The sequence below is a fragment of the Mustelus asterias genome, chromosome 31, assembly GCF_964213995.1.
Source record: "Mustelus asterias chromosome 31, sMusAst1.hap1.1, whole genome shotgun sequence".
NCBI lineage: Eukaryota > Metazoa > Chordata > Chondrichthyes > Carcharhiniformes > Triakidae > Mustelus > Mustelus asterias.
In genome coordinates this window covers 12,210,335-12,282,423 of record NC_135831.1, presented here as the reverse complement: position 1 = coordinate 12,282,423, position 72,089 = coordinate 12,210,335, and the positions used below count along the sequence as shown (strand labels likewise).

Sequence of the window (72,089 nt, the reverse complement as noted above, 5' to 3'; positions counted from 1 at the left end):
CCTTGCTGAAATCCATATAAACTACAGCTACCACCCTTCCCTCATCTCTGTGTCTAGTTACATCTTTAAAAAATTCAATTAGGCTCGTAAGGCATGATCTGCCTTGGACAAAGCCGTGCTGGCTATTTCTGATCATACTATTCCTCTCCAGATGTTCATAAATCCTGCCTCTCAGGATCTTCCCCATCAACTTACCAACCACTGGTCTATAATTTCCCGGGCTAAATCTTCTCCCTTTCTTGAATAACGGAACCACATCCGCAATCCTCCAATCCTCTGGAACCTCTCCCGTCTCCATTGATGACACAAAGATCATCGCCAGAGGCTCAGCAATCTCTTCCCTCGCCTCCCACAGAAACCTGGGGTACATCCCATCCGGTCCCGGCAACTTATCTAACTTGATGCTTTTCAAAAGCTCCAACACATCCTCTTTCCTAATGTCCACATGCTCAATCTTCTCAGTCCACTGCAAGTCTGCACTGCAACTATCAAGATCCTTTTCCACTGTGAATACTGAAGTAAAGTATTCATTGAGTACCTCTGCTATTTCTACCGGTTCCCACTGTCATATTTGATAGGTCCTACTCCTTCACATAGAAATCATCATAGAAACCCTACAGTGCAGAAAGAGGCCATTTGGCCCGTCGAGTCTGCACCGACCACAATCCCACCCAGGCCCTACCCCCATATCCCTACATATTTTACCCGCTAATCCCTCTGATCTACGCATCTCAGGACACTAAGGGGCAATTTTTAGCATGGCCAATCAACCTAACCCGCACATCTTTGGACTGTGGGAGGAAACCGGAGCACCCAGAGGAAACCCACGCAGACACGAGGAGAACGTGCAAACTCCACACAAACAGTGACCCGAGCCGGGAATCGAACCCAGGACCCTGGAGCTGTGAAGCAGCAGTGCTAACCACTGTGCTACCGTGCCGCCCAATCTTATCTTCTTGCTCTTAACATACTTGTAGAATGCCTTGGGGTTTTCCTTTATCCTGTCTGTCAAGGCCTTCTCATGACCCCTTCTTGCTCTTCTAATTTCCCTCTTAAGTTCCTTCCTACTAGTTGTATACTCTTCTAGATTTCTAACATTACCGAGCTCCCTGAACCTTTTGTAGGCTTTTCTTTTCTTCTTGACTCAATTCGTTCCAGCTTTCGTGCACCACGGTTCCTGTGACCTACCATAACTCCTCTGTCTCATTGGAACGTTGCTGTGCAGAGCTCCAGACAAATTTTCCTTGAAAATTTGCCACATTTCTTCTGTACATTTCCCTGAGAAAACCTCCTTCCAATTTATGCCTCTAATTTCCTGCCTAATAGCCTCATAATTGCCCTTACTCCAAATAAACACTTTCCGAGCTTGACAGATCCTATCTCTCTCCAATGCTAATGTAAAGGAGATAGAGTTATGATCACGATCCCCAAAATGCTCTCCCACTGAGAGATCTGACACCTGCCCAGGTTCATTCCCTAATATCAAATCAAGCACAGCCTCTCCTCTTGCAGGCTTATCCACATACTGTGTCAGGAAGCCCTCCTGAACACACCTAACAAACTCCTTCCCATCCAAACCCCTTACCCTAGGGATATTCCAATTGATATTTGGGAAATTAAAATCTCCCATCACGACCACTCTGTTATTATCACATCTCTCCAGAATCTGCTCCCAAACTGCTCCTCCACATCCCTGCTACTATTGGGCGGCTTATAGAAAACACCCAGTAAAGTTACTGACCCCTTCCTGTTGCGAACCTCCACCCACAGAGATTCCGTAGACAATCCCTCTGTGGCATCCATCTTTTCTACAGCCGTGACACTATCCCTGATCAACAGTGCCACTCCCCCACCGCTTTTGCCTCCTTCCCTGTCCCTCCTGAAACATCTGAAACCCGGCACTTGAAGTAACCAGTCCTGTCCCTGAGATAACCAAGTCTCTGTAATGGCCACCACATCACACTTCCAAGTAGTGATCCACGCTCTAAGCTCATCCATTTTGTTCACGACACTCCTTGCGTTAAAATACACACATCTCAACCCTTCAGTCTGAGCGCTCCCCTTCTCCGTCACCTGCGTATCCTCCCTCTCACACTGTGCACAAGCCCCTTTTATTTTTAAGCTAACCTCCTCTCTCCCAGTCACCTCATTTTGATTCCCACCCCCCAACCATTCTAGTTTAAACACTCCCCAGCAGCGTTAGCAAACCTTCCCGCCAGGATATTGGTCCCCCTGGGATTTAAGTGAAACCCGTCCTTTTTGTACAGGTCGCACCTGCCCCAAAAGAGGTCCCAATGATCCAGGAACCTGAATCCCTGCTCCCTGCTCCAATCCCTCAGCCATGCATTTATCCTCCACCTTATTCCGTTCTTGTTTACATTTGGGAAATTAAAATTTTAATATTAAAATTAAAATTTTTCTTCTTTACATCTCTTGTCTCCCTGAGCAGTCGAGGATAGATGCCATCAGGCCCTGGGGATTTGTCAGTTTTAATGTTACCTAAAAAACCTAACACTTCCTCCCTTGTAATGGAGAGTCTCTCTAACGGGTCAACACCTCCCTCTGAGACACTCCCAGTCAACAAGTCCCTCTCCTTTGTGAATACCGATGCAAAGTATTCATTTAGGATCTCCCCTATTCCCTTGGGTTCTAAGCATAATTCCCCTCCTTTGTCCCTGAGAGGTCTGACTTTTTCCCTGACAACTCTTTTGTTCCTAACATATGAATAAAATGCCTTAGGATTCTCCTTAATCCTGTCTGCCAAGAACATTTCATGATTTCTTTTTGCCCTTCTCACTCCCCGTTTGAGTTCTTTCCTACTCTCTCTGTATTCTTCCAGAGCTCCATCTGTTTTCAGTTGCCTGGACCTAACGTACGCCTCTCTTTTCCTTTTGATCAGATCCTCAATTTCCCTGGTTATCCATGGCTCTCGAATCCTACCTTTCTGATCCTTCCTTTTTACAGGCACATGCCTGTCCTGCAGCCTTATCAACTGTTCCTTAAAAGACTCCCACATGCCAGTCCCCGAACAGCCTCTCCCAATCAACGACCACCAATTCCTGCCCTAATCCGGCTATAGTTAGCCTTCCCCCAATTTAGCACCCTACCCTTAGGACAACACTCGTCCTTGTCCATTTCTATCCTAAAGTTAACAGAGTTGTGGTCACTATTTGCCACATGTTCCCCTACTGAAACTTTGACGACCTGACTGGGCTCATTTCCCGGAACTAGATCCAGTATAGCCCCCTCTCTAGTTGGGCTATCTACATACTGTTCCAAAGAACCTTCCAGTACACATTTTACAAATTCCTCCCCGTCCAGACCCCCAGCCCTAAGCACTTTCCAGTCTATACCAGGCAAATTGAAGTCTCCCACTACAACAACCCTATTTTTTCTGCACATATCCAGAATCTCCTGACACATCCGTACCTCCACTTCCCGTGGGCTGTTGGGGGGCCTGTAGTACACCCCCAGCATAGTGATTGCACCTTTCCTGTTTCTGAGCTCCACTCACAGCGACTCATTACATGACCCCTCTAAATTGTCCACCCTCTGCACCGCTGTAATATGCTCCCTAACTAATACCGCTACTCCCCCACCCTTTTTTAGCCCCTCCTCTGTCTCACCTAAAACACTTATACCCCGGAATATTCAGCTGCCAGTCCGATCCTTCTTTTAACCAAGTCTCCGTCACCGCAACCACATCCAAATTCCACGTAAGCATTAAGGCTTTTAGTTCGTCTGTCTTACCCGTTACGCTCCTCACATTGAAGCAGATGCACTCCAGACCTCCAGGCCCACTCAGGTCATCCTGCTCCAGAGTGCTCCTCTTCTTAGCTCGCCTTGCCCTGGCCCCCAGCTCGACCCCAGCCTCAGTACTTACTGACCTACTGTTGTGATCCCCACCCCCCTCCCACACTAGTTTTAACCCTGCCAAAACACTCCAGCAAAACTCCCAGCCAGGATATTTGTGCCCTTCCAGTTAAGGTGTCCCTGAACAGCCAGTTTCGCACAGAGTCCCCGTCCCTGGGAACAGCCCGTAGACACAGAGTCCCCGTCCCTGGGAACAGCCCGTAGACACAAAGTCCCCGTCCCCGGGAACAGCCCATAGACACAGAGTCCCCGTCCCTGGGAACAGCCCCTAGACACAGAGTCCCCGTCCCTGGGAACAGCCCGTAGACACAGAGTCCCCGTCCCCGGAAACAGCCAGTTTCGCACAGAGTCCCCGTCCCTGGGAACAACCAGTTTCGCACAGAGTCACCGTCCTCGGGAACAGCCAGTTTCGCACAGAGTCACCGTCCCCGGGAACAGCCCATAGACACAGAGTCCCCGTCCCCGGGAACAGCCAGTTTCGCACAGAGTCACCGTCCTCGGGAACAGCCAGTTTCGCACAGAGTCCCCGTCCCTGGGAACAACCAGTTTCGCACAGAGTCACCGTCCTCGGGAACAGCCAGTTTCGCACAGAGTCACCGTCCCCGGGAACAGCCCATAGACACAGAGTCCCCGTCCCTGGGAACAGCCAGTTTCGCACAGAGTCACCGTCCTCGGGAACAGCCAGTTTCGCACAGAGTCACCGTCCCCGGGAACAGCCCATAGACACAGAGTCCCCGTCCCTGGGAACAGCCCGTAGAGCACAGAGCCCCCGTCCCTGGGAACAGCCCCTAGACACAGAGTCCCCGTCCCTGGGAACAGCCCCTAGACACAGAGTCCCCATCCCTTGGAACAGCCCATAGACACAGAGTCCCCATCCCTTGGAACAGCCCATAGACACAGAGTCCCCGTCCCTTGGAACAGCCCATAGACACAGAGTCCCCGTCCCTGGGAACAGCCCATAGACACAGAGTCCCCATCCCTTGGAACAGCCCATAGACACAGAGTCCCCGTCCCTTGGAACAGCCCATAGACACAGAGTCCCCATCCCTTGGAACAGCCCATAGACACAGAGTCCCCGTCCCTGAGAACAGCCTGTAGACACAGAGCCCCCGTCCCTGGGAACAGCCCGTAGAGCACTCACCTGACGAAGGGGCTGTGCTCCGAAAGCTTGTGGCTTTTCCTACCAAATAAACCTGTTGGACTTTAACCTGGTGCTGTTAAAACTCTTACTGTGAACATCCTGTAGATCACAGAGTCCCCGTCCCTGGGAACAGCCCATAGACACAGAGTCCCCGTCCCTGGGAACAGCCCATAGACACAGAGTCCCCGTCCCTGGGAACAGCCCATAGACAGAGTCCCCGTCCTTGGGAACAGGCCATAGACACAGAGTCCCCGTCCCTGGGAACAGCCCATAGAGCAAAATATTTTGACTAACTTTGACAAAATCTCCTCACTTGGGTACATTCCATATCTTTCTTTTGTGCTTTCCTCATTTCTTGTAGTTTGTTTTTTTTCTCTAAGGCTATTAAAGAGTAGGTTAGGACTGATGAAACCTCTGAATTAAGCACAAAGTCTTGGGTTACTGCGTGACTAAGCAGGACTCGAGGTAATGTGCCTGGGTGCGGCCTGTAGCTTTGCCTGACATCTACACAGTTGTACAGTGATAAAACATCAGTTTAAGTCTGAAACATCAACAAATGCAGAACCAATCATGTTACTAACTCTCCGCTTCACCCACAGCCCAATGGAGAGGTTGATAAAGCGGTGACAACTATTGACCAGAAACTCAACTGAACTCATCACATTTTAGCATTATGGTCTCAACTGTTATCCATGATAATATTGGGGAGGCGATAGAGTAGTGTATTAGCGCCAGACCTGGTATTGAATCCTGCCACAGCAGATGGAGGAATTTGAATTCAGTGAAAGATATTTGGAATTAAAAATCTTACGTTTAAGAACCATTAAGAAACGTACGTTTGGCCCGTATCCCTCTGTACCCATCTTACCCATGGTATCAATACTGTAACCATCACTGAATCCCCCACTGTCAACATCCTTGGGGTTACCATTGACCAGAAACTCAACTGGACTCACCACATAAACACAGTGGCTACAAGAGCAGGTCAGAGGCTGGGAATACTGCGGCGAGTAACTCACCTCCTGACTCCCCAAAGCCTGTCCACCATCTACAAGGCACAAGTCAGGAGTGTGATGGAATACTCCCCACTTGCCTGAATGGGTGCAGCTCCAACAACATCAAAGAAGCTCGACACCATCCAGGACAAAGCAGCCCCGTTTGATTGGCACCCCATCCACAAACATCCACTCCCTCCACCACCGACGCTCAGTAGCAGCAGTGGGCACCATCTAAGATGCATTGCAGCAATTCACAGCACCTTCCAAACACATGATCACTTCCATCGAGAACATCAAGAGCAGCAGATACATGGGAACACCACCACCTGTAAGTTCCTCTCCACACCACTCACCATCCTGGCCTGGAAATATATCACCGTTCCTTCACAGCCGCTGGGTCAAAGTCCTGGAATACCCTCCCTAACGGCATTGTGGGTCAACCCACAGCAAGTGGACTGCAGCGATTCAAGAAGGCGGCTCACCACCACCTTCTCAAGGGGCAACTAGGGATGGGCAATATGTCATGTCCCATGAATGAATATTAAAAAAAATAGGGAATGCAGTGAAAGCAGGAGTAATAAATGTTAAGAGCCGACAAGAGCCGATGATACAAAGATAGGTGGAGGGGCAGGTAGGTGGAGGGGCAGGTAGGTGGAGGGGCAGGTAGGTGGAGGGGCAGGTAGGTGGAGGGGCAGGTAGGTGGAGGGGCAGGTAGGTGGAGGGGCAGGTAGGTGGAGGGGCAGGTAGGTGGAGGGGCAGGTAGGTGGAGGGGCAGGTAGGTGGAGGGGCAGGTAGTATTGAGGAGGTGGGGAGGCTGCAGAAAGATTGAGACAGTTTAGGAGAGTAGTCCAAGAAGTGGCTGATGAAATTCAACGTGGGCAAGTGCGAGGTCTTGCACTTTGGAAAAAAGAATAGAGGCATGGACTATTTTCTAAACGGTGACAAAATTCATAATGCTAAAGTGCAAAGGGACTTGGGAGTCCTAGTCCAGGATTCTCTAAAGGTAAACTTGCAGGTTGAGTCCGTAATTAAGAAAGCAAATGTAATGTTGTCATTTATCTCAAGAGGCTTGGAATACAAAAGCAGGGATGTACTTCTGAGGCTTTATAAAGCACTGGTTAGGCCCCATTTGGAGTACTGTGAGCAATTTTGGGCCCCACACCTCAGGAAGGACATACTGGCACTGGAGCGGGTCCAGCGGAGATTCACACGGATGATCCCGGGAATGGTAGGCCTGACATACGATGAACGTCTGAGGATCATGGGATTGTATTCATTGGAGTTTAGGAGGTTGAGGGGAGATCTAATAGAAACTTACAAGATAATGAACGGCTTAGATAGGATGGACGTAGGGAAGTTGTTTCCATTAGCAGGGGAGACTAGGACGCGGGGGCACAGCCTTAGAATAAAAGGGAGTCACTTTAGAACAGAGATGAGGAGAAATTTCTTCAGCCAGAGAGTGGTGGGTCTGTGGAATTCATTGCCACAGAGGGCTGTGGAGGCCGAGACGTTGAGCGTCTTCAAGACAGAAATTGATAAATTCTTGATTTCTCGAGGAATTAAGGGCTATGGGGAGAGAGCGGGTAAATGGAGTTGAAATCAACCATGATTGAATGGTGGAGTGGACTCGATGGGCCGAATGGCCTTACTTCCGCTCCTATGTCTTATGGTCTTATGGTCTTACATTCTGGGTCCAGGAGTATATGCCAAAACCTTCGATCAGCATCCAGTTTAGTGGAGAACAGGCTGTTGGAAGGTTTTGCCAAGCTGTCATCCAATAAAGAAATGGAATGTATTTCCTTCTGAACTGCTTTAGTCAATTGTACAAGACTGTTTACGCAGAACCTGAGCTCACCATTTGAGTTGGGAATTGACACGAGTCCCAAACACTGTGCAGTTGGCTCCATATGTGGTGATGTAACACCTCTGTACACCATTCTCTCCAGTCCCTCTTTAACATTCTCCAGCGATGTGCATGGTTCCCTGCTGGAGAGATATAGGGCGGGATTTTCCACTGCCCCTGAAATCGGAAAATCCCACCTGAAGTCAAAGCCCCTCGCTTGTCCAGATTCTCGTGGAGGGCGGATTGGGAAAATTCGCCCCATGGCCTTAGCATCTTCCAGCAAAGTAATGTGATATTCATGTTTGACCTCACCATAGAATCACTGACTTGTTACGGAGCAGAAGGAGGCCATTCAGCCCATCGTGTTTGTACCAGCTCTCCAAATGAGCTTAATACTCAGTACCATTCCCCTGCCTTTTTCCCATACTCCTGCACATTATTCCTATTCAAATAATCATCTAATACCCTCTGGAATGCCTCGAATGAACCTGCCTCCACTATCCTTCCAGGTAGAGCATTCGGACTCCCAACGACTTGCTGAGTGAAAAAGCTTTAATTAAATCACATTTGCTCCCGTTGCAAATCACTTTAATCCTGTGCCCACTTGTCTTTGATCCAGGATATAAATAGGCTGGAAAATTGGGCGGAGAGGTGGCAGATGGAGTTTAATCCGGATAAATGCGAAGTGATGCATTTTGGAAGAAATAATGTAGGGAGGAGTTATACAATAAATGGCAGAGTCATCAGGAGTATAGAAACACAGAGGGACCTAGGTGTGCAAGTCCACAAATCCTTGAAGGTGGCAACACAGGTGGAGAAGGTGGTGAAGAAGGCATATGGTATGCTTGCCTTTATAGGACGGGGTATAGAGTATAAAAGCTGGAGTCTGATGATGCAGCTGTATAGAACGCTGGTTAGGCCACATTTGGAGTACTGCGTCCAGTTCTGGTCGCCGCAGTACCAGAAGGACGTGGAGGCGTTAGAGAGAGTGCAGAGAAGGTTTACCAGGATGTTGCCTGGTATGGAGGGTCTTAGCTATGAGGAGAGATTGGGTAGACTGGGGTTGTTCTCCTTGGAAAGACGGAGAATGAGGGGAGATCTAATAGAGGTGTACAAGATTATGAAGGGGATAGATAGGGTGAACAGTGGGAAGCTTTTTCCCAGGTCAGAGGTGATGATCACGAGGGATCACGGGCTCAAGGTGAGAGGGGCGAAGTATAACTCAGACATCAGAGGGACGTTTTTTACACAGAGGGTGGTGGGGGCCTGGAATGCGCTGCCAAGTAGGGTGGTGGAGGCAGACACACTGACATCGTTTAAGACTTACCTGGATAGTCACATGAGCAGCCTGGGAATGGAGGGATACAAACGATTGGTCTAGTTGGACCAATGAGCGGCACAGGCTTGGAGGGCCGAAGGGCCTGTTTCCTGTGCTGTACTGTTCTTTGTTCTTTGTTCTTTAACGAGCAGGAGCAGTTTGTCCCGATCGACTCTGTCCAGCCCCCTCATGATTTTTAACAGCTCCGTCAAATTCCCACTCATCCTTCTCTCCAATCGTTTTGGTAAATCAAATCAACCAAATCAAATAAGCTGAGGGACAAAGTAAAAGGGGGGGCGGGGTGGGGGGGAGGCGGGGGGGGGGGGGGGGGGGGGGGGGCAGTGACCACCCAAAATAAAAACAAGTGTAAACTTCAAGCATCAAACCAAACTGTGATTAAAGGGGTCAATAATATCAGTCTCATCCTCTCAGTGGCACAGTGGTTAGCACTGCTGCCTCACAACGCCAAGACCCGGGTTCGATTCCAGCCTCGGGTCACGGTCTGTGTGGAGTTTGCAAGTTCTTCCCGTGTCTGCGTGGGATTCCTCTGAGTGCCCCGGTTTCCTTCCACAGTCCAAAGATGAGCTGGTTCGGTTGATAGGCCGTGCTAAATTCTCCCTAGTGTCAGGAGATTAGCAGGATAAATATTTGGAATGGAGCCTGGGTGGGATTGTGGTCGGTGCAGGCTCGATGGGCTGAATGGCCTCCTTCTGCACTGTAGGGATTCTATGATTTGATGAATTTTATAATATCTTCATAACTGAGGTTTTTCATTCCAGGAACCATTCTTGTAAATGTCTCCTGCACTCTCTCCAATCTCTTCACATCCTTCCGATAGTGCGACGCCCAGAACTGTACACAATACTCCAACTGAGGTCCAACTAGCGTCCGATAAAAATTCAGCATAACCTCCTGACTCTTATATGCTGTGCCCCTATTAATAAAGCCCAGAATAACCTCTCTCTCAATGTCAACGAAGGAGATAGTCATAGACTTCAGGAAACGTAGTGGAGGACATGCCCGATCTATGTTAACGTAGACAAAGTGGAAATGGTTGAAAGCTTCAAGTTTTCAGGTGTCCAGATCACCAATAACCTGTCCTGGTCCCTCCATGCGGATGCAAACAACAAAGAACAAAGAACAATACAGCACAGGAACAGGCCCTTCGGCCCTCCAAGCCCGCGCCGCTCCCTGGTCCAAACTAGACCATTCTTTTGTATCCCTCCATTCCCACTCCGTTCATGTGGCTATTTAGATAAGTCTTAAACGTTCCCAGTGTGTCCGCCTCCACCACCTTGCCTGGCAGCGCATTCCAGGCCCCCACCACCCTCTGTGTAAAATACGTCCTTCTGATATCTGTGTTAAACCTCCCCCGCCTCACCTTGAACCTATGACCCCTCGTGAACGTCACCACCGATCTGGGAAAAAGCTTCCCACCGTTCACCCTATCTATGCTATAGTTAAGAAAGCCCAACACCTCTACTTTCTCAGGAGACTAAGGAATTTGGCATGTCAGCTCTGACTCGCACCAACTTTTACAGATGCACCATAGAAAGCATTCTTTCTGGTTGTATCACAGCTTGGTCTGGCTCCTGTTCAGACCACAAGAAACTACAAAGGGCTATGAATGTAGCCCAATCCACCACACAAGCCAGCTTCCCATCCATTGACTCCGTCTACACTTCCCGCTGCCTCGGCAAAGCAGCCGGCATAATCAAGGGCTCCACACACCCCGGACATTCTCTCTTCCACCTTCTTCCATCAGGAAAAAGATACAAAAGTCTGAGGTTACATACCAACCATCTCAAGAACAGCTTCTTCCCTGCTGCTGTCAGACTTTTGAATGGACTTACCTTGCATTAAGTTGATCTTTCTTTACACCCCAGTTATGGCTATAACACTACATTCTGCACTGTCTCCTTTCCTTCTCTATGAACGGTTTTGTTTGTATAGTGCATGAGAAACAATACTTTTCACTGTACACCAATACATGTGACAATAATAAATCAAATCAAATACGACATGCTTTATTAACTGCTGACTCAACCTGTTCTGTCGATATATGTCCAGGTCCAACTGTCCTTGAATACCCTTTCGAGGTGTATTCCATTTATTTATTATATTATATTACATTCTTCCAACCAAAATGAAACACCAACATTCTCCGCTTTCAATTCAATCCAACACATATCTGCGCACCCCATCAACTGGTCCATGTTTAAAGTTTAAAGTTTATTTCTTAGTATCACAAGTAAGCTCACATCAATGAAGTTATTATGAAAATCCCCTCGTCGCCACACTCTGGCACCTGTTCGGATACATAGGATCATAGAATCCCTACAGTGCAGAAGGAGACCATTTGGCCATCGAGTCTGCACCGACCACAATCCCACCCAGACCCATCCCCATAACCCCATGTATTTACCCTGCTAGTCCCCCTGACACTAAGGGCAATTTCGCATGGCCAATCCACCCAACCTGCACAACGTTCGACTGTGGGAGGAAACTGGAGCACACGGAGGAAACCCACGCAGACATGGGGAGAATGTGCAGACTCCACACAGACAGTGACCCGAGACGGGATTGGAACCCGGGTCCCTGGCGCTTTGAGGCAGCAGTGCTAACCACTGTGTCATGTTGTCGGACCTTATCTATTTTTCCTAGAATGCCCTATTGCATGCACACGTTTTCATTTTGTGAAGTTGAGCTTTGATTGTGTGAGATAGAAAACTTCTCATTAATCACTCTTCAGTTCTCAGTAAGGGTGTTGGTTATCTAACCTTTGAGTGGAAGATCTGTACCATCCGAGCCTTGAAATGTAAGCCTTGATGGCGGTATGTCTACGGCACTGTGTTTTTCCAAAATGTTCAGCCTCTACCAGCTACAGGATCCAGTTTGAAATCAGTGTTAAAGCCGTTACGTTATAAGGCGACAGACCAAAATGCACATTCATGACCCTTCACTTTTCCCAGGAAATCTCTGTCCTTATTTTTTTTTGCTTATTCCTGATTTCCTGGTGTGGTCAAAGAGCCAATTACAACAATAAGCAACAATAACGGCAATATTGGCTTCAAAAGAAGTTTATTTATTAGTGTCACAAGTAGACTTACATTAACACTGCAATGAACAAGGAACAAAGAACAAAGAAAATTACAGCACAGGAACAGGCCCTTCGGCCCTCCAAACATGTACAGACCATGCTGCCCGACTGAATTAAAACCCCCTACCCTTCCGGGGACCATATCCCTTTATTCCCATCCTATTCATATATTTGTCAAGACACCCCTTAAAACTCACTACCGTATCCGCTTCCACTACCTCCCCCGGCAACGAGTTCCAGGCACCCACTACCCTCTGTGTAAAAAAACTGCCTCGTACATCTCTTTTAAACCTTGCCCCTCTCACCTTAAACCTATGCCCCCTAGTAATTGACTCTTCCACCCTGGGAAAAAGCTTCTGACTATCCACTCTGTCCATACCCCTCATAATCTTGTAGACTTCTATCAGGTTCACCCCTCAACGTCCGCCGTTCCAGTGAGAACAAACCAAGTTTCTCCAACCTCTGAAGTTACTGCGAAAATCCCCCAAGCTCCTGTTCGGGTAACACGGAGGGCGAATTTAGCATGGGCAATGCACCCTAACCCGCACATCTTTCGGGCTGTGGGAGGAAACCGGAGCACCCGGAGGAAACCCACGCAGACACAGGGAGAATGTGCAGACTCTGCACAGACAGTGACCCAAGCCAGGAATCGAACCCAGGTCCCTGATGCTAACCCACTGTGCCACTGTGCCGCCACACAATTGCAAGTGCAATTCTGACTGCAAGTTAAGCATGCTGGGATTTTTGGTCAAGCTCTTACCAAACACAGAGACACATTGTAAAGTTGCTGTGAGATGTGAGCTGTGATCTTGTCTGTGGGCTGTGGCCTGATACTTTGATTTGATTTTTGATTCGATTTATTATTGTCACAAGTATTAGTATACAGTGAAAAGTATTGTTTCTTGCGTGCTGTACAGACAAAGCATACCGTTCATAGGGAAGGAAAGGAGAGAGTGCAGAATGTAGTGTTACAGTCATAGCTAGGGTGTACAGAAAGATCAACTTAATGCGAGGTAGGTCCTTTCAGAAGTCTGACAGCAGCAGGGAAGAAGCTGTTCTTGAGTCAGTTGGTACACAACCTCAGACTTTTGCATCTTTTTCCCGACGGAAGAAGGTGGAAGAGAGAATGTCCGGGGTGCGTGGGGTCCTTGATTATGCTGGCTGCTTTGCCGAGGCAGCGGGAAGTGTAGACAGAGTCAATGGATGGGAGGCTGGTTTGCGTGGTGGACTGGGCTTCGTTCACAACCCTTTGTAGTTTCTTACGGTCTTGGACAGAGCAGGAGCCAGACCAAGCTGTGATACAACCAATCTCTGTGTAGGCAGAGTCATCTTGCATTGACCAAATACGGGAAGTTATTTAACTTGAGTTAGACCTGGGGTGCCATTAGGGGATAGAGAAATGTGTCCGACATGCATTCTTGGATAAGCGTTGTGGAGTTGTTGACAAGTAATTCCATTGGCGGATCAGCCAATGGAGTTACTTGTCAACAACTCCATAACACACATCCAGGAATGCATATAGGACTCATAGCTCTACCCCCTAATGGCACCACCAGGTCTAACTCAAGTTAAACAACTTCCCAACTTTGGCGGCACGGTAGCACAGTGGTTAGCACTGCTGCCTCACAGCCCCAGGGACCTGGGTTCGATTCCTGGCTTGGGTCACTGTCTGTGTGGAGTTTGCATGTTCTCTATGTGTCTGCATGGGTTTCCTCCGGGTGCTCCGGTTTCCTCCCACACTCCAAAGATTTGTGGGTTATGTTAATTGGCCATGCTAAATTGCCCCTTAGTGTCCTGGGGTGCGCAGGTTAAAGGGATTAGCGGGTTAAGTATGTGGAGTCACAGGAATAAGGCTTGGGTGGGATTGTTGTCGGTCCTGACTCAATGGGCCGAATGGCCTCCTCCTGCACTGTAGGGATTCTATGAAACTGCACATCTGTGGACAAGAAGAGGCAATTGAGCATGGCCAATCCACATTACCTACACACTTTTGGACACTGAGGGGCAACTTAGCATGGCCAATCCACCTAACCTGCATATCTCGTGGGGTGAAAAATCATTGGCCAACAGGGTTAAGGAAAATCTCAAGGTTTTTTAATACATATATAAAGAGCAAGAGGGTAGCCGGGGAGAGGGTTGGCCCACTCAAGGACAGGGGAGAGAATCTATGTGTGGAGCCAGAGGAAATGGGCGAGGTATTAAATGAGTACTTTGCATCAGTATTCACCAAAAAGAAGGATTGGTGGATGATGAGTCTGGGAAAGGGTGTGTAGATAGTTTGAGTCATGTTGAGATCAAAAAGGAGGAGGTATTGGGGTTCTTGAGAAACATTAAGGTAGACAAGTCCCTAGGGCCTGAAGGGATATATCCCAAAATACAGAGAGAGGCAAGGGAGGAAATTGCTGGGGCCTTGAGAGGGGCCTCATTGGCTACAGGGGAGTGGAGATGCCGGCGTTGGACTGGGGTAAACACAGAGAGCAGATTTCCACTCCATCTGACGAAGGAGCAGCGCTCCGAAAGCTAATGGCATTTGCTACCAAATAAACCTGTTGGACTTTAACCTGGTGTTGTTAAAACTCTGACAGGGGAGGTCCCAGAGAATTGGAGAATAGCCAATGTTGTTCCTTTGTTTAAGAAGGGTAGCAAGGATTATCCAGGTAATTACAGGCCGGTGAGCCTTACGTCAGTGGTAGGGAAATTATTGGAGAGGATTCTTCGAGACAGGATTTCCTCCCACTTGGAAATAAGTGGATGTATTAGTGAGAGGCAACATGGTTTTGTGAAGGGGAGGTCGTGTCTCACTAACTTGATTGAGTTTTTTGAGGAAGTGACAAAGATGATTGATGAGGGTAGGGCAATGGATGTTGTCTACATGGACTTCAGTAAAGCTATTGAGAAGGTCCCTCATGGCAGACGGGTACAGAAGGTGAAGTCGCATGGGATCAGAGGTGAGCTGGCAAAGTGGATATAGAATTAGCTCAGTCATAGAAGACAGAGGGTAGCAGTGGAAGGGTGTGTTTCTGAATGGAGGGCTGTGACAAGTGGTGTTCTTCAGGGATCAGTGCTGGGACCTTTGCTGTTTGTAATATATATAAATGATTTGGAGGAAAATGTAACTGATTTGATTAGTAAGTCTGTGGATGACACAAAGGTTGGTGTATTTGCAAATAGCAATGAGGATCATCAGAGGATACAGCAGGATATAAATCAGTTGGAGGCTTGGGCGGAGAGATGGCAGATGGAGTTTAATCCGGACAAGTGTGAGGTAATGCATTTTGGAAGGTCTAATACAGATAGGAAATATTCAGTAAATGGCAGAACCCTTAAGTCTATTGATAGGCAGAGGGATCTGGGTGTACAGGTACACAGGTCACTGAAAGTGGCAATGCAGGTGGAGAAGGTAGTCAAGAAGGCATACGGCATGCTTACCTTCATCGGCCGGGGCATTGAGTTTAAAAATTGGCAAGTCATGTTGCAGCTTTATAGAACCTTAATTAGGCCGCACTTGGAATATAGTGTTCAATTCTGGTCACCACACTACCAGAAGGATGTGGAGGCTTTGGAGAGGGTACTGAAAAGATTTACCAGGATGTTGCCTGGTATGGAGGGCATTAGCTATGAGGAGAGGTTGGAGAAACTTGGTTTGTTCTATTTGGAACGACGGAGGTTGAGGGGCGACCTGATAGAAGTCTACATGATTATGAGGGGCATGGACAGAGTGGATAGTCAGAAGCTTTTTCCCAGGGTGGAAGAGTCAATTACTCGGGGGCACAGGTTTAAGGTGCGAGGGGCAAGGTTTAAAGGAGATGTACGAGGCAGGTTTTTTACACAGAGGGTGGTGGCTGCCTGGAATTCGCTGCTGGGGGAGGTAGGAAAGCAGATACATAGAAATCATAGAAATCCTACAGTGCAGAAACAGGCCATTCGGCCCATCAAGTCTGCACCGAGCACAATCCCACCCAGGCCCAACCCCCACATCCCTGCACATATTACCCGCTAATCCCTCTAACCTACGCATCTCAGGTCACTAAGGGCAATTTTAGCATGGCCAATCAACCTAACCCGCACATCTTTGGACTGTGGGAGGAAACCGGAGCACCCGGAGGAAACCCACGCAGACACAGGGAGAATGTGCAAACTCCACACAGACAGTGACCTAAGCCGGGAATCGAACCCAGGTCCCTAGAGCTGTGAAACAGCAGTGCTAACCACTGTGCTACCGTGCCACCCCTACGTTACAGACCCTACGTTAGTGAGTTTTAAGGGGCATCTGGACAAACACATGAATAGGATGGAAATAGAGGGATATGGTCCCCGGAAGGGTAGGGGGCTTGATTCAGTCAGTACCGGCTTGGAGGGCCTCAGGGCCTGTTCCTGTACTGTAATTTTCTTTGTTCTTTGTTTATATTTGGACACTAAGGGGCAATTTAGCATGGCCAATCCACCTAAACTACACATCTTTGGACACTAGGGACAATTTACCATGGCCAATCCATCGAACCTGCACATCTTTTGGACTGTGGGAGAAAACAGGAGCACCCGGGGGGAACCCACGCAGACATGAGGAGAAGGTGCAGACTCCGCACAGACAGTGACCCGAGGCCGGGGATCGAACCCGGGTCTCTGGCGCTGTGAGGCAGCAGTGCTAACCGCTGTGCCACCTTGCTTGGTATTCTCATTTAACCTGCCCCTGGCAGTTTTATACAGTTGGCATTGGCAGATCCCCCACCGTTAGCTATTCCTCTTTGTAACCCTCTCCTTCCTCACTGTGACGGACTGCCTGCTGTGCTCTGTCACTGACACTGTCTGCTGTGCTCTGTCACTGACACTGTCTGCTGTGCTCTGTCACTGACACTGTCTGCTCTGCTCTGTCACTGACACTGCCTGCTGTGCTCTGTCACTGACACTGTCTGCTGTGCTCTGTCACTGACACTGTCTGCTCTGCTCTGTCACTGACACTGTCTGCTGCGCTCTGTCACTGACACTGTCTGCTGTGCTCTGTCACTGACACTGTCTGCTGTGCCCTGTCACTGACACTGTCTGCTGTGCTCTGTCACTGACACTGTCTGCTCTGCTCTGTCACTGACACTGTCTGCTGTGCTCTGTCACTGACACTGTCTGCTGCGCTCTGTCACTGACACTGTCTGCTGTGCTCTGTCACTGACACTGTCTGCTGTGCTCTGTCACTGAAACTGTCTGCTGTGCTCTGTCACTGACACTGTCTGCTGTGCTCTGTCAGTGACACTGTCTGCTGCGCTCTGTCACTGACACTGTCTGCTGTGCTCTGTCACTGACACTGTCTGCTGTGCTCTGTCACTGACACTGTCTGCTGCGCTCTGTCACTGACACTGTCTGCTGTGCTCTGTCACTGACACTGTCTGCTGTGCTCTGTCAGTGACACTGTCTGCTGTGCTCTGTCAGTGACACTGTCTGCTCTGCTCTGTCACTGACACTGTCTGCTGTGCTCTGTCACTGACACTGTCTGCTGTGCTCTGTCACTGACACTGTCTGCTGTGCTCTGTCACCGACACTGTCTGCTCTGCCCTGTCACTGACACTGTCTGCTGTGCTCTGTCAGTGACACTGTCTGCTGTGCTCTGTCACCGACACTGTCTGCTGTGCCCTGTCACCGACACTGTCTGCTGTGCTCTGTCACTGACACTGTCTGCTCTGCTCTGTCACTGACACTGTCTGCTGTGCTCTGTCACCGACACTGTCTGCTGTGCTCTGTCACTGACACTGTCTGCTGTGCTCTGTCACTGACACTGTCTGCTCTGCTCTGTCACTGACACTGTCTGCTGTGCTCTGTCACCGACACTGTCTGCTGTGCTCTGTCACTGACACTGTCTGCTGTGCTCTGTCACCGACACTGTCTGCTGTGCTCTGTCACTGACACTGTCTGCTGTGCTCTGTCACTGACACTGTCTGCTGTGCTCTGTCACTGACACTGTCTGCTGTGCTCTGTCACTGACACTGTCGGCTGTGCTCTGTCAGTGACACTGTCTGCTCTGCTCTGTCACAGACACTGTCTGCTGTGCTCTGTCAGTGACACTGTCTGCTCTGCTCTGTCACTGACACTGTCTGCTGTGCTCTGTCACTGACACTGTCTGCTGTGCTCTGTCAGTGACACTGTCTGCTCTGCTCTGTCACTGACACTGTCTGCTGTGCTCTCTCAGTGACACTGTCTGCTGTGCTCTGTCACTGACACTGTCTGCTGTGCTCTCTCAGTGACACTGTCTGCTGTGCTCTGTCACTGACACTGTCTGCTGTGCTCTGTCAGTGACATTGTCTGCTGTGCTCTGTCAGTGACACTGTCTGCTCTGCTCTGTCACTGACACTGTCTGCTGTGCTCTGTCACTGACACTGTCTGCTGTGCTCTGTCACTGACACTGTCTGCTGTGCTCTGTCACCGACACTGTCTGCTCTGCCCTGTCACTGACACTGTCTGCTGTGCTCTGTCAGTGACACTGTCTGCTGTGCTCTGTCACCGACACTGTCTGCTGTGCCCTGTCACCGACACTGTCTGCTGTGCTCTGTCACTGACACTGTCTGCTCTGCTCTGTCACTGACACTGTCTGCTCTGCTCTGTCAGTGACACTGTCTGCTGTGCTCTGTCACTGACACTGTCTGCTGTGCTCTGTCACTGACACTGTCTGCTGTGCTCTGTCACCGACACTGTCTGCTCTGCTCTGTCAGTGACACTGTCTGCTCTGTCACTGACACTGACACTGTCTGCTGTGCTCTGTCACTGACACTGTCTGCTCTGCTCTGTCACTGACACTGTCTGCTCTGCTCTGTCACTGACACTGTCTGCTGTGCTCTGTCACTGACACTGTCTGCTCTGCTCTGTCACTGACACTGTCTGCTGTGCTCTGTCACTGACACTGTCTGCTGTGCTCTGTCACTGACACTGTCTGCTGTGCTCTGTCAGTGACACTGTCTGCTCTGTCACTGACACTGTCTGCTGTGCTCTGTCACTGACACTGTCTGCTGTGCTCTGTCACTGACACTGTCTGCTCTGCTCTGTCACTGACACTGTCTGCTGTGCTCTGTCACCGACACTGTCTGCTCTGCTCTGTCACTGACACTGTCTGCTGTGCTCTGTCACCGACACTGTCTGCTGTGCTCTGTCACTGACACTGTCTGCTGTGCTCTGTCACTGACACTGTCTGCTCTGCTCTGTCACTGACACTGTCTGCTGCGCTCTGTCACTGACACTGTCTGCTGTGCTCTGTCACTGACACTGTCTGCTGCGCACTGTCAGTGACACTGTCTGCTGTGCTCTGTCACTGACACTGTCTGCTCTGCCCTGTCACTGACACTGTCTGCTGTGCCCTGTCACTGACACTGCCTGCTGTGCCCTGTCACTGACACTGTCTGCTGTGCTCTGTCACTGACACTGTCTGCTGTGCTCTGTCACTGACACTGTCTGCTGCGCACTGCCAGTGACACTGTCTGCTGTGCTCTGTCACTGACACTGTCTGCTGTGCTCTGTCACTGACACTGTCTGCTGTGCTCTGTCACTGACACTGTCTGCTGTGCTCTGTCACTGAAACTGTCTGCTCTGCTCTGTCACTGACACTGTCTGCTCTGCTCTGTCAGTGACACTGTCTGCTGTGCCCTGTCACTGACACTGTCTGCTGTGCTCTCTCAGTGACAATGTCTGCTGTGCTCTGTCACTGACACTGTCTGCTGTGCTCTGTCACTGACACTGCCTGCTGTGCTCTGTCACTGACACTGTCTGCTGCGCTCTGTCACTGACACTGTCTGCTGTGCTCTGTCACTGACACTGTCTGCTGTGCTCTCTCAGTGACACTGTCTGCTGTGCTCTGTCACCGACACTGTCTGCTGTGCTCTGTCACTGACACTGTCTGCTCTGCTCTGTCACTGACACTGTCTGCTGTGCTCTGTCACTGACACTGTCTGCTGCGCTCTGTCACTGACACTGTCTGCTCTGCTCTGTCACTGACACTGTCTGCTGCGCACTGTCAGTGACACTGTCTGCTCTGCTCTGTCACTGACACTGTCTGCTGCGCACTGTCACCGACACTGTCTGCTGTGCTCTGTCACTGACACTGTCTGCTCTGCTCTGTCACTGACACTGTCTGCTGTGCTCTGTCACTGACACTGTCTGCTGCGCTCTGTCACTGACACTGTCTGCTGTGCTCTCTCAGTGACACTGCCTGCTCTGCTCTGACAGTGACACTGTCTGCTGTGCTCTGTCACTGACACTGTCTGCTGTGCTCTGTCACTGACACTGTCTGCTGCGCTCTGTCACTGACACTGTCTGCTGTGCTCTCTCAGTGACACTGTCTGCTGTGCTCTGTCACTGACACTGTCTGCTGTGCTCTGTCACTGACACTGTCTGCTGTGCTCTGTCACTGACACTGTCTGCTGTGCTCTCTCAGTGACACTGTCTGCTGTGCTCTGTCACTGACACTGTCTGCTGTGCTCTGTCACTGACACTGTCTGCTCTGCTCTGTCACTGACACTGTCTGCTGTGCTCTGTCACTGACACTGTCTGCTGCGCTCTGTCACTGACACTGTCTGCTGTGCTCTGTCACTGACACTGTCTGCTCTGCCCTGTCACTGACACTGTCTGCTCTGCTCTGTCACTGACACTGTCTGCTGTGCTCTGTCACTGACACTGTCTGCTGTGCTCTCTCAGTGACACTGTCTGCTGTGCTCTGTCACTGACACTGTCTGCTCTGCTCTGTCACTGACACTGTCTGCTCTGCCCTGTCACTGACACTGTCTGCTCTGCTCTGTCACTGACACTGTCTGCTGCGCTCTGTCACTGACACTGTCTGCTGTGCTCTGTCACTGACACTGTCTGCTCTGCCCTGTCACTGACACTGTCTGCTCTGCTCTGTCACTGACACTGTCTGCTGTGCTCTGTCACTGACACTGTCTGCTGTGCTCTGTCACTGACACTGTCTGCTGTGCTCTGTCACTGACACTGTCTGCTCTGCTCTGTCACTGACACTGTCTGCTGTGCTCTGTCACTGACACTGTCTGCTGCGCTCTGTCACTGACACTGTCTGCTGTGCTCTGTCACTGACACTGTCTGCTCTGCTCTGTCACTGACACTGTCTGCTGTGCTCTGTCACTGACACTGTCTGCTCTGCTCTGTCACTGACACTGTCTGCTGTGCTCTGTCACTGACACTGTCTGCTGTGCTCTGTCAGTGACACTGTCTGCTCTGCTCTGTCACTGACACTGTCTGCTGTGCTCTGTCACTGACACTGTCTGCTCTGCCCTGTCACTGACACTGTCTGCTCTGCTCTGTCACTGACACTGTCTGCTGTGCTCTGTCACTGACACTGTCTGCTGTGCTCTCTCAGTGACACTGTCTGCTGTGCTCTGTCACTGACACTGTCTGCTCTGCTCTGTCACTGACACTGTCTGCTCTGCCCTGTCACTGACACTGTCTGCTCTGCTCTGTCACTGACACTGTCTGCTGCGCTCTGTCACTGACACTGTCTGCTGTGCTCTGTCACTGACACTGTCTGCTCTGCCCTGTCACTGACACTGTCTGCTCTGCTCTGTCACTGACACTGTCTGCTGTGCTCTGTCACTGACACTGTCTGCTGTGCTCTGTCACTGACACTGTCTGCTGTGCTCTGTCACTGACACTGTCTGCTCTGCTCTGTCACTGACACTGTCTGCTGTGCTCTGTCACTGACACTGTCTGCTGCGCTCTGTCACTGACACTGTCTGCTGTGCTCTGTCACTGACACTGTCTGCTGTGCTCTGTCACTGACACTGTCTGCTGTGCCCTGTCACTGACACTGTCTGCTCTGTCACTGACACTGTCTGCTGTGCTCTGTCACTGACACTGTCTGCTCTGCCCTGTCACTGACACTGTCTGCTGCGCTCTGTCACTGACACTGCCTGCTGCCTTCACAACACTTTGAAGGTGTTTCCTGTTTTTGGGTCTGTCAGTGACAGCCCTCGACACCAGTGAGTGAAGGTTCAAACTTCAGCTCAATGCAGGATATGCACTGAGGTAAGTGTTAAATATCAGAGCAAAAATGTTCATCACGGTAGAGAAAGTGAGAGCGCGGCACAGAAAGAGATTGAGGTGGAGAGAGATAGCGAGGAAGGGAGAGCTGGAAAGAGGGGCAGAAAGTGAGAGAGAGAGAGAGAGAGGCAAAGGGAGAGGGATGGAAAGGGGCAGAGCTCGAGAGAGAAAGGGACAATGGGAGAGAGAGAAGGAAAGGGACAGAGATGGAAAGCAACAGAGAGAAGGAGAGAGGCAGAGAGCTGGAGAGAGATTGAGACAGAGAACGGTGGAATGAGGGGCAGAGAGAGAGAGAGGGGTAAAGGGAGAGAGACAGAAAGCGAATAGAGAGAGGTAGAGAGAGAGGGGGAGCGAGGCAGAGAGGGATTGAAACAGAGAAAGTTGGAACGAGGGGCAGAGAGCGAAAGACAGAGAGGGACAAGGGAGGCAGACAGGAATCTACAGAGACAAAGAGAGAGAGCCAGAGGAAGATCAAGGCAGAGAGTGATTGAGATAGAGTGAGATGGAACGACGGCAGCAAGAGAGAAGGACAAGAGAGGGAGACAGAAAGGAACAGAGAGAGATAGAGAGGGAGAGAGAGCGAGCCAGAGGGAGACCGAGGCAGAGATAGAGAGAGAGGCACAGAGAAATCAAGATAGAGGGAGAGGGAGAGAGAGATGAGGCAGAGAGAAGTGTAAAGAGGGGCAGAAACTGAGAGAGAGATGCAAAAGGAGAGAGTTGGAAAACAACAGAGAGAGCGAGAGAGAGAAAGTGACAGAGAGATGTAGAGAGAGAGAGAGAGGCAGTTGTGGGAGGGCACAGGATGAGGAGGGGGGAGGGGGAGAGAAAATGGCAGATGAGAGAGATACAGAGAGAGGGTAATTTATCTTCTCCTGTGCTGCTCTGCTCAACTCAGAGACTGGGGCTCATTTAGGTCGGACTGAATAGAAATTCCAATGTAGGCAATGGCCGAGTGGTGTTATGGCTAAACTATTAATGCAGAAACTCAGCTAATGTTCTGGGAACCAGGGTTCGAATCCCGCCTCCCCCGGCAGATGGTGGAATTTGAATTCAATAGAAAAAATCTGGAATTAAGAATCTACTGATGACCATGAAATCATTGTCGATTGTCAGGAAAACCCATCTGGTTCACGAATGTCCTTTAGGGAAGGAAATCTGCCGTCCTTACCCGGTCTGGTCTACATGTGACTCCAGAGCCACAGCAATGTGGGTGACTCTCAACTGCCCTCCAAGGGCAACTAGGGATGGGCAATAAATGCTGGCCCAGCCAGCGACGCCATGTCCCACAAATGAATTTTTAAAATGTGGCTTCACTGCATTTTTGACAATTGAATAGGTTCTGCACTTACAGCTACTCCAGCCTGGAAGTGAATCTCGACAACACACTGCCTCTTCAAGGCCCCAGTCCACTGCTCTCTCATTCTAACAGACTCCAAAACCCTACTCCCCAACTTCCCAGGCATCAGGCCCCAGGCCCCTTACTCCTTTTGTCCCCAGGCCTCAGGCCTAGGTATAAAAACATTTAAAAAGATAAACGAGGAGCAGGAGTAGGCCAATCGGCCCCCCCAAGCCCGCTCTGCCATTCAATAAGACCATAAACCAAATGATAATATATAGGAGCAGAATTAGGCCATTCGGCCCATCGAGTCTGCTCCACCATTCAATCATGGCTGATATGATTCTCATCCCCATTCTCCTGCCTCCTCCCCGTAACACTTGAACCCTTATTGATCAAGAACCTATCTATCTCTGTCTTAAATACACTCAATGGCCCGGCCTCCACAGCCCTCTGTGGCAATTAGTTTCACAGATTCACCACCCACTGGCTGGAAAAACTCCTCCTCATCTCAGTTTTAAAGGAGCGTCCCTTCACTCTGAGGTTGTGCCCTCGATTTCTAGTCTCTCCCACTAGTAGAAGCATCCTCTCCATGTCCACTCTATCTCGGCCTCTTGGTATCCTGTAAGTTTCAATTAGATCCCCCCTCATCCTTCTAAACTCCATCGAGTATAGGCTCAGACTCCTCAACCACTCCTCATATGACAAACCCTTCAATCCTGGGATCATTCTTGTGAACCTCCTCTGGACCCTTTCCAAGGCCAGCACATCCTTCCTTAGATACAGGGCCCAAAACTGCTCACAATACTCCAAATGGAGTCTGACCAGAGCCTTATACGGTCCCAGAAGTACATCCCTGCTCTTGTATTCTAACCCTCTGGAAACAAACGCTGACATTGAATTTGCCTTGCTAACTTAGATTTACAAGGATGTTGCCTGGATTGAGTGGCATGCCTTATGAGGATAGGCTGAGGGAGCTCGGTCTTTTCTCCTTGGAGAGACGTAGGATGAGTGGAGACCAAATAGAGGTATATAAGATGTTGAGAGGCATAGATCGGGTGGACTCTCAGAGGGTGGAAATGGCTGCTACGAGAGGACACAGGTTTAAGGTGCTGGGGGGTAGGTACAGGGGAGATGTTAGGGGGAAGTTTTTCACACAGAGGGTGGTGGGTGAGTGGAATCGGCTGCCGTCAGTGGTAGTGGAGGCAAACTCAATAGGATCTTTTAAGAGACTCCTGGATGAGTACATGGGGCTTAATAGGATGGAGGGTTATAGGTAGGCCTAAAAGGTAGGGATATGTTCGGCACAACTTGTGGGGCCGAAGGGCCTGTTTTGTGCTGTAGTTTTTCTATGTTTCTATGTTTCCAACTGCCAACTGAACCTGCACGTTAACCTTAAGAGAATCCTGAACCAGAGCTCCCAAGTCCCTTTGTGCTTCAGATTTCCGAAGCCTTTCCCCATTTAGAAAACAGTCTACGCCTCTATTCTTCCTACCAATGTGCATAACCTCACACCACAAGGTCTGATTTCAACTCCACATTCTCTCCTACGCCGGGTAACATTTTAGCCCCTGGCCTGTCAAAAATCTATCCCGCTCTGACTTAAAGATATTCAAAGACTCTGCTCCCACCATCTTTTGAGGAAGAGATTTCCAAAGATTCACGACCCTGGGAAGAGCATGGCCTGAATTTCTGCTGGTTTGCACCCTGTTGCGACGGCAGCGAGGATGGAGAATTTGACGCTCAGCGAAATCTCCGTCCACTGTAGTGGGACCAGAGAATCCCGCTGGAATGAACGGCAGGAAAATTCTGGCCTATATGTTCCAATCCAGTCACCTCTTACTCATCTAAACTCCAGCCTATCCTAGCTTTCCTCAGAAGACAACTTGCCCATTCCTGGTATTCGAATCATAGAACCATACAGTGCAGAAGAGGCCCTTCAGCCCATCGAGTCTGCACCGATGCATGAAAGGCCCTGACCTTCCCACCTAACCCCATCAGCCAGCACCTGGCCCATAGCCCTGAATGTTATGATGTGCCAAGTGCTCATCCAGATATCTTCTAAAGGATGTGAGTCATCCCACCTCCACCAACCTCCCGGGCAGCGCATTCCAGACCGTCACCACCCTCTGGGTAAAAAAGTTTTTCCTCACATCTAAACCTCCTGCCCCTCACCTTGAACCTATGTCCCCTCGTGACTGACCCTTCAACTTAGGGGCGGCACGGTAGCACAGTGGTTAGCACTGCTGCCTCACAGCTCCAGGGACCTGGGTTCGATTCCCGGCTTGGGTCACTGTCTGTGTGGAGTTTGCACATTCTCCTCGTGTCTGCGTGGGTTTCCTCTGGGTGCTCCGGTTTCCTCCCACAGTCCAAAGATGTGCGGGTTAGGTTGATTGGTCATGCTAAAATTGCCCTTAGTGTCCTGGGATGCGTAGATTAGAGGGATTAGCGGGTAAATGTGTAGGGATATGGGGGTAGGGCCTGGGTGGGATTGTGGTCGGTGCAGACTCAATGGGCCGAATGGCCTCTTTCTGTCCTGTTGGGTTTCTATGATTTCTATGATAAGGGGAACAGCTGCTCCTTATCCACCCTGTCCATGTCTCTCATAACCTTGTCCACCTCGATCAGGTCGCCCCTCAGTCCTCTCTGCTCCAACAAAAACAACCCAAGCCTATCCAACCTCTCTTCATAACTTAGATGTTTCATCCGATACAGATTCCTTGTGAATCCCCTCTGCACCCCCTCCAGTGCAATCAGATTCTTCCTATAATGTGGCGACCAGAACTACACACAGTGCTCTAGCTGTGGCCGCATCGAAGTTCTATACAACTCCAACATGACTTCTCTGCTTTTGTAATCTATGCCTCGATTGATAAACTGGCAAACCTCCTCTGAACTGCTTCCAACACATTTACATCTTTCCTTAAATAAGGAGACCGATATCTGTACACACGAGTGGCACAGTGGTTAGCACTGCCGCCTCACAGTGCCAGGGACCAAGGTTCGATTCCCAGCTTGGGTCACTGTCTGTGCGGAATTCATACGTTCTTCCCCCCGTGTCTGCGTGGGTTTCCTTCGATTTCCTCCCACAGTCTGAAAGACGTGCTGGTTAGGGTGCATTAGCCTTGCTAAATTCTCCCTCAGTGTAACCCAAATAGGCGCCGGGAATCGAACCCAGGTCCCTGGAGCTGTGAGGCAGCAGTGCTAACCACTGTGCTACCGTGCGGCCCCTAAGTTGAAGGGTCAGTCACGAGGGGACATAGGTTCAAGGTGAGGGGCAGGAGGTTTAGATGTGAGGAAAAACTTTTTTACCCAGAGGGTGGTGACGGTCTGGAATGCGCTGCCCGGGAGGTTGGTGGAGGCGGGTTGCCTCACATCCTTTAGAAGATATCTGGATGGGCACTTGGCACATCATAACATTCAGGAGTGTGTCGACTAGGGGATTTTCACAGTAACTTCATTGCAGTGTTAATGTAAGACTCTTTCGAATTTCTGGTGCAGATGGAGGGCGAGAAAGTAGGGTCCCAACCCAATGTCCTCTGCTTGAACAGAGGGGAGTACGATAGGATGAGGGTGGAATGGGCTCGGGTTGACTGGGAGAGCAGACTGGTAGGTAGGACAGCTGAGGAACAGTGGAGGATTTTTAAAGAGATCTTTTTCAGTACTCAGCAACAATATATTCCGGTGATAAAGAAGGACTGTAAGAAAAGGGATAGCCAGCCGTGGATAATGAAGGAAATAAAGGAGAGTATTAAATTAAAAACCGATGCGTCCAGAGTGGCCAAAAATAGTGGAGACTTAGAAGATTGGGAAAACTTTAAAAAACAACAAAGAATGACTAAGAAAGCGATAAAGAAAGGAAAGATAGATTATGAAACTAAACTAGCTCTAAACATAAAAAATAATCGTAAAAGTTTTGACAAATATATAAAAAGGAATAGAGTGGCTAGAGTGAATGTTGGACCCTTGGAAGATGAGAGGGGGGATTTAATAGTGGAAAAACGAGGAAACGGCTGAGACTTTAAATAGATTTTTTGTGTCGGTCTTCACGGTGGAAGACACAAATAGTTTACTGAAGATTAACGATAGAGGGTTGGTAGGAGAGGTACTCAATACAATTAATGTTACCAGAGAGGCAGTGCTGGGTAGACTAACGGGACTGAAGGTGGACAAGTCCCCGGGCCCGGATGGAATGCATCCCAGGGTACTGAAAGAAATGTCAGAGGTAATAGCGGATGCGTTAATGGTTATTTATCAAAATTCACTGGACTCTGGGGTAGTGCCAGCTGATTGGAAAACGGCTACTGTTACGCCGCTGTTTAAAAAAGGAAGTAGACAAAAGGCGGGTAACTACAGGCCGGTTAGCTTAACGTCTGGAGTTGGGAAAATGCTGGAATCCATCATTAAAGAAGAAATAGCAGGCCATCTGGGTAAGAATGGTTCAATCAAGCAGACGCAGCATGGATTCATGAGGGGAAAGTCGTGTTTGACGAACTTACTGGATTTTTATGAAGATGTGACTAGTGCGGTTGACGGAGGGGAATCGGTAGATGTGGTGTTTTTGGAGTTCCAAAAGGCATTCGATAAGGTGCCTCACAAAAGGTTGCTGCAGAAGATTGGGGTACACGGAGTTGGGGGTAGGGTGTTAGCGTGGATTGAGGATTGGCTATCCAACAGGAAGCAGAGAGTTGGAATAAATAGGTGCTTTTCTGGTTGGCAGATGGTGACTAGTGGCGTGCCACAGGGATCGGTGCTGGGGCCTCAACTGTTTACTATTTACATAGATGATCTGGAGGAGGGGACTGAGTGTAGGGTAACAAAGTTGCTGACGACACGAAGATAAGTGAATTGTGTGGAGGACGCGGAAAGTCTGCAGAGAGATTTGGACAGGCTGAGTGAGTGGGCGAGGATCTGGCAGATGGAGTATAACATTGGCAAATGCAAGGTTATTCACTTTGGAAGAAATAATAGCAAATTCGATTATTATTTAAATGGGAAAAAATTCCAACATGCTACTGTGCAAAGGGACCTGGGGGTCCTTGTGCATGAGTCGCAAAAGCTCAGTCTGCAAGTACAACAGGTGATCAAGAAGGCAAATAGGATGTTGGCATTTATCGTGAGGGGGATAGAATATAAAAGCAGAGAAGTCTTGTTGCACCTGTACAGGGCATTGGTGAGGCCGCAGCTGGAATACTGTGTGCAGTATTGGTCCCCTTACTTGCGAAAGGATATATTGGCCTTGGAGGGAGTGCAGAGAAGGTTCACCAGGTTGATACCGGAGATGAGGGGTGTAGATTATGAGGAGAGATTGTGCAGATTAGGTTTGTACTCGTTGGAATTTAGAAGGCTGAGGGGTGATCTTATAGAGACCTATAAGATAATGAAGGGGCTGGATAGGGTAGAAGTGAGAGATTCTTTCCACTTAGAAAGGAAACTAGAACTAGAGGGCGCAGCCTCAAAATAAAGGGGGGTCAGTTTAGGACAGAGTTGAGGAGGAAGTTCTTCTCTCAGAGAATCTCTGGAATTCTCTGCCCACTGAAGTGGTGGAGGCCACCTCGTTGAATATGTTGAAGTCACGGATAGATGGATTCCTGATCGGTAAGGGAATTAAGGGTTATGGGGAGCAGGCGGGTAAGTGGAACTGATCCACTTCAGATCAGCCATGATCTTATTGAATGGCGGGGCAGGCTCGAGGGGCTAGGTGGCCTACTCCTGCTCCTATTTCTTATGTTCTTATGTATTACGTTCTTATGTTCTTTGTGACACTAATAAATAAACATATAGACAGATGAGGCCCCACCAATGACCTGTGTGACTGAAGGATAATCTCCCTACTTTTGTGTTCAATTCCCCTCAGATTAAACAGACTGATGTATGAGGAGAGATTGACTGGGTTAGGATTGTTTTCGCTGGAGTTCAGACAAATGAACAGGAATCTCATAAAGGTTTATAAAATTCTAACAGGACTAGACAGGGTAGATGCAGGGAGGATGTTCCCGATGGTGGGGGAATCCAGAACCAAGGGCCACAGTCTGAGAATTCAGGGTAGACCATTGAGGACAGAGGTGAGGAGACATTTCTTCACCCAAAGAGTGGTGAGCCTGTGGAATTCATTGCCACAGGAAGTAGTTGATGCCAAAACATTGAATGTATTCAAGAGATGGCTAGATTTGGCACTTGGGGCAAGTGGGATCAAAGGTTATGAGGAGAAAGTAGGATTAGACTATTGAGTTGGACAATCAGCCATGATGGTGATGAATAGTCCATCACGCAAACCAGCCTCCCATCCATTGACTCTGTCTACACTTGCCTTGGAAAAGCAGCCAGTAAAGTCAAGGACCCCACGCACCCTGGACATTCTCTCTTCCACCTTCTTCCATTGGGAAAAAGATACAAAAGTCTGAGGTCACGTACCAACCGACTCAGGAACAGCTTCTTCCCTGCTGCTGTCAGACTTTTGAATGGACTTACCTTGCATTGAGTTGATCTTTCTCTGCACCCTAGCTATGACTGTATCACTACATTCTGCACCCTCTCCTTTCCTTCTCTATGAACGGTATGTTTTGTCTGTATAGCGCGCAAGAAACAATGCTCTTCACTGTATGTTAATACATGTGACAATAATAAATCAAATCAAATCAAATCCAATGGCGCAGCAGGCTCGACCGGCCGAATGGCCTCCTCCTACTCCTATCTTCTATGTTTCTATATTTCTATTACAATCTATTTGCTTTCCAAATTACTTGCTGCAGCTGCAAACTAACCTTTTGCAGTTCATGCACTAGAATGATCAGATCCCTCTGCACCTCAGAGCTCTGCAATCTCTCGCCATCTTGATGGAAACAGAGACAGAGTTTCCACTCCAGTCCAAAGTGAAAGTCTATGTCAGGTCTTTGCTGAGCCAGGAGCTCTGAGGAAATGAGGTGGCTGAGAGAGGGGACTTGTTTACAGCACCAACGGGGCCTGATGTCACCGGGCTGGATGGGGTTTTTGTCCTCACCTGATGCTAGCTAGCACTTCCCCACCACCGCAGCCTAGAGCTGAGCAACCTTGAGCCCAAGGAAACACACCGCAGAGATCAGGCACTGATCACCATCATCTAGTCACCCGCCCACTTCTCTCCACCACATCCTGTCAGCCATCAGCTCCTCCACCCGTTCCTCTGTAAACCTGGCCTCATCTCGCTGCTCCTGTGTTCGCAGAAGCATTGAATCCTAAACAAACCAGGCCTCATTTCACTGTAATTCTCCACCCTCTCTCTGTCAGCCGTTCCTCCTGTACACAAAGACACTTATGCCAACTCGTCACAACTTTCAGATCTCTCCACCTCTCCAAATTCCACGCTGGGCCCAATCCTCTCTCTCCGATGGCAGGGTGGACATACGGGGAGATGTTGGCATTTATTGCAAAGGGATGGAGTGCAAAAGTAGCAAAGTGTGGTTGCAATTGCAAAGAACATAGAACATAGAACATTACAGCGCAGTACAGGCCCTACGGCCTTCGATGTTGCACCGAACTGTGAAACCAATCTCAAGCCCATCTAACCTACACTATTCCAATATCATCCATATGTTTATCCAATGACCATTTAAATGCTCTTAATGTTGGCGAGTCCACTACTGCTGCAGGCAGGGCATTCCACGCCCTTACTACTCTCTGAGTAAAGAACCTACCTCTAACATCTGTCCTATATCTCTCACCCCTCAATTTAAAGCTATGTCCCCTCGTGCTAGCCATCACCATCCGAGGAAAAAGGCTCTCACTATCCACCCTATCTAATCCTCTGATCATCTTGTATGCCTCTATTAAGTCACCTCTTAACCTTCTTCTCTCTAACGAAAACTGCCTCAAGGCCCTCAGCCTTTCCTCATAAGACCTTCCCACCTTACCAGGCAACATCCTGGTAAATCTCCTCTGCACCCTGTCCAATGTTTCCACATCCTTCCTATAATGTGGCGACCAGAACTGTACGCAATACTCCAAGTGCGGCCGCACCAGAGTTTTGTACAGCTGCAACATGACCTTCTGGCTCCGAAACGCAATCCTTCTACCAATAAACGCTAACACACCGTACGCCTTCTTAACAACCCTATCAACCTGGGTGCCAACTTTCAGGGATCGATGCACATGGACACCGAGATCTCTCTGCTCATCCACACGACCAAGTATCTTACCATTAGCCCAGTACTAATTAGAAGAGCAAAAAGGGGTCACGAAATGTTCTTGGCAGACAGGATTAAGTAGAATCCCAAGGCATTTTATTCATACGTTAGGAACAAAAGGGTTGTCAGGTAAAAAATCGGACCTCTCAGGGACAAAAGTGGGGAATTATGCTTGGAGCCCAAAGAAGTAGGGGAGATCCTAAATGAATACTTTGCATCGGTATTCACAAACGAGAGGGATGTGTTGACTGGGAGTCTCTCGGAGGGGAGTGTTGACCCGTTAGAGAAAATCTCCATTACAAAGGAGGAAGTGTTAGGTTTGTTAGAGAATTTAAAGACTGACAAATCCCCAGGGCCTGATGGAATCTATCCAAGGCTGCTCAGGGAGACGAGAGATGAAATCGCTGGGCCTCTGACGCAAATCTTTGTCTCGTCACTGGACGCAGGTGAGGTCCCAGAGGATTGGAGGATAGCTAATGTGGTCCCGTTATTTAAGAAGGGTAGGAAGGATAACCCGGGTAATTATAGGCCAGTGAGCTTGACGTCCGTGGTGGGGAAGTTGTTGGAGAAGATTCTTAGAGATAGGATGTATGCGCATTTAGAAAGGAATAAACTCATTAACGATAGTCAGCATGGTTTTGTGAGAGGGAGGTCGTGCCTCACTAACCTGGTGGAGTTTTTTGAAGAAGTGACCAGAATGGTTGACGAGGGAAGGGCCGTGGATGTCGTCTATATGGACTTTAGTAAAGCGTTTGACAAAGTCCCTCATGGTAGGCTGGTGAAAAAGGTTGGATCTCATGGGATAAAGGGGGAGGTGGCTAGATGGATGGAGAACTGGCTTGGTCACAGAAGACAGAGGGTGGTAGTGGAAGGGTCTTTTTCCGGCTGGAGGCCTGTGACTAGTGGTGTTCCGCAGGGCTCTGTATTGGGACCTCTGCTGTTTGTGATTTATATAAATGATCTGGAAGAAGGTGTAACTGGGGTGATCAGTAAGTTTGCGGACGACACAAAATTGGCAGGACTTGCAGATAGTGAGGAGCATTGTCAGAAGCTACAGAAGGATATAGATAGGCTGGAAATTTGGGCAAAGAAATGGCAGATGGAGTTCAATCCTGATAAATGTGAAGTGATGCATTTTGGTAGAAATAATGTAGGGAGGAGCTATATGATAAATGGCAGAACCATAAAGGGTTTAGATACGCAGAGGGACCTGGGTGTGCAAGTCCACAGATCCTTGAAAGTGACGTCACAGGTGGAGAAGGTGGTGAAGAAGGCATATGGCATGCTTGCCTTTATAGGACGGGGCATAGAGTATAAAAGTTGGGGTCTGATGTTGCAGATGTATAGAACGTTGGTTCGGCCGCATCTGGAATACTGCGTCCAGTTCTGGTCGCCACGCTACCAGAAGGACGTGGAGGCTTTGGAGAGAGTACAGAGGAGGTTTACCAGGATGTTACCTGGTATGGAGGGGCTTAGTTATGAGGAGAGATTGGGTAAACTGGGGTTGTTCTCCCTGGAAAGACGGAGGATGAGGGGAGACTTAATAGAGGTGTATAAAATTATGAAAGGCATAGATAGGGTGAACGGTGGGATGCTTTTCCCCAGGTCGGTGGTGACGTTCACGAGGGGTCATAGGTTCAAGGTGAACGGGGGGAGGTTTAACACAGATATCAGACGGACATATTTTACACAGAGGGTGGTGGGGGCCTGGAATGCGCTGCCAGGCAAGGTGGTGGAGGCGGACACACTGGGAACGTTTAAGACTTATCTGGATAGCCACATGAACGGAGTGGGAATGGAGGGATACAAAAGAATGGTCTAGTTTGGACCAGGGAGCGGCGCGGGCTTTGAGGGCCGAAGGGCCTGTTCCTGTGCTGTATTGTTCTTTGTTCTTTGTACTCTGTATTCCTGTTACTCCTTCCAAAGTGAATCACCTCATACTGTTCCACATTAAACTCCATTTGCCACCTCTCAGCCCAGCTCTGCAGCTTACCTATGTCCCTCTGTAACCTGCCACTTCCCTCCGCACTACCCACAACTCCACCGACTTTAGTGTCATCCGCAAATTTACTAATCCATCCTTCCACGCCCTCATCCAGGTCATTTATAATAATAACAAACAGCAGTAGCCCCAAAACAGATCCTTGCGGTACACCGCTAGTGACTGAACTCCAGGATGAACATTTCCCATCAACCACCAACCTCTGTCTTCCCACAGCTCGCCAATTCCTGATCCAAACCGCAAAATCACCCTCAATCCCGTGCCTCCGTATTTTCTGCAAAGGGTTTCAGTGAGACCACATCTGGAGTATTGTGTCCATCTTTCGTCTCCTTATTTGAGGAAGGATGCGGTGGCATTGGAGGCAGTTCAGAGGAGGTTCACCAGACTGATTCCGGGGATGACAGGGTTGACGTATGAGGAGAGATTAAACAGTTTGGGTTTGTACTCGCTGGAGTTTAGAAGGATGGGAGCGGATCTGATCGAGGCATATAAAATTTTAAAAGGGATTGATAAAGTAAATGTAGACCAAATGTTTCCTCTTGTGGGACAATCTCGAACAAGAGGTCACAGGTACAGGGTGAGAGGCGATAGATTTAAAACTGAGATGAGGAGGAACTACTTCTCGCAGAGGGTGGTGAATTTGTGGAACTCGCTGCCCCATAGCGCGGGGGAGTCTGAATCATTGAATGGTTTCAAGAAGGAGATAGATATATTTCTAATAAAAAAATGGATAATGGGATATGGGGAACAGGCGGGGAGGTGGATTTGAGACCAGGGAGAGATCAGCCATGATCTGATTGAATGGCGGAGCAGCTCAAAGGGCTGAATTTGCCGACTTCTGCTCGTAATTCCTGTGTCCCTATGTTCCTGCTCAGAATGTCTCGTACCATCTCTGTCCCATTTCTCTTAAATTTCTCCCCTTCTTTCCGTCTCACCCGCCACCCCCCCGCCTCATCTTTCTTTGTCCAACTCCTTGCCTTTCCCCGTTCATTGAATACAGGAGTTGGAATGTCTTGTTGAAGTTGCACAAGACATTGGTAAGACCACACTTGGAATACTGTGTACAGTTCTGGTCACCCTATTATAGAAAGGATATTATTAAACTAGAAAGAGTGCAGAAAAGATTCACTCGGATGGTACCGGGACTTAATGGTTTGAGTTATAAAGAGATGCTGGATGGACTGGGACTTTTTTCCCGAGAGCATAGAAGGCTGAGGGGTGACCTTATGGAGGTCGATAAAATAATGAGATAGATCAGCTAGATAGATCCAGCATCTTTTCCCAAAAGTAGGGGAGTCTAAAACTAGAGGGCATAGGTTTAAGGTGAGAGGGGAGAGATACAAAAGGGTCCAGAGGGCAATTTTTTCACACGAGGGTGGTGAGTGTCTGGAACAAGCTGCCAGAGGCAGTAGTAGAGGCGGGTACAATTTTGTCTTTTTAAAAGCCTTTAGATAGTTACATGGGTACGATGGATATAGATGTGGTGTTTTTGGATTTCCAAAAGGCATTCGATAAGGTGCCTCACAAAAGGTTGCTGCAGAAGATTGGGGTACACGGAGTTGGGGGTAGGGTGTTAGCGTGGATTGGGGATTGGCTATCCGACAGGAAGCAGAGAGATGGAATAAATGGGTGCTTTTCTGGTTGGCAGATGGTGACTAGTGGCGTGCCGCAGGGATCAGTGCTGGGGCCTCAACTGTTTACTATTTACATAGATGATCTGGAGGAGGGGACTGAGTGTAGGGTAACAAAGTTGCTGACGACACAAAGATAAGTGAAGTGCGTGGAGGAAGCGGGAGGTCTGCAGAGAGATTTGGATAGGCTGAGTGAGTGGGCGAGGATCTGGCAGATGGAGTATAACGTTGGCAAATGCGAGGTTATTCACTTTGGAAGAAATAAGAGCAAATTGGATTATTATCTAAATGGAAAAAAATTACAACATGCTACTGTGCAAAGGAACCGGGGGTCCTTGTGCATGAGTCGCAAAAACTCAGTCTGCAAGTACAACAGGTGATCAAGAAGGCAAATGGGATGTTGGCACTTATCGCGAGGGGGATAGAATATAAAAGCAGAGAAGTCTTGCTGCATCTGTACAGGGCATTGGTGAGGCCGCAGCTGGAATACTGTGTGCAGTATTGGTCCCCTTACTTGCGAAAGGATATATTGACCTTGGAGGGAGTGCAGAGAAGGTTCACCAGGTTGATACCGGAGATGCGGGGTGTAGATTATGAGGAGAGACTGAGCAGATTGGGTTTGTACTCGTTGGAGTTTAGAAGGCTGAGGGGTGATCTTGTAGAGGCATATAAGATAATGAAGGGGCTGGATAGGGTAGAAGTGGAGAGATTATTTCCACTTAGAAAGGAAACTAGAACTAGAGGGCACAGCCTCAAAATAAAGGGGGTCGGTTTAGGACAGAGTTGAGGAGGAACTTCTTCTCTCAGAGGGTGGTGAATCTCTGGAATTCTCTGCCCAATGAAGTGGTGGAGGCTACCTCGTTGAATATGTTTAAATCATGGGTAGATAGATTTCTGATCGATGAGGGAATTAAGGGTTATAGGGATCAGGCGGGTAAGTGGAACTGATTTACTTCAGATCAGCCATGATCTTATTGAATGGCGGGGCAGACTCGAGGGGCTTTCTGCCCATCCCCATCCTTTCTTTCTCCCTCTGTCTCATTCCAGCTCACTATCTCTCTCTCTCTCTCTCTCTCAATCTGTGTCTCTGTCTCTAACTCTCTCTCTCTGTCTCTGTGTCTCAGTGTCTCTCTCCCTCTTTCTCTCTCTATCTCACTGTGTGTCTTTCTCAGTCTGTCCCCCACTCTAAGTGGAATTTTCCTGTCCTGCCGCCCACAGGAATCAGAGAGGGACACAGAGCATGCAAGGGTCTGTTGACATTGAGCAGGATTTTCCGATCTTGAGGTGAGCACAGTCAGAAAATCCCACCCTACATCTCTCTCTTTGTGTTCAGTGTCTCCAGCTCTCTCTCTCTCTCTCTATTTCTCTCACTCTGTCTCTCTCTCTCTTATTCTGTGGCTCTGTTCCATTCTAGCTCCCTGTCTCTCTCTACCTCTTTCTCTGTGTGTGTGTGTCTCTCTCTCTCTCTCGCTCGATCTCTCAGCAATGTGCCAATGATAAATCATAGAATTGTGAAATCACAAAGTGGGATTCTCTGTGCAACCCAACACGTGTTTTGTGTCAGTCCACCATGAAGTGGTGGGACCCTCGGGTCCAGCTGCTATCCATAGCATTTCCCGCTGAATGTACCTCACACAGTGGCACAGTGGCTAGCATTGCTGCCTCACAGCGCCAGAGATCTGGGTTCAATTCCTGGCTTGGACCGCTGTCTGTGCAGAGTCTGCACGTTCTCCCCGTGTCTGCGTGGGTTTCCTCCGGGTGCTCCGGTTTCCACCCACAGTCCATAGACGTGCTGGTTAGGTGCATTGACCGTGCTAAATTCTCCCTCAGTGTTACGTGAGCAGGTACTGGAGTGTGGCGACTGGGGGATTTTCACAGTGTTAATGTAAGCCTACTTGTGACAATAATAAATAAACTTATAAACTCTCGCTGCTGTGAAACCCATGGTGGGAACCAGAAGATCCTGCCCACGCAAACAGCTGGAAGTTTCCGCCTTTAGAATTTAAACACAGGAGGAGAGCATTCAGCCTTTGTATCTGTATGAGCTGTCCGCAAAAACAAATCACCTTCAATTGATTTGTTTTTGATTTATTATTGTCACATGTATTGGGATGCAGTGAAAAGTATTGTTTCTTGCGCACTATACAGACAAAGCATACCGTTCATAGAGAAGGAAATGAGAGAGTGCAGAATGTAGTGTTACAGTCATAGCTAGGATGTAGAGAAAGATCAACTTAATGCGAGGTAGGTCCATTCAAAAGTCTGATGGCAGCAGGAAAGAAGCTGTTCTTGAGTCAGTTGGTACGTGTCCTCAGACTTTTGTATCTTTTTCCCGATGGAAGAAGGTGGAAGAGAGAATGTCCGGGGTGCGTGGGGTCCTTAATTATGTTGGCTGCTTTGCTGAGGCAGCGGGAAGTGTAGACAGAGTCAATGGATGGGAGGCTGGTTTGTGTGATGGACTGGGCTTCGTTCATGACTCTTTGGAGTTTCTTGTGGTCTTGGGCAGAGCAGGAACCAGACCAAGCTGTGATACAACAGAAAGAATGCTTTCTGTGGTGAGAGTCGTATCTGACATGCCAAATTTCCCGAGTCTCCTGAGGAGTTGTGCCACTCCCCTGCTGTTTCCCTTTAGCCATGCATTTTTGGTAATTGTCCAATTCTCTTTGGAAATCCATGATTGAATCAGTTTCCACCACACTCTCAGATAGTGCAGTTCAGATCTTAAACACCCGTCGTGTGGTTAAGATCTGTAAGGAGGTGTGGGATAGGGGGAAAGTTGGCCGATTGGATAGGTAACTGGCTATCTGATCGAAGACAGAGAGTGGTGATGGATGGAAAATTTTCGGACTGGAGGCAGGTTGCTAGCGGAGTGCACAGGGATCAGTGCTTGGTCCTCTGCTCTTTGTGATTTTTATTAATGACTTAGAGGAGGGGGTTGAAGGGTGGATCAGTAAATTTGCTGATGACACCAAGATTGGTGGAGTAGTGGATGAGGTGGAGGGCTGTTGTAGGCTGCAAAGAGACACAGATAGGATGCAAAGCTGGGCTGAAAAATGGCAGATGGAGTTTAACCCTGATAAATGTGAGGTGATTCATTTTGGTAGGACTAATTTAAATGTGGATTACAGGGTTAGAGGTAGGGTTCTGAAGACTGTGGAGGAACAGAGAGATCTTGGGATCCATATCCACAGATCTCTAAAGGTTGCCACTCAAGTGGATAAAGCTGTGAAGAAGGCCTATAGTGTGTTAGCTTTTATTAACAGGGGGTTGGAGTTTAAGAGCCGTGGGGTTATGCTGCAACTGTACAGGACCTTGGTGAGACCACATTTGGAATATTGTGTGCAGTTCTGGTCACCTCACTATAAGAAGGATGTGGAAGCGCTAGAAAGAGTGCAAAGGAGATTTACCAGGATGCTGCCTGGTTTGGAGGGTAGGTCTTATGAGGAAAGGTTGAGGGAGCGAGGGCTGTTCTCTCTGGAGCGGATGAGGCTGAGGGGAGACTTAATAGAGGTTTATAAAATGATGAAGGGGATAGATAGAGTGAACGTTCAAAGACGATTTCCTCGGGTGGATGGAGCTATTATAAGGGGGCATAACTATAGGGTTCATGGTGGGAGATATAGGACGGATATCAGAGGTAGGTTCTTTACACAGAGAGTGGTTGGGGTGTGGAATGGACTGCCTGCAGTGATAGTGGAGTCAGACACTTTAGGAACATTTAAGCGGTTATTGGATAGGCACATGGAGCACACCAGGATGATAGGGAGTGGGATAGCTTGATCTTGGTTTCAGATAAAGCTCGGCACAACATCGTGGGCCGAAGGGCCTGTTCTGTGCTGTACTGTTCTATGTTCTATGTGTAAAAACCTTTCTCCCCAGGTCACCACTGCTTCTTTTGCCAATTTCTTAAATCCCCTGGTTCTCCATCCTTCCACCAACGGGAAGAGATTAAAGAATCATAGAATATGTGCAGTGCAGAAAGAGGCCATTCAGCCCATCGAGATTGCAGTGACCACAATCCCACCCAGGCCTGTTCCCGGGAACCCCACATATTTAACCTGCTCACCCCCTTACATTAAGGGGCAATTTAGCGGGGCCAATCCATCTAACCCACACTTACTTGGAGTGTGGGAGGAAACCAGAGCACCCGGAGGAAACCCACGCAGACACAGGGATAATGTGCAGGTTCCACACAGACAGTGACCCAAGCCAGGAATCGAACCCGGGTCTCTGCGCTGTGAGGCAGCAGTGCTAACCACTGTGCCACCGTGCCATCCTTAAGTTCTCCCTAACTCCCCTCATGATTTTGAATACCTCTGTTAAAGTTTATGTACTCTGAAAATTCCCTCGTCGCCACACTCCGGCACCTGTTCGGGTAACACTGAGGGAGAATTTAACATGACCAGTGTCCCTAACCAGCACGTCTTTCGGACTGTGGGAGGAAACCGGAGCACCCGGAGGAAACCCATGCAGAGACGGGGAGAATGTGCAGACAGCGACCCAAGCCAGGAATCAAACCCGGGTCGCTGGAGCTGTGAGGCATTGGTGCTGACCACTGTGCCACCGTGCTGCCCCAACTAGGGATGAGCAACTAATGCCAGCCAGACAGCGATGCCCATGTCCCATGAATCAATTAAAAAAAAACTAGCAAAGTTTCCCACAAGAAAATTGATTGCTGCTCTGTTGAGATTTGCCTGTTATGGTCCAATGAGAGACATGTGATTGACATGCATGGGCCGATGATAGACATAGAAACACAGTAAAACTACAGCACAAAACAGGCCCTTCGGCCCCACAAGTTGTGCCGAACATATCCCTACCTTTTAGGCCTACCTATAACCCTCCATCCTATTAAGTCCCATGTACTCATCCAGGACGGCACGGTAGCACAGCGGTTAGCACTGCTGCTTCACAGCTCCAGGGTCCCGGGTTCGATTCCCGGCTCGGATCACTGTCTGTGTGGAGTTTGCACATTCTCCTCGTGTCTGCGTGGGTTTCCTCCGGGTGCTCCGGTTTCCTCCCACGATCCAAAGATGTGCGGGTTAGGTTGATTGGCCAGGTTAAAAATTGTCGCTTAGAGTCCTGAGATGTGTAGATTAGAGGGATTAGCAGGTAAATATGTGGGGGTAGGGCCTGGGTGGGATTGTGGTCGGTGCAGACTCGATGGGCCGAATGGCCTCCTTCTGCACTGTAGGGATTCTATGATTCTTCTATTCTATGAGTTTCTTAAAAGACCCTATTGAGTTTGCCTCCACCACCACCGACGGCAGCCGATTCCACTCGCCCGCCACCCTCTGTGTAGAAAACTTACCCCGAACATTTCCCCTGTACCTACCCCCCAGCACCTTAAACCTGTGTCCTCTCGTAGCAGCCATTTCCACCCTGGGAAAAAGCCTCTGAGAGTCCACCCGATCTATGCCTCTCAACATCTTATATACCTCTATGAGGTCTCCTCTCATCCTTCGTCTCTCCAAGGAAAAAAAACCGAGCTCCCTCAGCCTATCCTCATAAGGCATGCCACTCAATCCAGGCAACATCTTTGTAAATCTCCTCTGCATCCTTTCAATCTTTTCCACATCCTTCCTGTAATGAGGCGACCAGAACTGAGCACAGTACTCCAAGTGGGGTCTGACAAGGGTCTTATATAGCTGCATCATTATCCCCAGACTCCTAAACTCAATCCCTCGATTGATAAAGGCCAGCACACCATACGCCTTCTTAACCACTTCCTCCACCTGCGCGGCCGATTTTGGAGTCCTATGGACCCGGACCCCAAGGTCCTTCTGATCCTCTACAGTGCTAAGAGTCTTTCCCTTTATATTGTACTCCTCCATCCCATTTGACCTGCCAAAATGGACCACAACGCATTTATCTGGGTTGAAATCCATCTGCCACTTCTCCGCCCAGTCTTGCATCCTATCTATGTCCCTCTGTAACTTCTGACATCCCTCCAGACTATCCACAACCCCACCAATCTTCGTGCCGTCGGCAAACTTACCAACCCATCCCTCTACTTCCTCATCCAGGTCATTTATGAAAATGACAAACAGCAAGGGTCCCAGAACAGATCCCTGGGACACACCACTGGTGACCGACCTCCATTTAGAAAAAGACCCATCCATACACACTCTCTGCCTCCTTTGGGCAAGCCAGTTCTGGATCTACAGGGCAGCAACCCCTTGGATCCCATGCCCTCTTACTTTTTCTAGAAGCCTTGCATGGGGCACCTTATCGAACGCCTTGCTAAAATCCATATAAACCACATCTACCGCCTTCCCTTCGTCAATGTGTTTAGTCACATTTTCGAAGAACTCCACCAGGCTCGTAAGGCACGATCTGCCTTTGACAAAGCCATGCTGAGTATTCTTGAGCATACTAAACCTCTCTAAATGCTCATAAATCTTGTCCCTCAGGATCTTCTCCATCAGCTTACCAACCACTGAGGTTAGACTCACCGGTCGGTAATTTCCTGGGCTATCCCTATTCCCCTTCTTGAAAATAGGAACCACATCTGCAATCCTCCGATCCTCCGGCACCTCTCCCGTCTCCATCGACGATGCAAAGATCATCGCCAGAGGCTCTGCAATAGACCTGCAGTGGACCAGTGAGTGGGCTGTGGTGGGGGTACAGCAGCTTGAGCTGGACCTATGATGGGCCTGGTGTGGGCTGCAGATCAAGGTGTTTTGCAATGAATGACTCTGAAGCCTGAACCTGTGACCACACACAAGATCAGATCTAATCAGAACCTAAGTTAAACAAGAACACAAGGAAACCACAACTTATGATTGGATTCAACACGATTATATTTAGATGATAAAAAATTGTTGACAAAGAATTCAAAGAACAAGCACAGGAACAGGCCCTTTGGCCCTCCAAGCCTGCGCCAATCATGATGCCTGCCTAAACTAAAACCGTATGCACTTACGGAGTCCGTATCCTCCCATTCCCATCTTATTCATGTATTCATCTAGTTGCCCCTTAAATACCACTATCGTACCCGCTCTCACCACCTCCCGGGCAGCTCGTTCACCACCCTCTGTGTAAAAAACTGGCCTCGCAACATCTCGTCTAAACTTTTCCCCACGCACCTTAAACCTATGGCCCCTAGAACTTTGCTTTTCTACCCTAAGAAAGAGCATCTGAGTATCCACTCTATCCATGCCACTCATAGTATTGTAAATCCAAAGATATGCAGATCAGATTGATTGGCCATGCTAAATTGTCACTTGGTATCAGGGGGGCGAGTAGGGTAAATACATGCGGCTACGGGGATACGTGCGGCTACGGGGATACGTGGGGCTACGGGGATACGTGCGGCTACGGGGATACGTGCGGCTACGGGGATACGTGGGGCTACGGGGATACGTGCGGCTACGGGGATACGTGGGGCTACGGGGATACGTGGGGCTACGGGGATACGTGGGGCTACGGGGATACGTGCGGCTACGGGGATACGTGCGGCTACGGGGATACGTGCGGCTACGGGGATACGTGGAGCTACGGGGATACGTGCGGCTACGGGGATACGTGGGGCTACGGGGATACGTGGGGCTACGGGGATACGTGCGGCTACGGGGATACGTGGGGCTACGGGGATACGTGCGGCTACGGGGATACGTGCGGCTACGGGGATACGTGCGGCTACGGGGATACGTGCGGCTACGGGGATACGTGGGGCTACGGGGATACGTGGGGCTACGGGGATACGTGGGGCTACGGGGATACGTGCGGCTACGGGGATACGTGCGGCTACGGGGATACGTGCGGCTACGGGGATACGTGGGGCTACGGGGATACGTGGGGCTACGGGGATACATGCGGCTACGGGGATACGTGGGGCTACGGGGATACGTGCGGCTACGGGGATACGTGCGGCTACGGGGATACGTGCGGCTACGGGGATACGTGGGGCTACGGGGATACGTGGGGCTACGGGGATACGTGCGGCTACGGGGATACGTGCGGCTACGGGGATACGTGCGGCTACGGGGATACGTGGGGCTACGGGGATACGTGGGGCTACGGGGATACGTGCGGCTACGGGGATACGTGCGGCTACGGGGATACGTGCGGCTACGGGGATACGTGGGGCTACGGGGATACGTGCGGCTACGGGGATACGTGGGGCTACGGGGATACGTGCGGCTACGGGGATACGTGCGGCTACGGGGATACGTGCTGGGTGGGATTGTGGTCGGTGCAGGCTCGATGGGCCGAATGGCCTTCTTCTGCACTGTAGGGATTCTATGAAATCAGGTCGCCCCTCAACCTCCGTCGTCCCAATGAGAACAGGCCAAGTTTTTCCAACCTTTCCACATAGCTAATGCCCTCCATACCAGGTAACATCCTGGTAAACCTCTTCTGTATTCTCTCCAAAGCCTCCAAATCCTTCTGGTAGTGTGGCGACCAGAATTGTACACGATATTCTAAATGAGGCCGAACTAATGTTCTGTACAGTTGCAGCATGACCTGCCAATTTTTATACTCAATTTCATAGAAATCATAGAAATCATAGAAACCCTACAGTGCAGAAGGAGGCCATTCGGCCCATCGAGTCTGCACCGACCACAATTTAGAAGGGGCATTGTTCCACAGAACGTTGAGCAGTGCTGTAACATCTCTACTTTGGGTTCAATAAAATATGTAGAGTCAAGCATTAAATATTATGGCCAATTTTTTGAATACTGAGATAGTCATAGTTGCAGGAATGCTTCCTGTCTATCCCAAATACATGATGCAGGAACTCTTCACTCTGCTGCCTTGTCTGCAGGGTATTAGCGAGTAGGAGAGGTTGGATAAGCTTGGTTTGTTTTCACTGGAAGGATGGAGGTTGAGGGGAGACCCAATAGAGATTTATGAGGGATATGGACAGATTGGATAGTCAGATGCTCATAACCCAGACTTAAAATGGAGTCCACGTCATCTTCAGACACAGTAAGAGGGCTGACTGAGGTTTCTTCCCCATGAGTTCCGTTGGATCCAGCACTGAGCAGGAATATTCATTTGGCGGGATCTGAAACTGGAGAAAGCAAAGACAGAAAGGGTCCAGTCAGAGATTTTCAGGTGCATTAACAGTCAAGGTCCGGTTCCCCTCATCGGCATTCCAACTGCACACAAAAGAGAAGAACAGCTTCTTCCCTGCTACCAGACTTTTGAATGCACCGACCTCACACTAAGTTGACCTTTCTCTATACCCTAACTATGGCTGTAACACTACAGACTGCACCCTCTCCTTTCCTTCTCTATGAACGAGATGCTTTGTCTGTATAGCGCGTAAGAAACAATACTTTTCACTGTATCCCAATACATGTGACAAAAATAAATCAAAAATCAATACAAAAGACAATCCCTCACATTCAAGATGTTGAAAAATTTATTTCAAGCGAAACAGAACTCGCAAAGGCAAAAGGATCTTTCTGATATACTGAGGGAGTGCCACACAGCCAGAGGGTCAGTACTGAGGGAGTGCCGCGGTGTCAGAGGGTCAGTACTGAGGGAGTGCCGCGGTGTCAGAGGGTCAGTACTGAGGGAGTGCCACACAGCCAGAGGGTCAGTACTGAGGGAGTGCCGCGGTGTCAGAGGGTCAGTGCTGAGGGAGTGCTGCACTGTCAGAGGGTCAGTGCTGAGGGAGTGCTGCACTGTCAGAGGGTCAGTACTGAGGGAGTGCCGCACTGTCAGAGGGTCAGTGCTGAGGGAGTGCCGCACAGTCAGAGGGTCAGTGCTGAGGGAGTGCCGCGGTGTCAGAGGGTCAGTGCTGAGGGAGTGCCGCACTGTCAGAGGGTCAGTACTGAGGGAGTGCCACACAGTCAGAGGGTCAGTACTGAGGGAGTGCCGCACTGTCAGAGAGTCAGTACTGAGGGAGTGCCGCACTGTCAGAGGGTCAGTACTGAGGGAGTGCCGCGGTGTCAGAGGGTCAGTACTGAGGGAGTGCTGCACTGTCAGAGGGTCAGTGCTGAGGGAGTGCTGCACTGTCAGAGGGTCAGTGCTGAGGGAGTGCCGCACTGTCAGAGGGTCAGTACTGAGGGAGTGCCGCGGTGTCAGAGGGTCAGTACTGAGGGAGTGCCGCACTGTCAGAGGGTCAGTGCTGAGGGAGTGCCGCACTGTCAGAGGGTCAGTGCTGAGGGAGTGCCGCACTGTCAGAGGGTCAGTACTGAGGGAGTGCCGCGGTGTCAGAGGGTCAGTGCTGAGGGAGTGCTGCACTGTCAGAGGGTCAGTGCTGAGGGAGTGCCACACAGCCAGAGGGTCAGTACTGAGGGAGTGCCGCACTGTCAGAGGGTCAGTACTGAGGGAGTGCCGCACTGTCAGAGGGTCAGTACTGAGGGAGTGCCGCGGTGTCAGAGGGTCAGTGCTGAGGGAGTGCCGCACTGTCAGAGGGTCAGTGCTGAGGGAGTGCCGCACAGTCAGAGAGTTAGTACTGAGGGAGTGCTGCACTGTCAGAGGGTCAGTGCTGAGGGAGTGCCGCATTGTCAGAGGGTCAGTACTGAGGGAGTGCCGCGGTGTCAGAGGGTCAGTGCTGAGGGAGTGCCGCACTGTCAGAGGGTCAGTGCTGAGGGAGTGCCGCACTGTCAGAGGGTCAGTACTGAGGGAGTGCCGCGGTGTCAGAGGGTCAGTACTGAGGGAGTGCTGCACTGTCAGAGGGTCAGTGCTGAGGGAGTGCTGCACTGTCAGAGGGTCAGTGCTGAGGGAGTGCTGCACTGTCAGAGGGTCAGTGCTGAGGGATTGCTGCACTGTCAGAGGGTCAGTGCTGAGGGAGCGCCGCACTGTCAGAGGGTCAGTACTGAGGGAGTGCCACGGTGTCAGAGGGTCAGTGCTGAGGGAGTGCTGCACTGTCAGAGGGTCAGTGCTGAGGGAGTGCCGCACTGTCAGAGGGTCAGTACTGAGGGAGTGCCGCGGTGTCAGAGGGTCAGTGCTGAGGGAGTGCTGCACTGTCAGAGGGTCAGTGCTGAGGGAGTGCCGCACTGTCAGAGGGTCAGTACTGAGGGAGCGCCGCACTGTCAGAGGGTTAGTGCTGAGGGAGTGCTGCACTGTCAGAGGGTCAGTGCTGAAGGAGTGCCGCACTGTCAGAGGGTCAGTACTGAGGGAGCGCCGCACTGTCAGAGGGTCAGTACTGAGGGAGTGCCGCACTGTCAGAGGGTCAGTACTGAGGGAGCGCCGCACTGCCAGAGGGTCAGTACTGAGGGAGTGCCGCACTGTCAGAGGGTCAGTGCTGAGGGAGTGCTGCACTGTCAGAGGGTCAGTGCTGAGGGAGTGCCGCACTGTCAGAGGGTCAGTACTGAGGGAGTGCCGCGATGTCAGAGGGTCAGTGCTGAGGGAGTGCTGCACTGTCAGAGGGTCAGTGCTGAGGGAGTGCCGCACTGTCAGAGGGTAAGTACTGAGGGAGTGCCGCACTGTCAGAGGGTCAGTACTGAGGGAGTGCCGCACTGTCAGAGGGTCAGTACTGAGGGAGTGCCGCACTGCCAGAGGGTCAGTGCTGAGGGAGTGCCGCACTCTCAGAGGGTCAGTTTAGTTAGAGTGGCCGTGGTAAATGTGGTTATGGCAGAGTGGTGGGCCTGGGTGTGATGCTGTGTTAGAGAGTCGGTGCAGGCTCGATGGGCCGAATGGCCTCTTACTGCACTGTGGAGACTGTACGCCTCTATGTGCCTAACATAGGAAGGTTGTGAAAGATAATGTAACAATGCAATCCTTTCTCTCTTTCCTGTCCTTATTAGCAGATTTGCAAAGTCTGTTGTGACATCATCCTCATTTTACACCATTCCTGAGACGGTCTATATGCCAGGCTGCAGCAGGCTGAGAAGGCGTCGCCCTGAGACACAGTCCCCCTCTCGTTGGGAAAGATTCAGGAAGGCGACAGCTCACCTCATGGTCCCCCCATGTATGTACTTAAAACCGGAGCGCGGATTTGGTGTGAGTGGGGGGAGTGAGGGTGGTGCGGGAGAGGGATGGGTGAGGAGAGGGAATGTTGATATGGGACTGGACTCCCTGCTTCTAGGAACGCAGTGTCATGACGACACAGTGACGGGCCCTGCAGCCTGATCAGTCCACATCGGTGCCTCTCCTCCACTCAAGCCCCTCTTTCCTCATCTGAATCTCTCTTTGAACATAGAACATAGAACATTACAGCGCAGAACAGGCCCTTCGGCCCACGATGTTGCACCGACCAGTTAAAAAAAAAAACTGTGACCCTCCAACCTAAACCAATTTCTTTTCGTCCATGAACCTATCTACGGATCTCTTAAACGCCCCCAAACTAGGCGCATTTACAACTGATGCTGGCAGGGCATTCCAATCCCTCACCACCCTCTGGGTAAAGAACCTACCCCTGACATCGGTTCTATAACTACCCCCCCTCAATTTAAAGCCATGCCCCCTCGTGCTGGATTTCTCCATCAGAAGAAAAAGGCTATCACTATCCACCCTATCTAAACCTCTAATCATCTTATATGTTTCAATAAGATCCCCTCTTAGCCGCCGCCTTTCCAGCGAAAACAATCCCAAATCCCTCAGCCTCTCCTCATAGGATCTCCCCTCCATACCAGGCAACATCCTGGTAAACCTCCTCTGCACCCTCTCCAAAGCCTCCACATCCTTCCTGTAATGTGGGGACCAGAACTGCACACAGTACTCCAAGTGCGGCCGCACCAGAGTTGTGTACAGTTGCAACATAACGCTACGACTCCTAAATTCAATCCCCCTACCAATAAACGCCAAGACACCATATGCCTTCTTAACAACCTTATCTACTTGATTCCCAACTTTCAGGGATCTATGCACACATACACCTAGATCCCTCTGCTCCTCCACACTATTCAAAGTCCTCCCGTTAGCCCTATACTCAACACATCTGTTATTCCTACCAAAGTGAATTACCTCACACTTCTCCGCATTAAACTCCATCCGCCACCTCTCGGCCCAACTTTGCAACCTGTCTAAGTCTTCCTGCAAACTACGACACCCTTCCTCACTGTCTACCACACCACCGACTTTGGTGTCATCAGCAAATTTGCTAATCCACCCAACTATACCCTCATCCAGATCATTAATAAATATTACAAACAGCAGTGGCCCCAAAACAGATCCCTGAGGTACACCACTTGTAACCGCACTCCATGATGAATATTTACTATCAACCACCACCCTCTGTTTCCTATCCGCTAGCCAATTCCTGATCCAATTTCCTAGATCACCCCCAATCCCATACATCTGCATTTTCTGCAGAAGCCTACCATGGTGAACCTTATCAAACGCCTTACTAAAATCCATATATACCACGTCCACTGCCTTGCCCCCATCCACCTCCTTGGTCACTTTCTCAAAAAACTCAATAAGGTTAGTAAGGCACGACCTACCTGCCACAAAACCATGCTGACTATCACCTATCAATTCATTACTCTCCAAATAACTATAAATCCTATCCCTTATAATTTTTTCCAACATCTTGACGACAACAGAAGTGAGACTCACCGGTCTATAATTCCCGGGGAAGTCTCTGTTCCCCTTCTTAAACAATGGGACAACATTCGCTAACCTCCAATCTTCTGGTACTATACCAGAGGCCAACGACGACCTGAAGATCAGAGCCAGAGGCTCTGCAATCACTTCTCTTGCCTCCCAGAGAATCCTTGGATAAATCCCATCCGGACCAGGGGATTTATCTATTTTCAGACCCTCCAGAATATCCTGCACATCCTCCTTATCAACTGTAATACTGTCTATTCTACTCCCCTGCAACCCAGTGTCCTCCTCAGCTATATTCATGTCCCCTTGCGTGAACACCGAAGAGAAATATTGGTTCAATGCTTCACCAATCTCCTCCGGTTCCACACATAACTTCCCTCTGCCATCTATAACTGGCCCTAAACTTGCCCTAACCAACCTTCTGTTCTTGACATACCTATAGAACGCCTTAGGATTCTCTTTAACCCTATCCGCCAAAGTCTTCTCATGTCCCCTTTTAGCCCTTCTAAGCTCGCTCTTCAACTCCCTCTTAGCCAATCTAAAGCTTTCTAGTGCACTACCCGAGTGCTCACGTCTCATCCGAACATAAGCCTCCTTTTTCTTTTTAACCAACAAAGAAACTTTTTTGGTGCACCACGGTTCCCTAGCCCTACCAATTCCTCCTTTGCAACCCTCCATCCTAGCCCTACCAATTCCTCCTTTGCAACCCTCCATCCCCCTTCTCCCTCCTACACTGGCTTAACTTCCCCTTCAATCGTACCGGCATTCTTAGTTTCGACACTCCATTTGGCAGCGAGTTCCACTTTCTCTCCACTCTCGAGATAAAGAAGTTTCTTCTGATTCCCCGGTGAGATTTCTTGGTGAATGGGATGAATTGAAGGCCTCTGGTTATGCCCTTCCCCAAACGAGGAGACTTTGGAGTCAGAGAGTCACAGAGTCATAGAGATTTACAGCATGGAAACAGGCCCTTCGGCCCATAGAGGTTTACAGCATGGAAACAGGCCCTTCGGCCCAACATGTCCATGCCGCCCTTTTTTTTAAACCCCTAAGCTAGTCCCAATTTCCCGCATTTGGCCCAAATCCCTCTATACCCATTTTACCCACATAACTGTCTACATGCTTTTTAAAAGACAAAATTGTACCCGCCTCTACTACTGCCTCTGGCAGCTTATTCCAGACGCTCTGTGTGAAAGAATTGCCCCTTTGGACCCTTTTGTATCTCTCCCCTCTCCCCTTAAACCTATGCCCTCTTGTTTTAAAATCCCCTACCTTTGGGAAAAGATACTGACTATCTAGCTGATCTGTGCCCCTCATTACTTTATAGACCTCGATAAGATCATCCCGAAGCCTCCTACACTCCAAGGAAAAAAGTCTCAGTCTATCCAGCCTCTCCTTATAACTCAAGCCATCAGGTCCCGGTGGCACCCTAGTAAATCTTCTCTGGACTCTTTCTAGTTTAGAACATAGAACATAGAACAGTACAGCACAGAACAGGCCCTTCGGCCCACGATGTTGTGCCGAGCTTTATCTGAAACCAAGATCAAGCTATCCCTCTCCCAATCATCCTGGTGTGCTCCATGTGCCTATCCAATAACCGCTTAAATGTTCCTAAAGTGTCTGACTCCACTATCACTGCAGGCAGTCCATTCCACACCCCAACCACTCTCTGCGTAAAGACCCTACCTCTGATATCCTTCCTGTATCTCCCACCATGAACCCTATAGTTATGCCCCCTTGTAATAGCTCCATCCACCCGAGGAAATAGTCTTTGAACGTTCACTCTATCTATCCCGTTCATCATTTTATAAAACTCTATTAAGTCTCCCCTCAGCCTCCTCCACTCCAGAGAGAACAGCCCTAGCTCCCTCAACCTTTCCTCATAAGACCTACCCTCCAAACCAGGCAGCATCCTGGTAAATCTCCTCTGCACTCTTTCCAGCGCTTCCACATCCTTCTTATAGTGAGGTGACCAGAACTGCACACAATATTCCAAATGTGGTCTCTCCAAGGTCCTGTACAGTTGCAGTATAACCCCACGGCTCTTAAACTCCAACCCCCTGTTAATAAAAGCTAACACACTATATGCCTTCTTCACAGCTCTATCCACTTGAGTGGCAACCTTTAGAGATCTGTGGATGTGAACCCCAAGATCTCTCTGTTCCTCCACAGTCTTCAGAACCCTACCTTTGACCCTGTAATCCACATTTAAATTAGTCCTACCAAAATGAATCACCTCACATTTATCAGGGTTAAACTCCATTTTTCAGCTCAGCTTTGCATCCTATCTCTGTCTCTTTGCAGCCTACAACAGCCCTCCACCTCATCCACTACTCCACCAATCTTGGTGTCATCAGCAAATTTACTGATTAATATATCCTTTCTATAATAGGGTGACCAGAACTGTACACAGTATTCCAAGTGTAGCCTTACCAGTGTCTTGAACAACTTTAACAAGATGTCCCAACTCCTGACCAATGAAACCAAGCATGCCGAATGCCTTCTTCACCACTCTGTCCACCTGTGACTCCACTTGCAAGGAGCTATGAACCTGTACCCCTCGATCTCTTTGTTCTATAACTCTCTCCAATGCCCTACCATTAACTGAGTAAGTTCTGCCCTGAGTAGGTTCGATCTGCCGAAATGCATCACCTCCCACTTATCTAAATTAAACTCTGTCTGCCATTCGTCAGCCCAAAGCTCCAATTGATCAAGATCCCGTTGCAATCCCAGACAACTTTCTTCACTGTCCACTATGCCACCAATCTTGGTATCATCCGCAAACTTGCTAACCATGCTTCCTATATTCCCATCCAAATCGTCAATGTAAATGATAAATAACAGTGGACGCAGCACTGACCCCTTTACGCCGCCTACCCTCGTCTCGAAACTGCAAAACCCTGCCTGAGATCAAGGGACCTTTCCATGTCCGCCCCTCACTCGCTTTGATTCCCATGGTGGGCGGGACGGTTAAATTACGCCCATTCTCTCTGAGTCTCCTCTATCAAGACTTTTCCTCATTTTGTTTTTATTTATTTTATTAGTCACAAGTAGACTTACGTTAACACTGCAGTGAAGTTACTGTGAAAATCCCCAGGTCGCCACACTCCGGCGCCTGTTCGGGGACACTGAGCGAGAATTTAGCATGGGTCCATGCACCCTAACCTGCACATCTTTTGGACTGTGGGAGGAAACCGGAGCACCCGGAGGAAACCCACGCAGACACGAGGAGAATGTGCAGACTCCACACAGGCAGTGACCCGAGCCGGGAATCAAACCCGGGACCCTGGGGTTGTGAGGCAGCAGCGCTAACCACTGTGCCACCCCACTTTAAATCTCTCTGTTAGAACATGTCTCAACTTTCCTATCCAGCCTATCAACCCTAAGGGTTGAGGATAGTTTTTTTACACTAGGATGGTGAATGTCTGGAACGTGCTGGGATCAGGTATGATAGCGGCATTTCAGGGGCAAGTAGACGAATATATGAATATGATTATGAAGAGGATGAACAGAACTATTAGGTACAGCTTTCAGCTGGTGATGTTCCAACTAAAATAGCCCTCGCTACATTTCTTTTTATAAATTTATGAACCAACCAAATTAAAATCCACATTAGAACAGCACACACAGGAATATGGGTGGAACATATTAACCATTCAGATGTGAATTTTCAGAAGGTCCACCCATTGATTTATTTGTATTCTGGTTTAATTTAACAGATTCTGTGAATCTGTAAATCTTTCGTGCTGCCCTATCAATATGTGTGCAGTTAAGGTGACTGTTTTCACAGCTGAAAGGTTATTGAGCACTCAAAATATTCATCAATTCAGTCTTCTGCTTTGAGACCAGTCAGCATTCAGCAAGTCACTGAGGCGCAAGCGTTCTTGAAGATCAAACAAACAGCTGGATAGAGCAGCAATGTAGAGCTGGCAGTACCCAGGAGCAAGCGGATTGGGAGCTGCTTCTTGGAGTTAAATACTTCAAGGGTCAGAGATTTAGGAGCAATCTGACGATGCATTTGGGAATCACAGAATCACAGAATCCCTACAGTACAGAAAGAGGCCACTCGGCCCATCGAGTCTGCACTGACCACAATCCCACCCAGGCCCTACCCCTATACCCCTACATATTTACCCGCTAATTCCTCTAACCTACACAACTAAGGGCAATTTTTAGCATGGCCAATCAACCTAACCCGCACATCTTTGGACAATGCTTTGCTTTGGAGGGGGTGGGATGGGAAAGGAAGAGGTTTGCAGTTGGGAATCCTATCAATTGGCAAGGTACAGAGAGCCGGCTGGAGCAGAGAATGCCATTCCTGAGAACAGAGGCTGACTGACCCCTGGGAACAGTGTGTGACCCCTGAGAGCAGAGTTGTGACCAATGAATGAAGCCCCAGTCCATCGTGCAAACCAGCCTCCCATCCAACAATGGGTGGACCTTCTGAAAGGTCTGTCTACACTTCCCGCTACCTCGGAAAAGCGGCCGGCATAATTAACGACCCCACACACCCCGGACATTCTCTCTTCCACCTTCTTCTGTCTGGAAAAAGATACAAAAGTCTGAGGTCACGCACCAACCGACTCAAGAACAGCTTCTTCCCTGCTGCTGCCGTCAGACTTTTGAATGGACCTACCTCGCATTAAGTTGATCTTTCTCTGCACCCTAGCTGTGACTGTAACACTACATTCTGCACCCTCTCCTTTCCTTCTCTATGAACAGTATGTTTTGTCTGTATAGTGCGCAAAAAACAATACTTTTCACTGTATGCTAATACATGTGACAATAATCAATCAAATCAAATCAGGATGGCAATGGAAGAATACAGGCTCTGAAAGTGCGTACAGTTTTAGTTCAGTCGGGCATCATGATCGGTGCGGGCTTGGAGAGCCCAAGGGCCTGTTCCTGTGCTGTTCTTTGTTCTTTGTTCTTGTTCTTTGCAACCCGCACATTTCATCTTGCATTTTGGGGTGGCACGGTAGCACATTGCTGCCTCACAGCGCCAGGGACCCGGGTTCGATACCTGGCTTGGGTCACTGTCGGTGCGGCGTTTGCACATTCTCCCCGTGTCTGCGTGGGTTTCCTCCGGGTGCTCCGGTTTCCTCCCACAGTCCAAAGATGTGCAGGTTAAGTGCATTGGCCACGCTAAATCGCCTCTTAGGGCTTGATTTTGATTCGAAGTGCTGAAACTGGGAGTGTTTCAGATCCGACTTTAAGACCCATTCTCGGGTGCCCCTGTACGCACTCTGCCTGAAAGAAAATCAGCGGTTCTGCATTGTGCTGTAGAAGCCTGTGGGTGGGGCTTTACGAGCCCGAAACGCTACAGCTCCGATCGGTGCCTCCAACTGCACATGCGTAGAAAAATAAAGATAGAAAAACACTCACCTGCTACATCGCTCCTGGGCCCAGTAATGCCTCTTTCACAGGCATTGCCCCGCTCCCACAACATAAATGATCCCCTCATCCCCCCACCCTCTGCCCACCCACCCCCCCCCCCGCCCCCCCGCTACCCAGACCGATCACAGCTCCCTGCTCCCCTTCCCCCTCACCGACCTCACACAGAGTGGCAGCAGAGCCCCCCTTCCCTCCCTTTACTCTTATGTGAGGAATAAAAGAATGATCAGGGTGAGGTTAGGGCTGGTCAAGGACAGTAGTGGGAACTTGTGTATGGAGTCAGTAGAGATAGGCGAGGTGATGAATGAATACTTTTCTTCAGTGTTCACCAAGGAGAGGGGCCATGTTTTTGAGGAAGAGAAGGTGTTACAGGCTAATAGGCTGGAGGAAATAGATGTTCGGAGGGAGGATGTCTTGGCAGTTTTGAATAAACTGAAGGTCGATAAGTCCCCTGGGCCTGATGAAATATATCCTAGGATTCTTTGGGAGGCAAGGGATGAGATTGCAGAGCCTTTGGCTTTGATCTTTGGGTCCTCACTGTCCACGTGGATGGTGCCAGAGGACTGGAGAATGGCGAATGTCGTTCCTCTGTTTAAGAAAGGGAATAGAAATGACCCTGGTAATTATAGACCGGTTAGTCTTACTTCGGTGGTTGGTAAATTGATGGAAAAGGTCCTTAGGGATGGGATTTACGACCATTTAGAAAGATGCGGATTAATCCGGGATAGTCAGCACGGATTCGCGAAGGGCAAGTCGTGCCTCACAAATTTGATAGAATTTTTTGAGGAGGTAACTAAGTGTGTTGATGAAGGTAGGGCAGTTGATGTCATATACATGGATTTTAGTAAGGCGTTTGATAAGGTCCCCCATGGTCAGCTTATGATGAAAGTGAGGAGGTGTGGGATAGAGGGAAAGTTGGCCGATTGGATAGGTAACTGGCTGTCTGATCGAAGACAGAGGGTGGTGGTGGATGGAAAATTTTCGGATTGGAGGCAGGTTGCTAGCGGAGTGCCACAAGGATCAGCGCTTGGTCCTCTGCTCTTTGTGATTTTTATTAATGACTTAGAGGAGGGGGCTGAAGGGTAGATCAGGAAATTTGCTGATGACATCAAGATTGGTGGAGTAGTGGATGAGGTGGAGGGCTGTTGTAGGCTGCAAAGAGACATAGATAGGATGCAAAGCTGGGCTGAAAAATGGCAAATGGAGTTTAACCCTGATAAATGTGAGGTGATTCATTTTGGTAGGACTAATTTAAATGTGGATTACAGGGTCAAAGGTAGGGTTCTGAAGACTGTGGAGGAACAGAGAGATCTTGGGGTCCATATCCACAGATCTCTAAAGGTTGCCACTCAAGTGGATAGAGTTGTGAAGAAGGCATATAGTGTGTTAGCTTTTATTAACAGGGGGTTGGAGTTTAAGAGCCATGGGGTTATGCTGCAACTGTACAGGACCTTGGTGAGACCACATTTGGAATATTGTGTGCAGTTCTGGTCACCTCACTATAAGAAGGATGTGGAAGCGCTGGAAAGAGTGCAGAGGAGATTTACCAGGATGCTGCCTGGTTTGGAGGGTAGGTCTTATGAGGAAAGGTTGAGGGAGCTAGGGCTGTTCTCTCTGGAGCGGAAGAGGCTGAGGGGAGACTTAATAGAGGTTTATAAAATGATGAAGGGGATAGATAGAGTGAACGTTCAAAGACTATTTCCTTGGGTGGATGGAGCTATTACAAGGGGGCATAACTATGGGGTTCATGGTGGGAGATATAGGAAGGATATCAGAGGTAGGTTCTTTACGCAGAGAGTGGTTGGGGTGTGGAATGGACTGCCTGCAGTGATAGTGGAGTCAGACACTTTAGGAACATTTAAGCGGTTATTGGATAGGCACATGGAGCACACCAGGATGATTGGGAGTGGGATAGCTTGATCTTGGTTTCAGATAAAGCTCGGCACAACATCGTGGGCCGAAGGGCCTGTTCTGTGCTGTACTGTTCTATGTTCTATGTTCTATGATCACACGTAGAGTGGCAGTGGACCCCCTGCATCACCCTCACCAGAGAGCCATCTGACCCACCTCCCTAGCGCTGCCCACCCCCCCCCCCCCGCAAGAGAGTGATCTGACGCCGCCGCCTCCCCCCGCCCCCCCCCCCCCCCCTCTCCTCCATCACCATGATTGATCTGAGTCAGAGAGCCGCTGGAAGCTTTGAACTTACCTCCTCAGAAGCTGGAGCGCCCAAAACAGACCTTTGTGGACCATGTTTGTTTTGCGCTGAATCTGGACGCGCGAACACGGTGGTAAAGGGGAGGTGGCGGTAAGTTTGGGCATCCAGCCCATTAAGTCAATTTAAATACATGCAAATACATTTAAATTGACGTTACGGCCGTGGGTCCCGACGGCGGCCATTTCCGGCGATTGGTAAAGGGGGAATGTCCGTGGAGGCAGGCACGGATTGCGCTACTCGCCTCACACCTGACTTTACCAAGTTTGCGCCTGAAAACAGGCGCAACTTGATGGTACAATCGGGGCCTTAGTGTCAGGGGGGCTGGCAGCGTGATTACAGGGATAGGGCCTGGGTGGGATTGTTGTCGGTGCAGACTCGATGGGCCGAATGGCCTCCTTCTGCACGGCAGGGATTCTATGCTTCGATGTATTTGAAAATCTACCCTGCCCTTCCTCCAGTGGCTCTATATCCTTTTTACAATGTGGCGAATGGAATTGCATATAGCACCGTAACTCTGGTTGACCGGTTCAGCAGAACTTTCCTACTTTTCAATTCTTTTCATCTGGAAGGAAAGATATGTGATCGGCTCCTTTGCTTTTTTTGTGACTTGTGACATATCCTTTAGCCATGGATGTCCTTTGTCCCCCGTGATCTTTTGGTCCTCCACCCCAGCTGGACTCTCACTTTGCCATGGTGGCACAGTGATTAGCATTGCTGCCTCACAGCACCAGGGGCCGGGTTCGATTCCAGCCTCGGGTCACTCCCTGTGTGGAGTTTGTATGTTCTCCCTGTGTCTGCGTGGGTTTCCTCCGGGTGCTCCGGTTTCCTCCCACAGTCCAAAGATGTACGGTTCAGGTTGATTGTCCATGCTAAATTGACCCTAGTGTCAGGGGGATTAGTAGGGTGAATGTGTGAGGTTACGGCGATGGGTGGGATTGTGGTCGGTGCAGATTCAATCAGCCAAATGGCCTCCTTCTGCACTGTAGGGATTCTAGACTATTCTCAGGCAAAACACTATGGATGCTGGAGTCTGAAACAAAAACAGAAAATGCTGGAAAATCTCAGCGGGTCTGACAGCAGCTGTGGAGAGAGAAACAGAGCCAACATTTAGACACTTCGCCAGACTCAAGCCTTCCCAATCATAATCCTTCCTCCCAAAAAATTACGACCTCACATGTTGGGGTTGATGGGCCGAATTCTCCGACCCCACCCGCAGCTGGGATTCTCCAGTCCTGCTGCAGTGAATGGAGATTTGGCTGAGCACCAAATTCTCCATTCTCGCTGGCAGTGGGCTTGAACAGCCAGAGAATTCTGGCCCATTTGTCAATCATTTGCCCCCTTCTGCAAGTTTATTTTTTATTCTTTCGGGGCATGTCGGCTTTTTTAATGCCTGATTGCTCTTGGAGGGGTACTTGCATGTGGTGGTGTTCCCAGGTATCTGCTGCCCTTGTCCTTCTGGAGGATCGAGGTGACTGGTTTGGGATTTGGGAGTCTTGGCGAGTTGCTGCAATGTAAATTGTAGATGGTACACCGCGCTGCCACAGAGCGATGGAGGTTGAGGGAGTGAGTTTTGAAGGTGGCGATTGGAGCACCTATCAAATGGGGCTGCTTTGTCCTGGATGGTGGTGTGCTTTGAAGTGTTTGGGTGGCACAGTGGTTCGCACTGCTGCCTCACAACGCCAGGGAGCCGGGTTCAATTCCGGCAGCCGGTCACTGTCTCTGCGTAGTCTGCATGTTCTCCCCGTGTCTGCGTGGGTTTCCTCCGGGTGCTCCGGTTTCCTCCCACAGTCCAAAGATGTGTGGATTAGGTGGATCGATTATATTAGATTGTGCCTTAGTGTCGGGGGGACTAGCATGGTGGATGCATCGGGTTATGAAGATAGGGCCTGGGTGGGATTGTGGTCGGTGCAGACTCAATGGACAGAATGGCCTCCTTCTGTACTGGAGGGATTCTATGAGCTGCAGCCATCCAAGCAAGTGGGGAGTATTCCATCACACTCCTGACTTGTGCCTTGTAGATGGTGGACAGGCTCTGGGGAGTCAGGGGGTGAGTTACTCACCGCAGGATTCCCAGCCTCTGACCTGCTCTGGTAGCCACTGTGTTGGTGGTGAATCCAGTTCAGTTTCTGGTCAATGATAACCACATGGATGTTGACGGTGGGTGAGTGAGTTGGGGGGATTCTCCCCCCACCCCACAAACCCTGCCCCCATTTGGTGTCATCACCAATTCTAGAAATTGTGTTCTGATTCCAGTGTGTGTTTGTTGGTAACATGTGTTGTAGCGATCTGGTTAAGGTTGTAGAATCTGTGTTTCCTCCCTAATGTGGAGGTGCCGGCGTTGGACTGGGGTATACAGTAAGAAGTCTAACAACACCAGGTTAAAGTCCAACAGGTTTATTTGGTAGCAAAAGCCACACTAGCTTTTGGAACAGGCTGTTCCTTCGTCAGGTGGGTGGGAGTTCTCACCCACTCCCACTGTCTGTGTGGAGTTTGCACATTCTCCTCGTGTCTGCGTGGGTTTCCTCCGGGTGCTCCGGTTTCCTCCCACAGTCCAAAGATGTGCGGGTTAGGTTGATTGGCCAGGTAAAAAATTGCCCCTTAGAGTCCTGGGATGCGTAGGTTAGAGGGATTAGCGGGTAAAATATGTGGGGGTAGGGCCTGGGTGGGATTGTGGTCGGTGCAGACTCGATGGGCCAAATGGCCTCCTTCTGCACTGTAGGGTTTCTATGATTTCCTCCCTAAGCCAGTGTTTGGTACAGTCGGCAGTACCATCCTGGAACCATGTTGGTAGATCTGGAGTTCTCCCCAGGGATGTATTGGTGCAGTCCAGGGTACTCCTCCCACCTTCCCCACACAGTTGTGGTGCAGTCTGAGGAATCCACCACATTGTTGGTCTGGTCTGGGGTAACCCCCTGACTCCCCACACTGTGTTGGTCCATCTGGGTAGCCCCGCTCACCGCACACTGTTATGGTCTGGTTTGTAGTGGGCCCCCACCACCTTGTCTTGATACAGTGCGGGGACCCCCCACACACTGTATTGTCTTGGCGTTTATTGGTAGGGGGATTGAATTTAGGAGTCGTAGCGTTATGTTGCAACTGTACACAACTCTGGTGCGGCCGCACTTGGAGTACTGTGTGCAGTTCTGGTCCCCACATTACAGGAAGGATGTGGAGGCTTTGGAGAGGGTGCAGAGGAGGTTTACCAGGATGTTGCCTGGTATGGAGGGGAGATCCTATGAGGAGAGGCTGAGGGATTTGGGATTGTTTTCGCTGGAAAGGCGGCGGCTAAGAGGGGATCTTATTGAAACATATAAGATGATTAGAGGTTTAGATAGGGTGGATAGTGATAGCCTTTTTCCTCTGATGGAGAAATCCAGCACGAGGGGGCATGGCTTTAAATTGAGGGGGGGTAGTTATAGAACCGATGTCAGGGGTAGGTTCTTTACCCAGAGGGTGGTGAGGGATTGGAATGCCCTGCCAGCATCAGTAGTAAATGCGCCTAGTTTGGGGGCGTTTAAGAGATCCGTAGATAGGTTCATGGACGAAAAGAAATTGGTTTAGGTTGGAGGGTCACAGTTTTTTTTTTAACTGGTCGGTGCAACATCGTGGGCCGAAGGGCCTGTTCTGCGCTGTAATGTTCTATGTTCTATGTTCTATGTTCTGGGGTAACCCCCCCCACACGCACTGACTTGGTACAGTCTGGGGTCTACCCCACACTGTGTTGGTCTGGTCTGGGGTAACCTTCCCCCCAAACATGCTGATTTGGTACAGTCTGGGGTCGCCCCACATTGTGTTGGTCTGGTCTGGGGTAACCCCCCACCTCCACACACACACACAGACACACTGATTTGGTACAGTCTGGTGTCCCCCCGCACTGTATTGGTCTGGTCTGGCCTGGTGTATGCGTCCCCCCTCCCTGCCCCCCGGACTGTTGGTCCAGTTTGGGGTATCCCTCCCCTGGACTGTGTTGGTAGATTAGGTGGATTGGCCGTGCTAAATTGTCCCTTAATGTCAGGGGGATTCGCAGGGTAAATACATGTGGCGATGGGATTAGGGCCTGGGTGGGTGCAGAATCGATGGGCCGAATGGCCTCCTTCTGTATTGCTGGGATTCTCTGATTCTAGGATTTTGGGGTGCTCTAACTCTGCTTCTGCGGTTTCAGGAATAAGATGTCGATCCCTGAGTCGAACAGCACCGACACACTGACAGAGGGTAACAAGGCAATCTTCACTCTGCTGTACTGTGTGATCATCGTGCTGGGGTTCTTCTTCAATGTGGTGGCCCTGTGGATATTCCAGTATCACATCCAGCAGCGATCGGGCAGCACTGTCTACATGAGGAACCTGGCCGTCACTGATCTCTTGCTGGTCTGCTTCTTACCCTTCCGCATCACTGACTATTTTTACCTCAACAGCAGGTTGTTCTGTGAGATCGCCATCATCATCTTCCTGGTCAACATGTACACCAGTATCTTCTTCCTCACCTGCATCAGCCTGGACCGCTGCGTGGCCATCGTGCTGCCCTTGAAGGTGCGCATATGGCACCTCCACAGGGCGGCCCCCTGGGTCAGCGGCGTGGTCTGGCTGTTGACCGTGAGCTGCAGTTTTCCCATGTACCTCAGGTGGAAGCTCAAGGGCTCAAATTCGACCAGCAGCCACTGCCTGCAGCCTGTCCTCCTCACAACCACTCTGCCCCTGACCTTCACCCTCTCCTTTGGCTACGGGCTCCCTTTCCTGGTCCTGCTGACCTGCTCCCTCCTGGTGCTGCTGAAGGTGAGGAAGGCACACAGCTCCCAGTTCCAGGATGCCCACAAGACCCAGAAAATGATCCTGGCCAACTTCCTGGTCTTCACCTTCTGCTTCCTGCCCTACCACCTGCTCCTGAGCATCTACAACACCCTGGAGTCGCAGCACACAGGCCAGCAGCTCTTCCAGGCCACCCAGCTCCTTGCCAGTAGTAACGCTGTCTTGGACCCCGTGGTCTACTACTTCACCACCGAAGCATTTCAGAAATCCGAAGTGATGCGCACAGTGCACAACATGGTCAACTGCAAGTGGAAGAGTGAGGAGCCAATGTTAGGGGAAAGTTGTACAGAACGTAAGGGAACTTACAAGAAAACATCGGAAGCAACCCTCTTTACGTAATGTCATTTTGTATAACATGAGTTAACCCCTTTTCCAAGGTGGCCTTTCGTAAATTTGTTCGTTGGCTCCTTCAAGTGTCTGAATGGAATCATTTCAACTTCAATCTCGAAACTCTCCCAGGGCAGGCACAGCACTGGGTTAGATACAGAGTAAAGCTCCCTCTACACTGTGCCCCATCAAACACTCCCAGGACAGGTACAGCACGGGGTTAGGTACAGAGTAAATCTCCCAGTACACTGTCCCCATCAAACACTCCCAGGACAGGTACAGCACGGGGTTAGACACAGAGTGAAGATCCCTCTACACTGTCCCCATCAAACACTCCCAGGACAGGTACAGCACGGGGTTAGATACAGAGTAAATCTCCCAGTACACTGTCCCCATCAAACACTCCCAGGACAGGTACAGCACAGGGTTAGATACAGAGTAAATCTCCCAGTACACTGTCCCCATCAAACACTCCCAGGACAGGTACAGCACAGGGTTAGATACAGAGTAAAGCTCCCTCTACACTGTCCCCCATCAAACACTCCCAGGACAGGTACAGCATCGGGTTAGACACAGAGTGAAGATCCCTCTACACTTTCCCGATCACTCTCACTGGATGGGGACCTGGGCTCAAGCTCTCTATGAAAAGCCGATGATGCATCATTGCCCTGGAGTGCGTTCTTGCCTGCTCCCACACCCCGCTCATTCCTCCACCAGTGGGCGGAGGGGGGGTGGTGGGAGCTGCGATTGACGATGTGATGCTGAGACTTTTCCAGTGGCCCATGGTGCTGTCTGTCACAAAGTCATACACTTCAGCACGTTTTTAGTCATTCAAATTCTAATTTGAGGCAACATATTTTCCTTCTATTAATTGGACAGTGCTGTAAGTGCTCCTGGAAATTCAACCCTTGCCAATAACCATCAATTGTGATCATGTGGACTTTAATTGGAAACATGCAACTTTGCAAGCTCTGATGGACCACTTCCCGAAACCAAATAAAAATCTCCATTTTTCAAAGGAATTGAATAACTGATCCACCAATGCTTGGTGCTGTTCTTTTATGCATGAGGATGATTTGTGCTGTGGGAGTGTGTAATAGATCACATTCAAAGCAGACCCTAGGCCACTGATAGGCAATCTAGGGTCGTGACTGGGCCGCATGAGGCCCTCCTTCATCTCACGAGGCCACAAGATCGAAACTGGGTTGACTAACCACAACCCCATGAACATAGAACATAGAACATTACAGCGCAGAACAGGCCCTTCGGCCCACGATGTTGCACCGACCAGTTAAAAAAAAAAACTGTGACCCTCCAACCTAAACCAATTTCTTTTCGTCCATGAACCTATCTACGGATCTCTTAAACGCCCCCAAACTAGGCGCATTTACTACTGATGCTGGCAGGGCATTCCAATCCCTCACCACCCTCTGGGTAAAGAACCTACCCCTGACATCGGTTCTATAACTACCCCCCCTCAATTTAAAGCCATGCCCCCTCGTGCTGGATTTCTCTATCAGAGGAAAAAGGCTATCACTATCCACCCTATCTAAACCTCTAATCATCTTATATGTTTCAATAAGATCCCCTCTTAGCCGCCGCCTTTCCAGCGAAAACAATCCCAAATCCCTCAGCCTCTCCTCATAGGATCTCCCCTCCATACCAGGCAACATCCTGGTAAACCTCCTCTGCACCCTCTCCAAAGCCTCCACATCCTTCCTGTAATGTGGGGACCAGAACTGCACACAGTACTCCAAGTGCGGCCGCACCAGAGTTGTGTACAGTTGCAACATAACGCTACGACTCCTAAATTCAATCCCCCTACCAATAAACGCCAAGACACCATATGCCTTCTTAACAACCTTATCTACTTGATTCCCAACTTTCAGGGATCTATGCACACATACACCTAGATCCCTCTGCTCCTCCACACTATTCAAAGTCCTCCCGTTAGCCCTATACTCAACACATCTGTTATTCCTACCAAAGTGAATTACCTCACACTTCTCCGCATTAAACTCCATCCGCCACCTCTCGGCCCAACTTTGCAACCTGTCTAAGTCTTCCTGCAAACTACGACACCCTTCCTCACTGTCTACCACACCACCGACTTTGGTGTCATCAGCAAATTTGTTAATCCACCCAACTATACCCTCATCCAGATCATTAATAAATATTACAAACAGCAGTGGCCCCAAAACAGATCCCTGAGGTACACCACTTGTAACCGCACTCCATGATGAATATTTACTATCAACCACCACCCTCTGTTTCCTATCCGCTAGCCAATTCCTGATCCAATTTCCTAGATCACCCCCAATCCCATACATCTGCATTTTCTGCAGAAGCCTACCATGGTGAACCTTATCAAACGCCTTACTAAAATCCATATATACCACGTCCACTGCCTTGCCCCCATCCACCTCCTTGGTCACTTTCTCAAAAAACTCAATAAGGTTAGTAAGGCACGACCTACCTGCCACAAAACCATGCTGACTATCACCTATCAATTCATTACTCTCCAAATAACTATAAATCCTATCCCTTATAATTTTTTCCAACATCTTGCCGACAACAGAAGTGAGACTCACCGGTCTATAATTCCCGGGGAAGTCTCTGTTCCCCTTCTTAAACAATGGGACAACATTCGCTAACCTCCAATCTTCTGGTACTATACCAGAGGCCAACGACGACCTGAAGATCAGAGCCAGAGGCTCTGCAATCACTTCTCTTGCCTCCCAGAGAATCCTTGGATAAATCCCATCCGGACCAGGGGATTTATCTATTTTCAGACCCTCCAGAATATCCTGCACATCCTCCTTATCAACTGTAATACTGTCTATTCTACTCCCTTGCAACCCAGTGTCCTCCTCAGCTATATTCATGTCCCCTTGCGTGAACACCGAAGAGAAATATTGGTTCAATGCTTCACCAATCTCCTCCGGTTCCACACATAACTTCCCTCTGCCATCTATAACTGGCCCTAAACTTGCCCTAACCAACCTTCTGTTCTTGACATACCTATAGAACGCCTTAGGATTCTCTTTAACCCTATCCGCCAAAGTCTTCTCATGTCCCCTTTTAGCCCTTCTAAGCTCGCTCTTCAACTCCCTCTTAGCCAATCTAAAGCTTTCTAGTGCACTACCCGAGTGCTCACGTCTCAGGTCAAATGAGTTGGGCCATTTGGCCCATCAGGTCTGCTCTACCTTTTGATCATGGTTGATATGATTCTCATCCCGCTTCTCCTGCCTTCTTCCCTTGATCCCCTTATTGATCCCCATCCTCAATGACCTGGTCTCCACTGCCCCTCGTGGAAATGAGTTCCACAGATTCACCACCCTCTGGCTGGAGAAATTTCTCATCTCAGTTTCAATGTGGAGATGCCGGCATTGGACTGGGGTGGTCACAGTAAGAAGTCTCACAACACCAGGTTAAAGTCCAAAAGGTTTATTTGGTATCACGAGCTTTCGGAGCGCTGCTCCTTCATCACCGGGTGAAAGTGAGACTGCTTACTGATCTCAGTTTTAAAGGAGCGTCCCTTCACTCTGAGGTTGTGCCCTCGATTTCTAGTCTCTCCCACTAGTGGAAGCATCCTCTCCATGTCCACTCTATCTCGGCCTCTCAGTATTCTGTAAGTTTCAATTAGATCCCCCCTCATCCTTCTAAACTCCATCGAGTATAGGCCCAGACTCCTCAACTGCTATTTGTATGACAAATCCTTCAATCCTGGGATCATTCCTGTGAATCTCCTCTGGAGGCGTTAGAGAGAGTGCAGAGAAGGTTTGCCAGGATGTTGCCTGGTATGGAGGGTCTTAGCTATGAGGAGAGATTGGGTAGACTGGGGTTGTTCTCCTTGGAAAGACGGAGAATGAGGGGAGATCTAATAGAGGTGTACAAGATTATGAAGGGTATAGATAGGGTGAACAGTGGGAAGCTTTTTCCCAGGTGGGAGGTGACGATCACGAGGGGTCACGGGCTCAAGCTGAGAGGGGCGAAGTATAACTCGGATATCAGAGGGACGTTTTTTACACAGAGGGTGGTGGGGGCCTGGAATGTGCTGCCAAGTAGGGTGGTGGAGGCAGGCACGCTGACATCATTTAAGACTTACCTGGATAGTCACATGAGCAGCCTGGGAATGGAGGGATACAAACGATTGGTCGAGTTGGACCAAGGAGCGGCACAGGCTTGGAGGGCCGAAGGGCCTGTTTCCTGTGCTGTACTGTTCTTTGTTCTTTGTTCTTTGGACCCTTTCCGAGGCCAGCCCATCCTTCCTTAGGTATGGGGCCCAAAACTGCTCACAATTTTCCAAATGGAGTCTGACCAGAGCCTTATACAGCCTCAGAAGTACATCCCTGCTCTTATATTCTAGCCCACTTGACATGAATGCTAACATTGAATTTGCTTTCCTAACTGCCAACTGAACCTGCACGTTAACCTGAAGAGAATCCTGAACCAGAGCTCCCAAGTCCCTTTGCGCTTCAGATTTCCGAAGCCTTTCCCCATTTAGAAAATAGTCCGTGCCTCTATTCCTCCTACCAATGTGCATAACCTCACACTTTTCCACATTGTATTCCATCTGCCACTTCTTTGCCCACTCTCCTAACCTGTCCAAGTCATTCTGCAGCCCCCCTGCTTCCTCAATTAATGTACACCAAATATTTCATAATAAGTTGCAGAAAATGCCTAATCATTCATATATTAATCGATCTATCAAATTCAACTGCTGAAAACAAAAGAGATATTACATTTTGGACACAAAGGAAGTGCACGGCTCTCACAGTCAATGTTGTTGGCATTCATCCTGCACGTGAGCTGCAAGGAGAATGCAGAGATGCTTCAGAGTGATTTGGACAGGATGAGTGTGTGGGCATAAGCATGGCAGATGCAGTATAGAGTCATGTAGGGATATGGGGGTAGGGCCTGGGTGGGATTGTGGTCGGTGCAGACTCGATGGGCCGAATGGCCTCTTTCTGTACTGTAGGGATTCTATGATTCATCGAGGTTTACAGTATGGAAACAGGCCCTTCGGCCCAACTTGTCAATGCCGCCCTTTTTTTTTAAACTCCGAAGCTAATCCCAATTGCCCGCATTTGGCTCATATCCCTCTATACCCATCATACCCATGTAACTATCTAAATGCTTTTTAAAAGATAAAATTGTACCCACCTCTACTACCACCTCTGGCAGCTTGTTCCAGACACTCACCACCCTCCGTGTGAAAAAATTGCCCCTCTCGACACTTTTGTATCTCTCCCCTCTCACCTTAAACCTATGCCCTCTAGTTTTAGACTCCCCTACCTTTGGGAAAAGATATTGACTATCTAGCTGATCTGTGCCCCTCATTATTTTATAGACCTCTACAAGATCACCCCTCAGCCTCCTACTCTCCAGAGAAAAAAGTCCCAGTCTATCCAGCTTCTCCTTATAACTCAATCCATCAAGTCCTGGTAGCATCTAGTAAATCTTTTCTGCACTCTTTCTAGTTTAATAATATCCTTTCTATAATAGGGTGACCAGAATTGCACGCAGTATTCCAAGTGTGGCCTTACCAATGTCTTGTACAACTTCAACAAGACGTCCCAACTCCTGTATTCAATGTTCTGACCGATGAAACCAAGCATGCCGAATGCCTTCTTCACCACTCTGTCCACCTGTGACTCCACTTTCAAGTATGATCATGTCCCCCTAGATCTCTTTGTTTTGCAACTCTCCCCAACGCCCTACCATTAACTGAGCAACTCCTGCCCTGGCTCAATCTACCAAAATGCATCACCTCGCATTTGTCTAAATTAAACTCCATCTGCCATTCGTCAGCCCACTGGCCCAATTGATCAAGATCCCGTTGCAATTGGAGATAACTTTCTTCACTGTCCACTATGCCACCAATGTTGGTGTCATCTGCAAGCTTATTAACCATGCCTCCTATATTCTCATCCAAATCATTAATATAAATGACAAATAACAGTGGACCCAGCACTGATCCCTGAGGCACACCGCTGGTCACAGGCCTCCAGTTTGAAAAACAACTCTCTACAACCACCTTCTGGTGGCTTCTGTCAAGAAGCCAATTTTGTATCCATTTAGATATCTCACCCTGGATCCCGTGAGATTTAACCTTATGCAACAACCTACCATGCGGTACCTTGTCAAAGGCCTTGCGAAAGTCCATGTAGACAACATCAACTGCACTGCCTCATCTTCCTTCTTGGTTACCCCTTCAAAAAACTCAATCAAATTTGTGAGACATGATTTTCCACTCACAAAGCCATGCTGACTGTCCCTAATCAGTCCTTGCATCTCTAAATGCCTGTATAATGTGGATAAATGTGAAGTTATCCACTTTGGTAGCAATAATAGGAAGACAGATTATTCCTAGAATGGGTGTAAATTGAGAGAAGTGGATACTCAGCGAGACTTTGGTGTCCTCATTCTGAAGGATCTCTACATCCTGGTCATAGGTCACCCTCCCACACAACTTGGTATCATCTACAAACTTTGAGATGTCACGTTTTGTTTCCTCATCCAAATCATCGTGAATAGCTGGGGCCCCAGCACCGATCCCTGTGGCACCTCACTAGTTACTGACTAGTGACTAGTGACTAGTGACCAGAAACACCAACACATTATAAACACCTGAACTCCCACCTAATCCCACTTGCCAGCACTTGGCCCATAGCCCTGAATGTTGTGACGTGCCAAGTGCTCATCCAGATAAGGATCTGAGGCAACCCGCCTCCACCACCCTCCCAGGCAGCGCATTCCAAACTGTCACCATCCTCTGGGTAAAAAAATGTTTTCCTCACATCCCCCCTGAACCGTCTGCCCCTCACCTTGAACCTGTGTCCCCTCGTAACTGACCCTTCAACTAAGGGGAACAGCTGCTCCTTATCCACTCTGTCCATATCCCTCATAATCTTGTACACCTCGATCAGGTCGCCCCTCAGTCTTCTCTGCTCCAGAGAAAACAACCCAAGCCTATTCAACCTCTCTCCATAACTTAAATCCGTCCCAGGCAGCATCCTTGTGAATCTCCTCTGCAACCCCTCCACTGCAATCACATCCTTCCTATATTGTGGCGACCAGAACTTCACACAATACTCCAGCTGTGGCCTCACCAAAGATCTATACAACTCCAACATGACTTCCCTGCTTTTGTAATCTATGCCTCGATTGATAAAGGCAAGTGTCCCATATGCCTTTCTCACCACCCTACTAAAATGCCCTTGCACCTTCAGAGATCTGTGGACAAACATGCCATAGAATCATAGAATCGTACAGTGCAGAAAGAGGCCATTCGGCCTATCGAGTCTGCACCGACCACAATCCCACCCAGGTTCCATCCCCACAAATCCCATGCATTTACCCTAGCTAGTTCCCCTGACAGTAAGGGGCAATTTAGCATGGCCAATCCACCTAACCCGCACACCTTTGGACTAAGAGAGGAAACTGGAGCACCCGGAGGAAACCCACGCGGACACGGGGAGAACGTGCAGACTCCACACAGACCGTGACCCAAGCCAAGAATCGAATCCAGGTCCTGGTGCTGTGAGGCAGCAGTGCTAACCACTGAGCCAGCGTGCTGCCCCAAATTCCCTTTATTCTTCGGAACTTCCCAGCGTCCTACCCTTCATTGAGTACTGCCTTGTCAAATTACTCCTTCCACAGCGTATCACCTCACACTTTTCAGGGTTAAATTCCATCTGCCTCTTATCTGTCCATTTGACCACCTCGTCTACATCTTCCTGTAACCCAAGACACTCAACTTCAGTGTTAACCACCCAGCCAATCTTTGCGTCATTGGCAAACTTACTGATCCTACCCCCCACGTAGTCATCTATGCCATTTATATAAATGATGAACAATAGGGGGCCCAGCACAGATCCCTGTGGTACACCACTGGTCACTGGCTTCCAGTGAAATCCAAGCCGGTTCCCTGGCACTGAGAGGCAGCAGTGCTGACCACTGTGCCACCGTGCCCTGATAAAGAGATAAATTGAAGGGGTAATTTGCAGAGAGATGGAGGGAAAGCAATAGAGAAAGAGAATGTGCAGCCGTGTTTGCTTTCAATTTCTGCAGCATACGAAATGTTGTCGCACGATACTAAATATACCAGAGCCTGGGTGTGACAGGTGCAAACATCTGGCAGCTGTGAACAGTAGGAGGCCTGAAATGAGTCACTTTCCACTGCCGCCCTCCTCTCAGATCTCGCAATGAGTCATTGCTACCAGCTCTGGGAGAGGGGGGGGGCGGTGATGGTTCGGCTTTTTGTCCTCGACACTGCTGACTCACTGAGGTATACCTCACCCTATAAATGACTCAGAAATAGGCAGCATTAGGACAGCACGGTGGCACAGTGGTTAGCACTGCTGCCTCACAGCGCCAGGGACCTGGGTTCAATTCCAGCCTTAGATCACTGTCTGTGTGGAGTCTGCACGTTCTCCCCGTGTCTGTGTGGGTTTCCTCCGGGTGCTCCAGTTTCCTCCCACACTCCGAAGATGCGCAGGTTAGGTGGATTGGTCATGCTAAATTGCCCCTCAGTTCAAAGATGTGTAGGTTAGGGGAATTAAGGGGGAAAATACTTGGAGTTATGGATTACCCTTTAGTGTCAGGGGTTTCAAGGAAAGGCCTGGGTGGGATTGTTGTCAGTGCAGACTCGATGGGCCAAACGGCCTCGTTCTGCACTGTAGGGATTCTATGATTCAATTCAATCATTCTATTGTCGATTGTCAGAAAAAAAAATCTGGTTCACTAATGTCCTTCAGGGAAGGAAATCTGCCGTCCTTACCCGGTCTGGCTTACATGTGACTCTGGAGCCACAGCAATGTGGTTGACTCTCAACTGCCCTCGGGCAACTAGGGATGGGCAATAAATGCTGGGCCAGCCAGCGACGCCCATGTCCCACGAATGAATTTTAAAAATCTCAATTTTCTTAAAGCTTTGTTTACACTATTTCCACCTCAGACCTCAATATCTCTGAACACAAACTGTTCTGTAACCTGCACCCTTTGAACCTCTTGACCTTCTGACCCTGACATCATGACTGAAGGACCATTCCCGTCAGTGTCCAATGAATATTTAGTCCACACTTCTGTGTGAACAGTAATTATGACAAGCTTGAGAACTGAGTACGTAGACAATGGTGAACGGTGACACAATGGTTAACACTGCTCCCTCACAGTGTCAGGACCCGGTTTCGATTCCTGCCTTGGGTGACTTTCTTGGCAGAGTTTGTACATTCTCCCCGTGTCTGCATGGGTTTCCTCCGGGTGTTCCGGTTTCCTCCCACACTCCAAAGATGTGCAGGTTAGGTGGATTGACCATGCTAAATTGCCCCTTAGTGTCCAAAAGTGTGCAGATTTAGGTGGATTGGCCATAATGAATTGCCCCTTAGTGTCCAAGGATGTGTAGGTTAAGTGGCTTGGCCATGCTAAATTACCCCTTAAGTGTCCCAAGAGGTGCAGGTTAAGTGGATTGGCCATGCTAAATTGCCCCTTAAGTGTCCCAAGAGGTGCAGGTTAGGTGGATTGGCCATGCTAAATTGCTCCTTAGTGTCCAAAGATATGCAGGTTAGGTGGATTGGCTATGCCAGTGTCCAAAGAGCGTAGGTTAGGGGAATTAGTGGGGTAAAAGATGTGCGGGTCCAAAGATGTGCGGGTTAGGTTGATTGGCCAGGTTAAAAATTGCCCCTTAGAGTCCGAAGATGCGTAAGTGAGAGGGATTAGCGGGTAAATATGTGGTGGTAGGGCCTGGGTGGGATTGTGGTCGGTGCAGACTCGATGGGCTGAATGGCCTCCTTCTGCACTGTAGGGTTTCTATGATTTCTATGAAATACGTGGGGTTACTGGGATGGGCCTGGGAAAAATGCTTCGTCAGAGATTCAGTGCAGATCCACGGTCAAATATCAATAGGCATGACATCTATTCTTTATGGGATATTGATCCCATGTGGGTATTGCTGGCAAGGTCATCGTTTGTTGCTCATATCTCATTGCCCCTTGAGAAGATGGTGGGGTGTGTCTCATTCTTGAACCCACTGCAGTCCATGTGATGTAGGTACACCCACAGTGCTGTTAGGGAGGGAGTTCCAGGCCTTTGACTCAGTGACAGTGAAGGAACGGCCGGTACATGTCTCCAATTCAGGACGGTGAGTGGTTTTTCCCCCATGTGCCTGCCACCCTTGTCTATCTACACGGTAGAGGTCACAGGTTTGGAAGGTGCTGTCGAAGGAGCCTTGGTGAGTTGCTGCAGTGCATCTTGTAGATGATATACACTGCTGCTACTGTGCATCAGTGGTGGAGGGAGTGAATGTTTAGGATGGTGGATGTAGTGCTATAATCAGCTGTGGCTCAGTGAGTTGGCCTCGTGCCTCTTACATGTCACAAATTTGACATTCGACTCCTACTCCAGGATACAAGTTCAGAGCTGAGACTCAGTGCAACACTGAGCAAGTGCTGCACTATTGTGGGTGCT

The 72,089-nt window shown here is 49.4% G+C and overlaps 1 protein-coding gene across 5 annotated transcripts; it reads left to right on the top strand.

The window, feature by feature from the left end:
• The first annotated feature begins 22,206 nt into the window (after nucleotides 1–22,206).
• On the top strand, nucleotides 22,207–62,657 carry LOC144481761 (lysophosphatidic acid receptor 6-like). Of its 5 annotated transcripts, none has more exons than XM_078200913.1 (3): nucleotides 22,207–22,281; nucleotides 47,136–47,299; nucleotides 60,651–62,652. In XM_078200913.1, coding segments are annotated over exons 2-3 (984 nt in total). In that variant the 5' UTR covers nucleotides 22,207–22,281; nucleotides 47,136–47,297; the 3' UTR covers nucleotides 61,633–62,652. The 5 variants fall into 5 exon arrangements, with proteins under 5 accessions (XP_078057039.1, XP_078057041.1, XP_078057038.1 ...); XM_078200912.1 differs by having other exon boundaries at nucleotides 22,223–22,281; nucleotides 47,139–47,299; nucleotides 60,651–62,629; XM_078200914.1 differs by lacking the exon at nucleotides 22,207–22,281 and adding an exon at nucleotides 35,590–35,803 and having other exon boundaries at nucleotides 60,651–62,657.
• Nucleotides 62,658–72,089: the final 9,432 nt, after the last annotated feature.

Coding starts and splice junctions, on each gene's coding strand:
- LOC144481761 (XM_078200911.1), top strand. CDS start 35,643: ATGGAGTATAACGTTGGCAAATGCGAGGTTATTCACTTTGGAAGAAAT. Junction 35,804..60,650: donor TCAGTCTGCAAGTACAACAG/GTGATCAAGAAG, acceptor CTGCGGTTTCAG/GAATAAGATGTCGATCCCTG.